Source organism: Gigantopelta aegis, chromosome 4, assembly GCF_016097555.1.
Source record: "Gigantopelta aegis isolate Gae_Host chromosome 4, Gae_host_genome, whole genome shotgun sequence".
Lineage (NCBI taxonomy): Eukaryota > Metazoa > Mollusca > Gastropoda > Neomphalida > Peltospiridae > Gigantopelta > Gigantopelta aegis.
In genome coordinates this window covers 8,829,844-8,901,932 of record NC_054702.1, presented here as the reverse complement: position 1 = coordinate 8,901,932, position 72,089 = coordinate 8,829,844, and the positions used below count along the sequence as shown (strand labels likewise).

At 36.8% G+C, this 72,089-nt stretch overlaps 1 protein-coding gene across 1 annotated transcript; it reads left to right on the top strand.

Annotated features, from left to right (window-relative positions):
• The first annotated feature begins 16,652 nt into the window (after positions 1-16,652).
• LOC121372623 (beta-1,4-N-acetylgalactosaminyltransferase bre-4-like) lies at positions 16,653-71,843 on the top strand. Its single transcript, XM_041499048.1, has 8 exons — positions 16,653-16,689; positions 40,810-41,592; positions 42,971-43,203; positions 51,276-51,463; positions 52,301-52,423; positions 58,480-58,584; positions 61,074-61,212; positions 71,048-71,843. The coding sequence occupies exons 2-8, from the start codon at positions 41,250-41,252 to the stop codon at positions 71,054-71,056; spliced, it is 1,140 nt and encodes a 379-aa protein (XP_041354982.1). The 5' UTR covers positions 16,653-16,689; positions 40,810-41,249; the 3' UTR covers positions 71,057-71,843.
• Positions 71,844-72,089: the final 246 nt, after the last annotated feature.

Genomic DNA, 72,089 nt, shown 5'->3' with positions numbered 1-72,089 from the left:
GTATATTAATCATATTATACATGTATCAAAATGTGCCGCAATAAGGCGGGCCATGGCGATTTTTTTTTTTTTTTTTTAAAATTGGAAACAATTCCAGGCAGCTTATACTGTGTGAAGGATCGATGGACGCACGATTAAAATAAAAACTGGCTTTAAGTATTTAATGGAAGGTAAACAAATTAATGTTTGCTTAACGACACATTTTAAACTACAGCTCTTCGGTGTCTAACATATGGCTATTGCGATAGTGCAACACAAAATGCACTACAACCAAGCTATTCAATATCTCAACTGTCTCTGCATAACGGCACGTTACATATAATTCTAACTAAAAATGTTCAATACATATTAAAAGAAATAAAGAATTAGTAATGTATATAGTAAGGAAACATTTACATAAATAGCATTAGGGTGAAGAAGGTGAATCTTGAAGAAGAAGAAGGAAGAGGAGGAAGGAGGAAGAGGAAGAGACGAAAGAAGGAAGACATGAAAGGAGAAGGAATAGGAGGAAGGAAGATGAAGAAGAGAAGAAAGAAGGAAGAGATGAAAGAAGGAGAAGGAATAGGAGGAAGGAAGATGAGGAAGAGAAGAAAGAAGGAGAAGAAGAAAGGAGGAGGATGAAGACGAAGAGGATATGAAAGAAGAAGAGGGAGGAGGAAGAGTAGTCCTGAGGAAAAAGAGACGAAGGAGGACGAAAAAGGAGCAGAAGGAATGAGAAGAAGTAGGAGAAGAGAAAAAGGAGGAGGAGACTAAGAAGGAGGAAGAAAAAGGATGAGAAGGAGGAAGAAAAAGGATGAGAAGAAGAAAGGAGGATGAGATGAAGGAGAAAGAAGAAGAACAAGGAGGAGGAAGAGAAGGAAGAGGAGGAAGAAAAGAAGAAAGAGGAAGAGAATAAGGAGGAAGAGAATAAGGAGGAAGAGAAGGAGGAGGAAGAGAATAAGGAGGAAGAGAAGGAGGAAGAGAAGGAGGAAGAGAATAAGGAGGAAGAGAAGGAGGAGGAAGAGAATAAGGAGGAAGAGAAGGAGGAGGAAGAGAATGAGGAGGAAGAGAAGGAGGAGGAAGAGAATAAGGAGGAAGAGAAGGAGGAGGAAGAGAATAAGGAGTAAGGAGGAAGAGAAGGAGGAGGAAGAGAATAAGGAGGAAGAGAAGGAGGAGGAAGAGAAGGAGGAGGAAGAGAATAAGGAGGAAGAGAAGGAGGAGGAAGAGAATGAGGAGGAAGAGAGGAAGAGAAGGAGGAGGAAGAGAATAAGGAGGAAGAGAAGGAGGAGGAAGAGAAGGAGGAGGAAGAGAATAAGGAGGAAGAGAATAAGGAGGAAGAGAAGGATGAGGAAGAGAAGGAGGAGGAAGAGAATGAGGAGGAAGAGAATAAGAAGGAAGAGAAGGAGGAGGAGGAGGAAGAGAATGAGGAGGAAGAGAAGGAGGAGGAAGAGAAGGAGGAGGAAGAGAATAAGGAGGAAGAGAATAAGGAGGAAGAGAAGGATGGAGGAAGAGAAGGAGGAGGAAGAGAATGAGGAGGAAGAGAAGGAAGGAAGAGAAGGAGGAGGAGGAGGAAGAGAATGAGGAGGAAGAGAAGGAGGAGGAAGAGAATAAGGAGGAGGAAGAGGAGGAAGAGAAGGAGGAAGAGAATAAGGAGGAAGAGAAGGAGGAGGAAGAAGACAAGGAGGGAAAACAACAATAATTTTTAGCCAGGCACGGCGGAAGCAAGTAGACATGGGGGGGGGGGGGGGGTGTGACTGAGATCGAGAGCGCTAAGCAGTTTTTAGAGGGTTTGGGGTATGGTCCCTCGTAAAATTTAAAAAACTAGATGTTCTGAAATGCAATGTCCTACATTTTACAACGTAACAATTAAAATTCAACTCTGCCTTAATATTTACTGCCAATAATATTTTTCATTCATAAGCCCTCCACCACCACAACCCCGTTGTTAAATAAAACATTTTTCATTTTTTTTTATCCTTGCATCGTTTTCTGCACCCTCCCACCCAAGCCTTGCCAAGGTGTCACGAAAACTCGAAAGCAGGCCTAAAACATGCCTTGAGATAGGCAAACCGATATCCTCCGTGAAAGGTGATCCACCCTGGAATTGGCACATGGGGTGATAACCCTTGTGAAATCACGTAACATTGCCTGCCCTTTATGATTAAGTAAATACGGAAAGTTACCAAGCACGACTTTGGTGTCGGACGTTTTAATTGTACCCGAGTTTCAGGCGTCATAGTGTAAACTGCTTTACACGAGTTCTGAAACGAAACGTGACTTCGTACCCGGCGAAAGAACTTCACGGACCATCAACGGTGGGAAAGGACTAGTAATGTTTATAGGTTTTTAGCCACAAGGACAACATTTCGTTTGTTTACTACCCGATAACATTGTTTGGAAATAGGCTAACATCACGTAATCTCGAGAAGATCTGACGATTGCGAAGTGGCCATACAGATCAAGGCTAAATATAATTACTATTTAACAGTGTCAAAGAATACGTCACTTGGTGGCGGGACTGTATACTAGTCTAGGGACGGGACTGTATACTAGTCTAGGGGCGGGACTGTATACTAGTCTAGGGACGGGACTGTATACTAGTCTAGGGGCGGAACGTAGTCCAGTGGTAAAGCACTCGCCTGATGCGCGGTCAGTCTAGGATAGACCCCCCGTCAGTGGGCCCATTGGACTATTTTTCGTTCCAGCCAGTGCACCATGAATGGTATATCAAAGGGTGTGGTATGTGCTATCCTGTCTGTGTGATGGTGCATATAAAAGATTCCTTGCTATTAATGGGGAAAATATAGGCAGGTTTCCCTTCTAAAACTATATACTAGTATCAAAATTACCAAATGTTTGACATTGAGTAACCGATGATTAGTAAATCAATGCGCTCTAGTGGTGTCGTTAAATGGGGTGATAGTTTAAACAGAATCATGACTCAGTACTAGGTCATCTCCAGACAAAAAGGACACACACACACACACAGGCTCACACACAGGCTCACACACACACACACACACACACACACACACACACAACAACACCCCTTTTAACAAACTAACACCAAAACCCCCAAAACAAAACAAAAACAAACACCAATAACAACAACAACAATAACACATTTCCTATATTTCTATGGATGCAGCTGTGCCCTTTCACCCTCGCTAGATATGATTGTCACGGCCAATTTTGTAATAAACGACATTCTGTAATACGATCGAGGGGGGGGGGGGGGGGGCTAAATGAGGCATTTTCATGATTCCAGTACCTACCACTCATAAACGTAAATTGTACGCTTTATAATTACAGACAGTCTTAAAGTCAATAATATCAGTTACAAATGCGAAATACAAACACACGGGTCTAAGATTTTATTTTATTACCCATATGGGCTCAAATATACGGGGTAATATTTTTTCGATCTCTGCACAGTGTGCAGATTGTTTCTACAGTCACTGATTGGCTGGCTTTAAAAAGACAAGATTTGATTGGCAATTACATACTGCCGGAATTACTTTTTGTTCATTCACGATTCCATTCATCGGTCAAACTATTACTACGAACTTTAAATATTTTTTTACGATACGAACATTTACGGAATTAAAAATCAAAATATATGTACAAATGTTTAAAAAAAAAAATATTTTTATTATTTTGACTGGGTTTTTTTGGAACTATTCTTTGGTGGATACTGTTGAGTGTGCACCGGCAACGGGGCGTATGAATATATTGTTATGGCTGGTAGAGATTGTTAGTTGTTACAGCAGCGAGAACGTAAATATACTTGTAAAATCGTTAAAAATTGACAATGGGTAATAAAGAGAAAACCAACTCACTACGAGGAATTACGGATTATCTGTCCCTCGTGAATTAATGCTGTAAAATCCTCGCCAGAGGCTCGTGTTTACAACATTAATTCACTCGGGACAGATAATCCGTAATTCCTCGTAGCTCGTTAGTTATTCTCTAAATAAATTCATATTCCATCGCTATCGACTAACTGATCTGCCTCAACATAAAGTCTTTCGATCTTTTTTTCCAGAAAAGCTTTTAACCAGAAATAGTTGAAATCAGGCACGAGTGCAGGAAATATGTAGAAGACCAGAATATGGTGTAGGCTAAATCCTGCGTAAGTCCTAATTGCAATCTGAGATCATCGTATACGATTGTACTATACCAAATAAAACCCCATAGGCGACAATGTATATATGCAAAATATCAACCAAACTATGACCCATAAATATCAGTACTACAACCCTGCCTCAAAGTATTAACTGATACATGTACTACAATCCTGCCTCAAAGTATTAACTGATACTACAACCCTGCCTCAAAGTATTAACTGATACTATAACCCTGCCTCAAAGTATTAACTGATACTATAACCCTGCCTCAAAGTATTAACTGATACTATAACGATGCCTAAAAGTATTAACTGATACTATAACCTTGCCTCAAAGAATTAACTGACACTATAATCCTGCCTCAAAGTATTAACTGATACTATAACGATGCCTCAAAGTATTAACTGATACTATAACCCTGCCTCAAAGAATTAACTGATACTATGATCCTGCCTAAAAGTATTAACTGATACTATAACGATGCCTCAAAGTATTAACTGATACTATAACCCTGCCTCAAAGTATTAACTGATACTACAATCCTGCCTCAAAGTATTAACTGATACTATAATCCTGCCTCAAAGTATTAACTGATACTATAACGATGCCTCAAAGTATTAACTGATACTATAATCCTGCCTCAAAGTATTAACTGATACTACAATCCTGCCTCAAAGTATTAACTGATACTATAATCCTGCCTCAAAGTATTAACTGATACTATAACGATGCCTCAAAGTATTAACTGATACTATAATCCTGCCTCAAAGTATTAACTGATACTATAATCCTGCCTCAAAGTATTAACTGATACTATAACGATGCCTCAAAGTATTAACTGATACTACAATCCTGCCTCAAAGTATTAACTGATACTATAATCCTGCCTAAAAGTATTAATTGATACTATAATCCTGCCTCAAAGTATTAACTGATACTACAATCCTGCCTCAAAGTATTAACTGAAGAAAATAGTACATTTTATGTCCCATTTTCGATGTAACCAGATGTTTTTACAACATCCATAGTTTCACACAAAATTATAATACTTTTTTTGTACAGGTACCCCATAAATATGTCAAGCACAATACAAGGCTACTTTACTAGATGTAATACAATTGCATACATTTATAACCCAGATGAAACTAAATGTTTTTAACAACAAACTCTGTCAAAGTTATCCCCAGCATCTCGAACTTTGACCCAGTCGGATGTTAATTGGTTTAGTACTACCATAAAATGAACACCTGCCCATGTTTTGATGATGATGATGATGATAACTAGTTTAACGTGCCCATATACCACTATGGTTTCGAACACGCCCATCCCGAGTCCAACCTCCGATAAGATCGGTGGCCTGACTCGGGATGGAGGGGGGGGGGGGGGGGGGGGGGTGAAAATGGGCAGAATTTTGAAAGTAGCAATTAGTAAAAAAGTTTAAATAGATTAAAAAAAAAGAAAAAAAAAGGTTACAAGCCAAAAATAAAAAAGAATTGACTGCTTGGCCGAATATTTATATAATTTGGAGCATTTTAGGACAGTCCAAAATTAAATAAGAGAAAGAAGAGAGGATCGGACTTTTTAATAATATTTTAAAAAAGAAGTAATTTCGACATAAAATTTTGAACGCAGATCTAAAAGTTTAAAGTCTGATCGATATGTCCACGCGAGTGGCCTCGCTACGGCCGTTTGGGTGCACAGCTTAAAGGGACGAGATGGGTTGCATCCCGTCAAGAAAACCCCTAGATTGACAGTCCATAGACGTTGAAGGTGTAGTGCTGTGCTGAAATGCAGATCTTGAGAAGCTGGATCCGTCTAAACGAGAGAGAGAATCAGACTAGGGTATAGTCCAGCCGTCATGGGTTGGTATAGTGGTGCGGACGGGCTCGACTCCGGAGGATACGAGATGGTATCACTATAAGGCAAGGTAAAGTCTACAAAAAGAGTAGTAGGGGCCGACCCCGCTTCCTATTTCTTCTTAGAGTGGGGCGGTCAATCTTCCAGTGCTGCTAGGACAGGCTCGGACATGTAGAGACTAAACGCGAACAACCGTGGCGTTCTACAAAATGGCCGTCATAGGAGTCACGAAAAAAACAAGTCGACAGTCAGACGGAGAAATGACGTGGAGGCAAGGAATCTCGCTCAAAAAAGAATCCAACCTGGTGGTGCAGGCTGTCGAAACGAGAAGCGTTCCAGCGTTCAATCAGTTCCAATGACCGCATACATCCAAGTAGAAAACTTCATTTCGCTGACAAAAACAACGAAATGAAGGACCCTCAAGTCGAGCACACGAAAGCACGTGCAGTGTGCACAAGCGAAACAAACACGTCTTACCGCATGGAGCTCCAGACTGGGAATGCCATGTTTTGAAGATGAACACTGGCGACTCAGTCTTATATTTCATTTTCTACAAACAGTCATGTCTGATTACCACCGAAGCTTCAAAACCGCTTCTGATGCATAAGCAAAGTATTCTACAATTAATAATAATAATAATAATAATAATAATAATAATAATAAAAATTAAAACATACTTTATTATATATTTTAAAAAACCCAACATCTATTCCTGTAGTGACCACAAAATTTAATGTGACACAAAATTGACACGTAATTTTGACAACAAATGTCGCAATTTCCCTGCCACAAAATGTCTTAATCATTGACAAATGTCACACGACCGACGACAAATGAGCAAAGGTTTCAATAACAAATGACGCAACGCTAATTGCGCAAATGTCACACTGACATATGTCGCAACACATCAGCCACCAATGTCAGTAATATTGGCAGTTTTTTAATATATATATATATATATATATATATATATATATATATATATATATATACTCTTCAAAAAAAGAAACGCAAAAAGGTACAATGGGTTATAACTCCGATTTTATGTTTCCTACCGGTTCATGCTTTGTGAATATAAGGTCATTGCATGTCCCAAACACATTCCCACGGTTACATTCGATAAAACGCAGCTACTGTACAATAAAGTTCCAAAATGTGAATATTCGCAAAAACGCAGCCACGTGCAAACCATGTCACCACTGCACGTGCGTTGTCTGCACGTGCAACATGAACACCGACAGTATAAAAGTGCAGGGTGTTCGCTTGCCTGGCCTCTGTATCTGGCCGACAGTTGACAATCCAGGACATGCCACGTCTCAGTGAACCGCAGAGAAACAATGCCATCGGCCGACTAGACGCAGGCGAATCCAGAACGGCCGTTGCCAGGGCATTCCATGTGTCCCCAAGCACCATCTCCAGACTGTGTGACCGTTACCAGCAACATGGATCAACACGTGACCTCCCTAGATCCGGTCGACCACGGGTCACTACCCCCGGGCAGGACCGCTACATCCGGGTACGCCACCTTCGGGAACGATTGACTACTGCCACCTCCACAGCCGCAGCAATACCAGGTTTGCGCAGGATATCCGACCAGACCGTACGGAACCGCCTACGTGAGGTAGGAATTCGTGCCAGACGTCCAGTTCGAGGTGTCATCTTAACACCACAACACCGTCGACTCCGACTGCAGTGGTGCCAGATTCATCGACAATGGCCTCAACTGCGATGGAGACAGGTGTGGTTCAGTGACGAGTCCCGATTTCTGCTCCGACGTCATGATGGAAGATGTCGCGTGTATAGGCGTCGTGGTGAACGTTATGCGGCAAACTGCGTGCAGGAAGTGGACAGATTCGGCGGGGGTAGTGTCATGGTGTGGGCAGCCATCTCACACAATGGCAGAACTGACCTGGTCCACGTGCAGGGCAACCTGAATGCACAGGGCTACATTGACCAGATCCTCCGGCCACACATCGTTCCAGTTATGGCCAACGCCAACGCAGTGTTCCAACATGACAACGCCAGGCCTCACACAGCACGTCTCACAACGGCTTTCCTACAGAACCACAACATTAATGTCCTTCCTTGGCCATCGATATCAGCGGATTTGAACCCAATTGAGCATCTATGGGACGAGTTGCACCGACGCCTCCAACAGCGACAACCACAGCCCCAGACCCTGCCCGAGCTGGCAGCAGCCTTGCAGGCCGAGTGGGCCACCATCCCCCGGGACGTCATCCGTACTCTGGTTGCTTCAATGGGCAGGCGGTGCCAGGCAGTTGTCAACACACGCGGAGGCCACACCCGATATTGACTCCAGATGACCTTGACCTTGGTGGTGTGGTTTTGCGTTTCTTCTTTTGAAGAGTATATATTTGTCCTTGATGGATGCCAGATGGTCAAATATAGTCTCCTTTGATGCAAACGAATCTCTACGCATTTTTACATGGATTACAACTAATTTTGAGGGTAGATTGACTTCGGAAATGGACAATATAAACAATAAAATCTAAGTAAAGAATGATTTATGTTATATATTTTAAAAAAAAAAACCCACGGCTCTAGTAGTGAAAAATACGCCGTAGTGTTTAAAATTTGGGTCTGTCACTTTGACATACCCTAGTTTTTAAACACTAAGGCATATTTGGTTACTATTAGAGCCGTTTTTGATAACTGAAATCATACTTTATTTATATTTCATTGTTTAGATTATCCATTTCCGTACATTCAAAGTGGTTTTGGTCATCCTAGTGTTTTTAATATCACAAAATGCATTTCTCCTATATTTAAAAACGCACGTGCGTCTGAGAAGTAACAGCTATGGAGTCCAGTTTTAGTCTATTTTTAGAAGGTATTTCACCATTTCAAAGTGAGAGACTCGTGTTTCACTCAATTGTAACTTTATCCAAATGAGTTACAGGTTTGTAGATTAACTGAACTTAGTGTTAATTTACCGGCCTCGGTGGCGTAGTGGTTAGGCCATTGGTCTACAGGCTGGTAGGCATGGGATTTTTATCTGTAGGCTGGTAGGCATGGGATTTTTAATCCAGATACTGACTCCAAATCCTGAGTGAGTGCTCCGCAAGGCTCAATGGGTAGGTGTAAACCACTTGCACCGACCAGTGATCCATAACTGGTTCAACAAAAGCCATGGTTTGTGCTATCCTGCCTGTGGGAAGCGAAAATAAAAGATCCCTTGCTGCCTGTCGTAAAAGAGCAGCCTGTGTGGCGACAGCGGGTTTCCTCTAAAAAAAACCAGTGTCAGAATGACCATATGTTTGACGTCCAATAGCCGATGATAAGATAAAAAATCAATGTGCTCTAGTGGCGTCGTTAAATAAAACAAACTTTACTTGTAGTGTTAATTTTCACGGGTTTAAACTAGAGTGTGTCTCTTTAACACCAACTTAGTAGTGTGAATCTGTGGCATCTAATCAATATTACAGTACAAATGCACTGTTGAATAAAATCACTCGCATACCAACACTATAAGTGCAACGTGAGGAACCTCTACAAAGCCACTTTATGTGACATAACAACCAAACATCTATAACGGACACTTCAAACGGTAGGCAGACAGAATATTTCTGTCTCTGTGAAACTTTATTTCATGTTTTATAGGTGTTTTTTTAATGATTTGTCTATTTTATATTTATATCTTTTCTTCAATTGCTTTTGCAGTAAATATTCGGTCAAATGGTAGACCTACATTATTAAGAATGCATTTTATTTTAATCCATATAAAGATCACCGGCTCATAACTGGACGTAAGACACGATCAGCGCACGTGCGTCTACCTATGATTTAGTCCAATCAAAATAGGCTTGGACCCAAAACAAATTGCAATAGCATTTTTTCTTCTTCATAAATTCAAGGTGGCGGTCAGCGTATTGCAGTTTGCAATGTTATAGAATCTAGAGAACAGTCTTTACATATTGAAACAATAAAAATAGTTTTGGGCGGGTTGGGAAGCTGTTTAATAAAATTCCTGTGGATGCACGTGCTTTGGGGAGATCTCTGCCAGTCCCGAGGTTAACATTGCTTACTTGATGTATGGTCGGTGTGGGATCGATCCCCATCAACGGGCCTATTAGGCTATTTCTTGTTGCAGCTAGTGCACCTCGCTTGGGATATTAAATACCGATTTCTTCTTTAAGATTGTATGTCAAAATTAACAAATGTTGATTAATTGATTAATAAATAAATTTATCAAATTAAAGGTTTTAGTCATTTGTAATCTTTCTTTGATACTGAAAATTGGCAAGAAGTTACAAAAGTAATTACAATTTATTTGAGTTTGATATGATAACTGTAAACACCCTCATGATCAAATTCAAGATGGCGAACATTTTGGCGGGGAAAACGAAATTTGGTTTGCTTGTTAGCTAAAATCATTGTAACTCACCAATACATTTGAAACGGCTTGTAATGAAATTACAAATTATAATTATTTATATCTATTACATATTCTAACAAATTGGGATGAAGTTCTAGGGTAATTTATATGTAGTGATATAGATACCTAGGGCGTAGTCAGAGAGGAAAAAAAAACGCCGAGTCAAACCCAGACCTATAAAATAGATATCAGTGTCATGGGGAAAATAAACTAAATCTGAGGGAATTCCAGACGAGGCATGCGCCTCGCCTGCCTCATGCTGAATACGAATCCGGAAGATGTGAATTTGTTCAACACATAATGCTCCAATTTGACATCACTGCCCCTTTAAATGTTAACCGTGACATACACTGGAGCGTGTCAGAGAACAACTGTCCTTGTCGGCGATGCAATATGTCTCAAGTAGTCACTGTTGCCTGTAGTTCATATTGGCGTATCCTGTTACTCAGTTTAATACCTTTGATGTGATAAAGTGCGACTGGCGTCTATTTAGTTTAACCAGCTGTACCACTAATTGTTTTCGATGCGGTTTTAGAGAAAGTTTTTCTTCTAAGATTTTTTTTCCTGTTATAATCCACAAAGAAACTATTAAGTAACCGTATCCTTTTAGCATTATAACAATATATAATTCCATTGGATAAGTCACGTAAATTATACATTCAGGAGTCGGGAATTGTTTTTAAATACGACCAACGCTGTTTTAATGGTATGTTCCCAAAACTGGCAGTCTCCAGATTAGGTAAGCGGTGAGGTGTTCTAATCCGCTTCCAGAAATGGGAAAACTGGCGTGAGCAATTAAGGCCAATTTAGACGCATGTGGATAACGAGATGTGTGAAGAACAGGGGGGGCGATTAACGAGATTAACCTTAATGAGCAGTGAAGAGCAGAGGATGATGATATTCTTTATTTCCTCCATAAATGAAGATTGCATACAATTACACGTTCAAATTAAATAAATAACACAAAAATACAGTACCGTAATATATTAATATGAGAGAGAGAGAGAGAGAGAGAGAGAGAGAGAGAGAGAGAGAGAGAGAGAGAGAGAGAGAGAGAGAGAGAGAGAGAGAGAAAGAGAGGTCATGCCCTTCATAACTATTTATAACAGTTTAGAAATCCAACCGGATGTACTGACGACAAAGATGTATATATTTTGATATGCTTAAAATAAACGCAATCCACTGATGAAAATCAAGACCATTTAGGTCATTGTTTTCTCCTCCCAAAATACAGTTCATAAGATTTTCGTCACTTTGGTCACATATTGTAACATACTGGTCAATAGACATAATGTTTGCTAGTAATTCAAAAGCAGCATTTCTTTCTGTTATTAGTTTTTCACAGTGTAATAAAATATGTTTAGTATAATCTAACGTTTGTTTATCAGATAGAATACATTTCCTTGGAAAGGTTTTCATGCTACCTATTTTTACGACTGATGATAAAGTTATTTTACAATTTGGATGAACGTACGCTATTTTCCAAAGAATGTGGACACCGATATCAGGGTGAATGTCACAGAAGCGGGAAAGTTCAGGCGTTCTATGAAGTTTAGTTTGGTGACTCGTATTCTCAAATTCCATTAGTTTTCTGTTTACTATTGCACGCCAATGGAGTTTATCTATGAATTCTCCGTATTTCACATATCTGTATATCACATCAGTAAGATTATATTTCTTAATCACATTAAATATATCGCTTATAAAGTCGGCATGTGTTCTTATGCCAATAAGATATTGTCCAAGTTTCCAAAGAAAGAGTTTCTTCGATATATGTTTAGTTTCCTGTCGGCACAAACGTCCAAGTAGCAATAGCTTGCACTTGTCAATATAGGTCTGCATTGACCATAGCCCCAGAGTGGCCGTGGTTGTAATACTAGGCGATCGCTGATCTAGACCTTGGGCTCTTCTAGCAAACTGTCTTTGAACCCATTCCATCTTATTAATATTAGTATCAGAGATATCAAAATATAGTTCACAGGCATAAAATGATGATGGCAATATAACTCGTTTCCAGATTTTAGCGCTTGCAATAGGATTCAAACCGTTTATTTGTAATCCAGTCATGTACAGTGAGTTAACTGTTTTAGTAGCTTTTTCACATGCACGTTCGATTCTTTTCTGACAGGAATTATTACTGGTAAATAAAACACCTGCATATTTCGTTTCTTCAACATGGTTAATTTTACTTTGCCCCAGAAGAAATGTATTTCCTGTGTTACAATTGCGTTTGTTATTAAATAATATGGAACAACTTTTGTTGGGATTATATTTTAAACGCCATTTGGTAGCATACGAGTAAACCGTATTAATCAGTGTTTGCATACCTTTAGTTGTTGCACTTAAAATAATGGTATCATCTGCAAGCAATAGTCCTGGTATTGTTATATGTGCCATACTTATACCATAGCCAGTCATTCTCAGTTCGGTCATCAAGTCATTGATAAAAACCAAAAATAACCAAGCAGACATAATTCTGCCTTGTCCAACACCACGGGTAATACAGAATTGTTTGGAAGCACATCCCTGAAAAGCAACAAAGACACAAGCTGTCGTATAAGAGTGTCTAATAAGACGCCAGCTCTTAGATTTTATTCCTAATTTATAAAGTTTGTGAAGCAGGCCATCTTGCCACACGTGGTCAAAGGCCTTTTCATTATCAAGAAATGTAGCACGGAGACCAGTCTGGGATTGGGAATAATGACTTATACATTCTTGTAATGTCCAGGCAGCTAATTGGGCACCACTATTTTTACAAAATCCAAATTGAAGTGGATCAGGGAAGTTTACATTTGATTTCTCGAACCACTGTTGAATTCGGTTAAGGATGATTTTTTCTAGCAATTTGCCTAATGAAGATGTCAAAGTTATACCTCTGTAGTTCCGTATGTCCCGCAAACTCCAAAGGCAGCCATGGATATACACCGAGTGGACCAAGACGGATTTGGGATCCAATTTTGTCCTTGTGGATGACGTGCAGGTGGAGAGTAGAATCATCGTGTTTGGTACTGGTGCTGACTTTAGGAGACTTTGCGAGTCTGAGACTACGTCAATGGATGGTCAATGGTACCGGGAACATCAGCTAAGGTGATGGGCCATCAATTAAGGTGATAGGCCATCAATTAAGGTGACGGAACACCAATTAGTAAGGGTGAGCAATAAACTGCCAGAAATGGAACAACTGGCGTGCCCAATTAAGAGGTGATATAATCTCACTGCCAGATTCGGGAATGCCAGAATCGGGAATAAACCGTTTTAATTCCCCGCAGATATTGTCCCGGACTTAGTCACTGGCGAAGTTAGTGATTAATCCTGGGATGGGAATGTCTGTATCGTTTATGGATGTGAGCACCCAAAAATAGTTTCCGATCGCAGATATTCTTAGTTCAGTTCTTGTCTTGATGTCTTTTTGATTTACTTTCTTGTTACATTTCATTTCAACTTATTTTCGTGCTTATATACAATTAAGGTTCAAGCACGCTGTCTTATGCACACGTCAGCTATCTGGGCTGTCTATCCTGGACAGTGGTTTAGTGGTTATTTGTTAGTGAGAGAGAAGAGGATGTAGTGGTCTTACACCTGTCCATTGAGTGGTTAAAACTCGCTCTGGGTGGGAGCTCGTACAGGGCTGCGAACCCAGTACCTACCAGCCGTTTGTCCGATGGCTAAACCACGACACCACCGAGGCCGGTCCTTCTTGTTACAATGCATTTCCCCAGTGTGTCATGTCGCGCTGCAATGGATATTAATTATAATAAAACATATTCTTATTTAGATCTACAAGTGTGAATAACATTGATGAAGAACCCCAAGTAGAGTAGTTGCTTGCGCCATTTGTTGTATCCCATCGAATAATCGACGACAGAGCAGAACCGGATGACATATATAAGTGGATTTAAGTTTCCTTACAGCTCTCGTAATACGGAACGGAACATAGGTTTTAACGTGCACGTTCAGAACAAGCTGTTGTAGCACACGCCTGTCATGGGCGCAGGACCTGGTGTCGACCTACGTCGGCTCCTCCGCCCAGGACAGGAAAATGTTTGTGGTGGGTGGGAGGAGGGCTCCACTATTACATCATTCCCAGTCTTGAGCTCGACGCGGAAAGACGTGTTTGTTTCGCTTGTGCACACTGCACGTGCTTTCGCGGCTCGACTTGGGGATCCTTCACTTCGTTGTTTTTGTCAGCGAAGTGAAGTTTTCTACTGGGATGTATGCGGCCATTAGAACTGATTGAACGCTGGAACGCTTCTCGTTTCGACAGTCTGCACCACCAGGTTGGATTCTTTTTTAGCGAGATTCCTTGCCTCCACGTCATTTCTCCGTCTGACTATGTTGATTGTTTTTTTCGTGGCTCGTATGACGGCCATTCTGCAGAACGCCACGATTGTTCGCGTTTAGTCTCTACATGTCCGAGCCTGTCCTAGCAGCACTGGAAGATTGACCGCCCCACTCTAAGAAGAAATAGGAAGCGGGGTCGGCCCCTACTACTCTTTTCTAGACTTTACTTTTGTTTTATTGTGATATCATCTCGTATCCTCCGGAGTCGGGCCCGTCCGCACCACTATACCAACCCATGACGACTGGACTATACCCTAGTCTGATTCTCTCTCTCGTTCAGACGGATCCGGCTTCTCAAGATCTGTATTTCAGCACAGCTCTACACCTTCAACGTCTATTGACTGTCAATCTAAGGGTTTTCTTGACGGGATGCAACCTATCTCGTCCCTACAAGCTGTGTACCCTAACGGCCTTAACGAGGCCACTCACGTGGACATATAGATCGGACTTTAAACTTTTAGACCTTCGTTCAAAAGTTTATGTCGAAATTACTGTCTTTTTTTAATATTATTAAATAGTATTATTATATTAAATTATATAAATATTCGACCGAGCAGTCAATTCTTTTTATTTTCTTTCTTTTTTAAATTTTATTAACGTTTTTACTAATTGATATTTTCAAAATTCTGTCCATTTTCAACTCTACCCTACCCCCCCCCCCCCCCCACCTCCTCCATCCCGAGTCAGGCCACCGATCTTATCTAATTTCTTTTTTATCACCCGATCTAATCTAGCGACCAAATTTAATGAGTAGAATTTTCTTTATTAATTATATTAATTAGAGATGCGCACCAAAACTTTAAAGGCCCACTATTTAATTTTTGGATGTAAATTGTCCGCTTAATTTGTTCTGTCTCGGGACAAGTCCCTGGCTATCTAGAGACAGGCCCCGGGACGGACATGCTCGAAACTCTAGTGGTATATGAGCATGTAAAGATTATTCGCACTCGCACTCCACTATTACATGTGGATCTAACAGCAGCCCGTTGGAGCTCATGTCCAGTTGCCCTTTTATTCGACCAATCAAAACCTTACTTGCAAAATCATGCCAGTGATTTGAAAAGATTTTGAAAACATTCGGGATTATGCCGAGGGTATACGAAATGATTTGGTTGAATTACGAAGTATGCCGAAAACTAATTACAATATAAAATTTTATATAAAATTCGTTTCAAGACGAAAAAACCCCCAAAAACCATGATGGTATAGCCATCAAATCTGTTTATACTAGTATACAATCCAAAGTTTATTACTGCACTTTTGCCCCTGTTTTTTCAATGTTGAAATAGACGAACAAGTTCGCCTATTGCATAAATAGTCTCGCCCGATATTTTTAGAATATGTATGCTCCAGAATAACGCTATAAAAGGCGAAGTGTAATTGGTCAATATTTAAATTGTTATTTATAAATGAAATGTCACCTGGACATGGGAGTCCATGCAATGCTGTTATATCTACTGGCTAGACCCAGTAGAGCTAATTTTAATCAGATTGAGTTTTATCCAGTGAATAGTTTACATAAATACTCGATCGGAAGCTGTTGAAATGATCAATGTCTCGTAACTGTAAAGGTGAACCGTTATCAGAGTCAGTACCTTACAATTTTCACCCTCAAAGTCAATAGAAAATCATCCAGTTGCCCCTTTTATGTATTGCATTTGAGTATTGATCAGAGCTCCGTAGAATTTGTTATCTTTCTCCCAGATTGATCAGTCTTTACTATAATTGTCATCATTACTACGTGCACCATGGTAAGTGAATTAAAAAAAAATTCTATAACACCGGTCATTAGTCAAGTCCTATGCCAAAATGTTGATAATGCCCTTTTCTAATACTCGCTTATTGCTGACAAACTGACAAAGTTAACCTTATTACCAATGGGAATTAATTTACTGCAAGGCAACCTAGATGGCAAAACAGTTTTATACTAGAGTGGTCTCCCTTTATTCAGGAAGATGGCAACCGCACTCACATTGGTTACAAGAAAAGGTATTTTTCAGTTTTGAACCTGTTTCTTGTTTATGTTTGTTTATACTGAGGGTATGTATTAATTTTCTGAAAGAGTTCCCCATTAACGAGTGTTTATATAAAAATACTTTTTGGTATGAATGTTAGCGTTAGCTTTCATACAAGAATACCAGCAACATGATATTATGTTCATATTTCGTAATCCAATATGATGATATCACACCGCAAATTCTATACTCAAATGAAAGGGAACGGGCGGAACTGTTTTCGGCAGAACATTGTGATTGTGACACCATGATTTATGATTTTGTCGAGATTTCATCACGGTAAGCATTGTAGGTTTGAGGCCTGCTCGAGTGTTCTTAGCCCCCCCCCCCCCCCCCCCCCGTTTATATAACAGTCAAATTATTTTACAACCTAAGCCTCCACTGAGGAGATTCGAATGACAGACCTTCAGCATAAGAAACCTGGATGCGCGTGTGTGAAAGTCCATTATTGTTGTGCTGATTGGACTTTGTTACTACGAAAAAACCTGTAGTAGTGAAATCATACTAATCTGCTGCGATTCAGTGATACAATGATTTCTCAACATACAAATTACAATGTCATTTATATGCCTTTGAACTTCGAGGCCAAACATGTATGGCTTACTACAATGAAATACCAGTAGAGATTCTGACTGATTCAGTTTACACATTACATTCCATTCTTAAAGTTTCAGTAAGCATTAAAGGGACATTCCTGAGTTTGTTGCACTGTAAGATGTTTCTGACTAATAAAATATTTCTACGATTACTCTTACATATTAAATATATTTTCTTGTTTAGAATATCAGTATCTGTATATTCAATGTGTTTCTGGTCATCTTAATATTTGTAAGAAACCCAAATGTGATTTTGTTTTCAAATAATTTCGTATGTACATAAGAAAGAAATTATTTTAGGAAATAAAGTCAAATTTAACCTAGTACAAATATTAGAACGATCAGAAACAGGTTTAATAGACAACCACTAATATTTTATGCAGAAAAATATATTTGATATGTAATTACAATCGCTTTTGAAAGTCTCTGTTAGTCGATAACACCTTCAAAAGTGCAGCAAACTCAGGAATATCCCTTTAAGTAGGACTAAAAATCTCATTTAGAGACAAGTTAATACTTGTAGGTGAATCCATGACATTTCGCCCCCAGGTCAGTTCGCCCCCAGTTTGACCTGTTCGTCCCATGTACCAGTTCGCCCCCAAGACGATTCGCCCCCAACTGTTTGCCTGTTCGCCCCCAAATATTTGTCAGTTCGCCCCCAACTTTTAATCAGTTCGCCCCCAATTATTTGTTACTTTTAAACAATTATTGTACTGTTTCTTTAGAGGATGTTAAAGTGTGTTTGTGTGTGTGTGTTTCTTTTCTAAGAGGGGAGGGGTTGTTGTTCTTCCACAATTTGGACTGATCATGAATCATGAGAATTGTAATACAGGGTTATTATTTTTTTTCAGATATAATTAAACGTAGGGTGCTGAATAAGCGTAGACACCGACATACAAATTTACAAACCACATCATCAACATTTATTAAAACATCCATTCCTGCCAGATATGATCTGTTTTAAGAAGAAATAAAACAATGGTTAATCAGCTACATAACCTTGATGCTGATTATGCATCTTGGGCTAACACCTAAGAGGGCTTTGAACAGCAATTCGATATGGCCTCTTCTGGTGAGCATTATTGTAATTGAGGGATTATTGCGGGGGTTCTTTTGGCCACTAATTAGTAACCATGAACATCAAAAAAGATGATCATCTTCTAAAAACACTGACTGATTACAGTTAACGTGATAATGGCCATAAAAGCGCGTACGACCAGCCTGGCCTGTCATGGACGAAGGAGCTGGCCAAGGCCGGCTCTTATGCCCATGACAGGCGTGTGCTACAACAGCTTGTTCTGAATGTGCACGTAAAACCCTATGACCTGACCTGACCTGCCTAGCCTGGCATTCGCATTCAACACAGAACAAACACGTATGGATATATCAGAACAGAACTTTATTATACTCAGGCCGCTCCATGACCAATACAAAAATTTCATGACTTTCCAGGCCAGGAACATGACCCGAACTGACTGGGGGCGAACTGGTACCTTTGTAGGGGCGAACTGGTTATGCACGTGGGGGCGAACTAACATCCTATTTGGGGGCGAACAGATCTGGGGGCGAAACGTCTGGTAGCCTGGTACATACATAGTTGTAGGGCCTTGTTGTCTTTTAAAACCTTATAATGTAAAATTTATGCAGTAAACATAACAGATGAATGAATCAGATGTATTCTGTAATACTCAATTTAGTTGAACTTTAAGAATAACAAAAATGGCAAAATTTAAACAAATATATTCTATTATCACTATTTTAATTATACCAGTAGCTATTAACTATCAGTATCTTTTATATAGCTACTTTCATTTTAGTTGATGACCCAGGTATAGCAGGTCCCTTTATGTTTTCAGGAAAAATTGCTATAATGTATTATTGTGAAAGTTAGTTAAAATTAAATTGTTTAAACGTCAATTTAGCTTCAAGAATAAACAATCTCTATAAACCTATGAATGTCTTAATTTATTAAATCCAGACATTTCCCCAGGATATTTTTAAGGTGTTTACATTTTCACTATCATTTTAATGCAAGTGCCAGTTTTGTTGTCTATGACAGTTGGTAATGGACTGTTGTTAAATGAAAGGGTGCTGAGGTCTTTGCACCTAATTAGGTATGAAGGTCATGTTCCATCTATTATATTGTGAATATCTGTGTACTGTAAAGTTTTAAAAGTTGTTATAGCAGTTGATTGCCACATATATTATAACCAATTAAAGCGTATAGGCAATTGATTTAATTTAAGGCCCTTACATGAAGCCAAAGTGCTTATTTACACACATACGGCACTGTGGCCTCCTACGCCATATGCCTCTAGGGAAACCACTGAAATCATATAGTGTGTCAATTCCAGTCATTATTATCTGGATTGCTGAATTTATTTCATGTTCTTGTTTAGAAACATCAGTGTATTAATAATTAATATGTGAAATATTTCAGGGCTTCTACAATTTTTTATAAAATCCACTAGCCATTGGATTAGTGATTTAAGAAATTTACTAGCCACAATTAAAAATTGACTAGCCCTACTTTTATTTAAGTTAATAAAAGTTTACTAAATAAAAGTAATACTCAGATATGTCACCTAAATAGGGAGATAGAACTTAAAAACACTAACATTGGGGTTGTGGCAGGATATTCATATTTACAAAATAGATTTAACTACAACATTGACCAAAAAAAATTCACTAGCCGTTGGGCATGGCAATAGTAGTTCTTTACTAGCCCAACATTGAATATCACTATCCATGGGAGAGGAGCTACCATAATCTAGAAGTCCTAGGATCAGTGATTTTTAAAATTCACTAGCCATGATTAAAAATTCACTAGCCCTAGTGTACTTTAAGTTAATGCAATTTTACTATATAAATTATAATAGTAAAATTCTGATACAGGTATGTCACCTAAAGAGAGAAATATAACTTATAAACACTAACATTGGAGGGTGAGGGGCAGGATATTCATATTTACAAAATAGACTTAACTGCAACATTTGAGTGAGTGCGAATAATTTTTATATGCTCATATACCACTAGAGTTTCGAGCATGTCCGTCACGGGGCCTGTCTCTGGATAGCCAGTGATTTGCTCTGGTACAGAAAAAATTATGGGGACAATTTTGAAATTTACATCCAAAAATTAATTAGTGGGCCTTTTGATGTGAATCTCTAATTAATATAATTAATAAAGAAAATTCTACTCATTAAATTTGGTCGTTTGATTAGATCGGGTGGTCAAAAAGAAATTAGATAAGATCGGTGGCCTGACTCAGGATGGTGGGCGGGGGGGGGGGGGGGGGGGGGGGGTGTAGAGTTGAAAATGGGCAGGATTTTGAAAATAGCAATTAGTAAAAAAGTTAATAGCATTTTAAAAAAAAGAGAAAAAAGTTACAAGCCAAAAATAAAAAGAATTGACTGCTCTGTCTAATATTTATATAATTTGGAGCATTTTAGAAGGACAGTCCAAAAACAAATAAGAGAAAGAAGAGAGGATATTATTAAAAATGGAAAGTAATTTCAACATAAACTTTTGAACGAAGGTCTAAACGTTTAAAGTCCGATCTATATGTCCACATGAGTGGCCTCGTTAAGGCCATTAGGGTGCACAGCTTGTAGCGACGAGATGGGTTACATCCTGTCAAGAAAACCCCTAGATTGACAGTCAATAGACGTTGAAGGTGTAGTGCTGTGCTGAAATACAGATCTTGAGAAGCCGGATCCCTCTGAACGAGAGAATCGGACTAGGATATAGTCCAGTCGTCATGTGTTGGTATAGTGATGCGGACGGGCCCGACTCCAGAGGATACGAGATGGTATCACAATAAAACAAAGTAAAGTCTAGAAAAGAGTAGTAGGGGCCGACCCCACTTCCTATTTTTTCTTAGAGTGGGGCGGTCAATCTTCCAGTGCTGCTAGGACAGGCTCGGACATGTAGAGACTAAACGCGAACAATCGTGGCATTCTGCAGAATGGCTGTCATACAAGTCATGAAAAAAACAAGTCAATATAGTCATATGGAGAAATGGCGTGGAGGCAAGGAATCTCGCTAAAAAAGAATCCAAGAAAACAACGAAGTGAAGGATCTTTGCCTACCCGGTGAAAGGCAGAGATTGTCAGTGTAATGGTATTTAACATTAAACATAGGGCTATTGTTGTATTAGAGTGGGAATCTTTGCCTACCCGGTGATAGGCAGAGATGATCAGTGTAATGGTATTTAACACCAAACATAGGGCTGTTGTTGTATTAGAGTGGGAATCTTGCCTACCCGGTGATAGGCAGAAATTCTGTGTATTCGTTATCGCTGACTGAGAGAGCAATTTTAATTGTCCAAATGTCAGTCTAGTTTGGGAACAGCAGAGTAAGTCTTCTTGGGCTAATCACTTGTGGTGGAAGAAGTTACTTGAGAATAGGTCCAACCAGACCATCACTGCCTACAGAGTGACAGTTGGACGTTAGGGACATGCATTTGAAACTAGGTTTACTAGCACACATATTTGAACTCAATTCATAATCATTATAATTGTGTGTTTTTATCTAGCTGATATGTTAAACATTATCGCTGTGAGAGAGTGTTTATGAAAAAAAACAACCCACCAAAAAACCCCAGCAAGATATTTTAGTAATTAAACAATTTGTTTCACGTAATGCTGTTCAGTATGAAAACTGTAGTGCTACAAAACATTTGGACCCCCCCCCCCCCCCCCCCCCCCCCCGAGCATTACGTAATATTTAAATGGCCTCTGATGTCTAGGGCGGGCCATAACCCAGTTGTATAACATTCGTCTGATTTCGCATGTGTGTTGTGAACAACAAACTTGTCATCTACCTTAGTGGCAATGTTTTGAGATTCTAGATACTTTTGGAAACACAATAATTAACATTTGGCATTTACTATTTTGCTTTTTAAATAATTTCTCGAAATTATGTACTTTGTTTCATGATACATATAATTAATTTCTCAGGAATTTCCGTAAAGTTATCGTTCACAGAAAGTCCCAAAGTATACCGGTACAGTGCAAAACGTAGCAGTACATACCACAACAGAAAAAACCCCTACGATTTCGGTATCCCAGGAATACGGCACATCTCTAGTGCTAATTTAGGACAAAGTGTGTGGAGATGTGACTTGACTGTCGCACTAATGTTTAGGGCTTGTATCACATTGTATGCTTGCAAGACTTGAAATGTTATGGAATGCTCCTGCTAGGAAAAAAGTCAAAAGGTTATGATCTTCAACCAGTTGTATTGGAATACACACAAAATGTAATATTAGACGTGAGTTTGGCAGATAATTTTTGATGTACGTTGCTCAATAAAGTGTATTATTTAGGCATAGCTCAGCTGGTTGAGCGATCGCCCCAGGTCCTTGCACAGTAGGATTGAACCACCTCGATGGATCCATTCAACTGATTGTTTTTTCTCATTCCAACCAGTGCACCACAACTGGTCAATGGCTATGGTATGTGCTTCCTTGTCTGTAGAAAAATGTAGTAGGTTTCCTCTGATGACGAGTCAGAATTTCCAAATGTTTAACATCCAAAAGCCGATGATTAATTAATCAATGTGCTTTAATGGTGTTGATTGTTAAACAAAACAAACTTTTAACTTTCATTCACGCACAGGAGGTAATTTAAAAGCTAGGCCTATACCCAGTATTACAGTGAAACCCTTCTAAACCGGACACCCTTGGAACCAAGACAATTGTCCAGTTGTAAGAGGTATCCAGATTAGGGAGGTTACATTATGTACTGGTTTTAAAAAAGGGACTCTGTAAAGCATCTGGTTTTTAGGGAATTCCAGTTTACAGAAGATCCGGTCTTGAGAGGTTTCACTGTATAAAGATATTCTGTATGATACAAGTTTTGTTTTCAGTTACAATAATAAATACTGTGTTATAATAAGGTTGTTTAACATTTAAGTTAGATAAATTTAAAATATGGCCTTTGCTATACCCACTCCGTTATAACATAATGCTAGGATTCTAAAGTCCATCCCACATAGCAGCAGCGATGCATCAGTAATGCCCATACATGTGCAGTGCATATATAAAACACAAAAAGAAAAACAAATCTTTAGACCTATGGAGCTATAAATATATTTACCACTGGTATTTTCAGTCACATTTCTTATCACTGACCAATCACTGGTGATGATTTTCATGTCTTTTTTTAATCCTCTGATTGAATAAGGGGTTGACACATTATTTTAAAACTCGCTTGCCTAAGGGCAAGTGTGATTTACATTCTTACTTGCCTATAATGTTTTTCCACTTGCCCATCCAAAAATTTGCTTGTTTAAGTAAATAGATAAATAATACTGATGAAATATGTTACATGTAATTATTATAATAATACTTCATACCAGCTTAATATATGTATCTTGCAAACATTCTAACGAAAGCGAGCTGAGTGATACATGGAATATACTAATGTATGTATAGGCATGAAAGGAATAGTATTCATTTACCTGTATCCAACCACTACTCATTTATTTAATAACCAGGTATAATACACCTGCTTCTAAAGCCTGTGACTGTGTATATCGACAAACTACAAAAACAAGAGGCTATAAGTAGATGTTTGTAGCGGGTGGAATGTTTAGTCCCCTACCGGTCTAACTGGAGGGGACTATAGGTTTCATCTCTGTCTTTCTGTCCAACATATGTTTTTCGGATGTTTTTTGCAGAAGGTTTTGAGATATTCAGCTGAAATTTTATTTATAGCATTATCATGTACTGATACAGAACTTACAGATCAAGTGTGACTTTCGTGACGATTTACCCATTTTTGACAAGAGTTATGGCCCTTGAACTTAGGAGATGTGAACATTTGTTTTCTGGACTTTTATTCAGAAGACCTTTAGATACTGAGCTGAAATTTTGTGTTTTGATTTACCACATACTGTTACAGATTGCGTTTGATTGGCAATTAACCCATTTTTGATGGAGTTAAGGCCCTTGAACTTAGGAGGTGTGAAAATTTGTTTTCCAGATTTTTACAATGCCTGGAGGTATCAAGATGAAATTTTGTATATAGCTTTATTATTTGTATATAGCTTTACAGATAAGTTGAAGTATTGTGTTTGATTTATCCACTTTTTAGAGTTATGGACTTTGAATTTAGGAGATATGAAAAATTGTTTGGCCTGTTAGGGGACATGTATTGCTTCAGCAGTACTCTCAAAATGCTTGTTTTGTTTTTACTGAAAAAATGGGGTGGGATGTAACCCAGTGGTAATGCGCTCGCTTGATGCGCGGTATGTCTGGGATCGATCCCCGTCGGTGGGCCCATTGTACTATTTCTCGCTCCATCCAGGGCACCACGACTGGTATATCAAAGACTGTGGTATGTGTTATCCTGTCTGTAGGATGGTGCATATAAAAGATCCCTTGCTGCTAATCAAAAAGAGTAGCCCATGAAGTGGGGACAGTGGGTTTCCTCTCTCAATATCTGTGTTTCTATATGTCCGATGCCATATAAGACTAACCGTAACTAAATGTGTTGAGGGCATTGACATCCAATAGCCGATTATTAATAAATCAATGTGCTCTAGTGGTGTCGTTAAACAAAACAAACAAACTTTATATGTGGTTAAATGTATTAAATATAAGGTCTGTTCATTATGTCTATTTGTGTGTCTCAGAATACGGGTCTGTAGGTGTGTATAAATTTTGCCATTGATATAAAATATGTATACTATACAAAACTATTGTGAGACCTTAATTTAGCTCAGGGCACCCCAGCCATGTCACTCCCATTATATGTTCTGGGGGAATAATATTATTAACAAAAACCCCGACAACACTGACAAAAAAACTGTCATTTGCATATATACAATCGGTCAGAGAACAATGAACAGTGGTTTGATTTAACCATTACATGTCCATGTAGTACTTTTCAAAACACGATTCAGTGAAATAACATTATTGCATAAAACCAATTGTAATGCAGCTCTAGGAAAACATGTAAATGATAAATATTATTTTTTAATCTCCTCCCCTAATCGTAACATACACATGTATATAATAAAATTGACCTCTAATGATTATTGGAAACACATAGCTTTATTAGTTGAGAACAGGTAAATTCCCAATAATCATTTATGTAACTTAAAGGGACATTCCTGAGTTTGCTGCATTGTAAGATGTTTCCAACTAATAAAATATTTCTACTATTAAACTTTCACATTAAATATATTTTCTTGTTTAGAATATCAGTGTCTGTATATTCAATGTGTTTCTGGTCATCTTAATATTTGTAAGAAGCCCAAACTGGATTTCGTCTTCAAATAATTTCGTACGTATGAATTTGTTTTTTTTAAGGAAATAAATGGAATTTAACCCAGTACAAATATTAGAACGATCAGAAACATGATTAATATACAGCTACTAATATTGTATGCAGAAAAATATATTTGATATTTAATTACAATCGTTAAAAAGTCTCTGTTAGTCGATAACATCTTAAACATTGCAGCAAACTCAGGAATGTCCCTTTAAGGCAAATTTTGTTAAAACATTGATACATCGTGTCGGTCTTTCTGCCAGAAAATAATTTGAGGACATGTAATAAAAATAAAAAACAGAACATACATAAACTACTTGGCTAGCATCAAATCAAAACTGTTTTATTGGTATATATGCAAATGACAGTTTGTTGTTTGTTGTTGGGCACCAAATAACTATTTAATAATGTGCTGAGGTGTCATTAAATAAATATTCCTCTTTTCTTTTCTTTTTTTGAACTTGGACCTTTTAAACTCGGTCACCAAAATTTGAAGTGTTTTACTATAAGCCTTTGAGTATCAAGTTATAATGTATCAAAATCCATGCAGCTGTGAGTTAATCTTATTCTACAAAATATTGATCTTCATGCTATATGTACATGTATGTAATATATATGTTTAATGGTTTTTATGGTTTTGTTTGTTTTAGTTTCAACAGCTGTGAATACTTTCAATCAAATTATGTGTACAATACACACGTGTCAGGCCTCTACATTGCAACAAATTTAGTGAAATCTACTTCAATTGCGTGTAGATAAAAATCAATACATCATCAATAATATGATCACCACCAAAACAAGTATATATTATCAGAGTAAAAAATATCCAAATAATTATAAAATGTTTCTTGGTACACCTTATGAAATATTTTATTTAAAAGAAAAGTAAACGTTTGTAACTTAATCAACAACTTAAAAAAAAAAAGTCGATCACGTGATTAACATAGACTGGGATCTCTGTCAACCTTTTTTATGTAACACGCAAACACATTATCAGCATAAGTAGAAAACCAGTTAACTATTGGCAAATTCCAAACATATATACAAAGATACCCAAATGTATTATGTGTTACAACTATGATTCACTTTTTTTCTTTTCCATGGAAAATACTTATAGTCCTGTTCAGTTGTTTAGACCCTAAGTTTCTTTTAAATGTTACGTTTAATTCCTATTTAATCCTTGTGTTCTTTACATTTGCATGAAAACAAATCGAAACCCGACAGGTTTTATATACAATTCATCATATAAAATGCACAAAGTTGACTTATTTCCATTTTACAAAAATCTCTGTATGTTTTAAATGTAGGTTCTTTATCCTATAAATAACTATGACTATTTGCATAACAAAAAATTAGGATACGAGGCTAAACAATTGAATATGACTATAGTACTTTTTTTCAAATCTGATTTGTTACAAATAAAATGTGTCATTAATGCATGAATTAAAAACCAGAGGAAAATAATTTTCAAACTGGTATTTCTGCTTATCACATATTTAAATGAAAAGCATACATCAATGAATTTAAATAACGTTTTGTTTCATATATAGAACTATTAGGAGGACTGCCACTCCAGCATTGCATTTTAGTAAACTTTTTTTTGATGAAATTATTACAATCTATTATTGCAGGGTTGAAAATTAACACGAAAACCATGGTCGCCAGCAGGACCAGTTGAAGACAAATTTTAAGGACCCTTCTCAAATTCAACTGGCCCTTCAATTATCACGTTGCAATTTAAATGCACAACCAAAATCAAAACTAGAATATTCTTTGTTGAATAATAATATGTGCTCACCATATATATTTTGTTTCCTTCAAAAGGAAACCGATCAACTGCCATGTAACTTCATAATGAATACAGTTAAAATTCATATAAAAACATGTTATCAAGTTTTAAACCCATACCAACTCAAATAAAAAAAATTGAAAAAAAGAAAGAGATCGAGTATAAATAAAAATAATTCTTTACAAACTACCATTACATTATGATGATTAAATCTCATTTTTAATACAGGGGTGAACAGCCGAGGTATACAGCTTGACTTGCATTGTCTCTGAAGTAACAACAAATAATGCAATACAAAGAGAATAAAGGTAGAACTGTGTGTGCTTTAGTATATAAACCTAGTCTCAGGGTGGCAGTCCTCTTTGTGGCGATGCAAGGAGGGGCACAATCTTCAATATTGGATTTCCTCTGGAATGGACGAAGCATGCACACGTGCACGTTTAAATCTGGATATTGTAAATGCTACATTAGTAGGCTACTAATAAAATAAATATCAAAAGAAAAATAAATCTGTAAAAAAAGCAACATTTTACCAAATATACGATGTATTTTGTTATTATATTACTTAGCATAACAGTGTACTTATTGTTTATTACAGTAATATTTGGACAGTTACGTCATTATGAAAGTCTTAGTGTCAAGATGTTAGATCTGATATGTTCTTATTTAATGCAAATCGCTTAAATTTAAAACAATATCAACAAGGACAATCAGTTAACTGACCTTTGGAATAAGCCCTGGGCTGTAGTAATGGAAAATGTCAGTTATTTGTATATATGTGCATGTACTCACGTTAGTGTGAGTTGAAACTAAGATAGATTTTGATTTTGTCCCAGAATAATGTAAGCTAATTAAATATGATTCCTTAATTTTTACCATAACATTGAATACCAATTGTCAAATAGTAGCTCTGCTAGATAATTATGGCTTATCCAGTCCATTCTAATAAGATGACAACTTCTAGATTTAAAAAAATACAATGCAATGTCTTCAATACGTTTTGAGCTCTATTTTTAGAAGACCCGGCCCAAAGCCACACAAGCTGAGTCTGGCGGTGTTAAAATATAGAGCATATTCTATGTCTTCTGCTGCTGTAGTTCGCGCCAACACAAACGCGATGTGTTTTGTTGCATTCGATTCAGTTTCAGTGTCTTTGTTTTTTAATTGGTACCATACTCGCCAGACCCTAATATCGATTGTCGCCTAACGGACTACCTTTGTAAATTTCTTAGTCGCCCATAGCCAATAAAGGTCACCAGGGGCAACTAGGTCACCAGGGGCAACAGGGCTCATGTGACTGGGCGAAGTGAGCCCAAACTTCGCTCTGCCCAGCCTGACTTCGCCATGCTAGTCACTGTAAGGCGAAATCTGTGTCACCTTTTTAAAAATAACCATCACTTGCAATGTACACAATCACGGATGAATGGTGAAAAACTTGAGGAACACCTATTCATAGATAATAATTAAGTGTTAAGTGTCTGAGAGTTTAAAGAGAGATTGGCGCCACAAAATCATGCAACAGGCTTAAAAATAGATGGTCTAGCTCAGACAACACCTGTGTCGGGCTCTAATACTTGGCCTAAACGTGCTACTGACTATTGAAGCATATTGTAAGGTGAATGTGCTGGAAATTGTACAAGGGTGGAGATCTAGACTATGAGTGCACTTTATTTTAGGGAGTTTGGGTCATTCTCCACCGGAAAATACATTGAACAAAAAATATTCGTTTGGAGCAGCAGACCTCGACGTGAAAAAAATGTGGAGAGTAATTAACTAGTTTTACGCAGACTTTGTCATAATGAATAAATTCATCATACAAAACAGATGTTGAAATTATAAAATAGTACAGGCAAACCTGTCCTAGCGGATTTTTTTAATGTATATGCACTCATAATAAGCGGCGACCTGTCCTACACATCCAGCGGCCACTTAAACTGGATCCCCAATTCGCTAAAGTGCCTGTTTTAAGTGGCTACTGTAAATTCTTTAAACATTTTTGTATTGTAAACAACAGTGACATGGTGCAGCAGATAAGCAATTTTTACCCATTCAGTCGACAGCTCCACAGTGTATTAATTAAGAAACTGACGGTGGAATGCATTTAATTGCCTCTGGGTAATCTAAGCTTGACCATGGTAGATTTACTAAGATTAATCTACTATAGGACAATACTCTACATGGAGTAGGTATTAAATGAAATGAGAAGACAAAGTTGTGAGAGAATGAATTCTAAACGGTTAAATTAGTGCTTTTCAATTACATTTCATTATTTCTAAAGAAGGCAGCATGTGGAAAGGTGATTAAAAAAACCTATAGAGCATATATCCATAAATTAGCAATACAGACGATAAAAAAAAAAAAAAAAAAAAAAAATATATAGATTGTAAATGTTGCACCTGTATTAAGATAACTTCTTGTTGCATATTATATTTTTTTTGATTAAAAATTCAAGTCTCCCTGTTGTTAAAAACTTCGCCGTCTCTAAAGTTTGAGAGAGAAGTGACTTTGCTCTGTGATTTTGACCTCTCGTGAGGCCTGTTAGAATTTACTTTCTGATGTAATATTGTACTCAACAGACAATTACAGATCTATATTAAAGTCACACAGTACATATATATAAACTGCACATTTGTATCTCTGATTCATGCTTGTCAAAGTTTTTTAATATTAATTTGCACCAATGGTTTACACACACACACACATAGACACGCACATATATAAACACACACAGATACACATACATACAGACAAACACACTATATATCAGGGTTCAAACTTAAAAATTTGTTTCCCACAGCTATTTTGACTCTGCCTACGGCAGTTTTTTAAAAAGTGACTTTTGCAGTAAATAAACATGACTGAAAGTTTTTTTGGCTGTACATAGACATATTTCAAATGTACAAATATTATATACTGGCAGATAATGTACACAAAAGTGCAGTTAGTGATGCTCCTGACCTAGGGCAATATTTATCTCAACGATGTCGATGGCAATTTCCGTCGGTGCATAGTGCATGGTGCAAGTTCGAGCCCTGTATACATTCATACATACATACACTCTTATCAGTATATAAACATGGCTCCTAAATTTGCTATGTTGGCGCATAACAAAATAGGTGCCATCTGTCTCCTGGACAGAAAACTTAACGTAGAGGGCGTAGAGAAAATTAACGGTTGTTATGGATCTGACAACAATGCTCTTTTGCAGGGTTCTGAATAGAACTGTGCTAGAGCTGTGTTATGTGTTTTGCATTATTTAATGTCATTGATTATAGTTTTACTCATCTTCATAAATCGAGGCTAATATTCGTTCCTCGTATTAAGCCTTGATACATGTAGTCAAGATTACTGATATCCACTACTAGCGCCCTCTATTGGAAGAAAATTTGTAACACCGATTATGTCCCTTACACGATGACATCGCTGACCAATCACAGCATCAGTAACATGTGACAATCTTGAAAGCAATATCAGTGTTCGCCCGCCAACATGGAGTTTACATAACAAGGGAATCTATAAGGAGCGTTGCGATTCGTTGCAGTCAGATCTCATCGCATCCAATGAAATTTAAGCATTTTGTGGCACGATTTCTTGACGACATGTATCAAGGCTGAATACGAGGAACGAATATTAGCTTTGATTTATGAAGATGAGTTTTACTATGACGTGGGTCATATACATGTGTATTGGTAATTTTACATATATCTTAACAGTGTATTGATATTTCCAGGGCACAATATTGTCAGTAAAACACTCACATATGCAAGTGAAATTCTGCTATGGTGGTTAAAATTTACAAAATGTCTTTCTGCGAGCTGATTATTTTGTCACACCTGTCTTTCATTATGACAAATTTAATCTATTATATGTCTGGGTGCAAACGGGGAGGGGTGTTTTAGAAAGGTATGTCAACTCATTTTACGACATATTTTTTCATTAGCAAACAGAAACATGAAACTATTTTCTACTTAATCATGAAAGATATAATAAAAGATATAGAGTTATAGTATCATTGGATGGTTATAAATAAGGGCTTCCTATAGAGTATATACTCTGTACATTAATTTTGTAAGTACAAATACAATAGAAAATAAACCCTTAAATTTGAAACACATTTGAAAAAGTCACTTTTTAGCCTGTTTCATACCTCAACTCATTTTATGAATATCTTTTTGTTTGTGCACAAAAACATTGACAATTTTCTCTATATTCCAAGACAATATGATAACAGTTCTGGATCACTGGATAGCTACACGTAAGGGCTTTTTAATGAGTATAAACGCTTAATTCATCATGCATTTTGCAAGCACAGATACAGCAGAAAAGAAACCCTACCCCTTAAATTTTAAACAAATTTCTTTTAAAAGTCGCTTTTCAAGTTATATGCATTTGTGTGAAATTCGTGCAAATGTATTGATCATTATTCATTTTGGTGCATGTTTTTTGCAACAGAAAAGTTCTGTCCATTTGTAAATGTTCATTGTCAGAATGTACACTCGTATCCAGTGGCTGCGGAACTAGGCTTGGGGGATTGGGGTAGGGTTTGACTATCCCTCACATTTTTCTGTTATGTTAGAATGTTAGAAATGACGTATTTGAACATCTCAAGTTGGAACATGCCTCCAAACCCACTTTAACAAGTCTGGGCCCTTTGGCCCCTTAAATTTGTCTTCCCCATACCATTAGACAGACAGTGCCCCTTCCACACTTTCAAATACACTCCATGGGCTCTGATATCATCCAGGGATCCTAGCTCAACATCTGCTTCTCATCTTACAGTTGAGAAGTGGGATAACATCATTCGGGAATGGTGTTTCAACTATTTTTATTAAAGAGAAAATCCTCAGTTTACTGATATTTCCCCACTAACATACACTTTTTAACTACTAACGTCACATTAAACACATTTTCGTGTTTTGAATCTCATTGACTTTATATACAATATCTAGCTTGTCTTCTAATATTTGTAGTAACCCAAACTTGATTTTACCTCCAAATAATTTTATATGTGCTAAAAAACAATATAGGTAGGAAGTAAAAGGAAGTTTTTGCTACTACAAATATGACTGAACACATTGATTTTATGGATACTGATATTCGGAAAGTAAAATGTATGATTTTCTGTGTAATTTGGGATATTATGATCTCCCATGTGGACTTATGGTAATATTGCATCAGCTTATTCTTTATTTAATAGCAAGGACTGCATGACTTAATGTCCACAGCATTAACTTTATTTTTGCTATATCGTCATACCTTCTGGAGTGTAAAGATAAGTTAGTGCTGGATAAATCCTTGCGGGATAGGTCGCTCTTGGAAGTAACATGTTGATGCTTTAACTTGTTTAATGAATATATACTGACACACAATGAAAATGCTAAACAGATATTTTTCAATATTTTGTTGTGATTAATGAGAAATATATTTATTGGACTTAAAATAACAATTTATGAGAGGAAGCCATTGATTGGTAATTTTGTCTGGGTTTTAATCCTGGTTTTGTTCTTGTTACACATACAATAGCAGAAACACAAAATGGTGTGAAATGTGTTCACTACATGCTCAATCATGCTATACATGCAATGCATGTGAAATGCCAGTATGTGAACACATAAAAGTCGCGTAACGGTGTCATATTCTTTGTCACATTAAGAATGCCAAGACTCGGAGAAGAACAAAGGGAGCGAGCGTTGGGCATGGTTCAAGGGAGGACTTCGCAAAGCCAAGTTGCTAGGACCTTCAGAGTCCATCCATCAACTATTGGACGACTTGTTGAACGTCATCAACAGACAGGGAGTGTCCGTGATCGACCTCGACCTGGTCAACGTCCCGTTACGACCCCACGCCAAGATCGGCAGATTCAACGACACCACCTCCGTGACCGGTTCAGAACTGCGACGATGACAGCAAGCAACGCGATAGGACGTCATGGAAGGCCTATCCATCCGATGACGGTCATCCGTCAACTCAGATCGGCTGGACTCGGATGCAGATGCCCGTACAACGGTAACATCATGACACCGTGACATCGTGCTGCGAGACTACAGTTTGCTCTCCAGAATGGTAATCATCCACCAGCCTTTTACCGGAGCATTGTTTTCTCAGATGACGTGTGTACAGGAGACTCCATGAACGGTACGCTGATGGATGTGTGAGGGAACGTGATCGGTTTGGCGGCAGTTGTCTGATGGTATGGGGGGCAATCAACTGTGATTTCAGGAGTGATCTCATCATTGTCCACGATGCCCTTACAGCCCAGCATTATGTTGACGTTATTCTAAGACCAGTTCTCCAGCCACTTTTGCGCCGTCACCGAAGACCAGGAGGTCCCCTTCTGTTTCAACAAGACAATGCCTGTCCACATACTGCAAGAATTACCCAGGCATTCCTGCAACAAGCCGGTATCACCGTTATGAACTGGCCCGATGTTTCACCGGATTTGAACCCAATTGAACATGTGGGATGAGTTAGGACGTCGTGTACGTCACCGCCAGCCACCACCGCGTAACATCACTGAGCTTACACAGTCGTTGCTGGAGGAGTGGAGGAACATTCCTGTGGCTTATTTGAGATGTTTGTGCCAATCCTTTCCCCGTTGTCTTCACGCATGCTCACGGGCCAATGGTGGACACACCAGATACTGACCTTGATATGGGGGGTTGAACTTTTCGATTACGAATGCAACTCGATTACTGATGATAACTGGCCATGTTTCCATGTGAATGTATCATGAATACCAGTCATTACATTATCCATCAATTCATTACCCCCGGTAATAGTTTGTCGTTATTTGCAATGAAAAGTTGTTTTTGCATTTTCATTGTGTTTCAGTATACGTGTACTATTGTTATTTGCTTTGGACGAAAAATTTCCACAGCCTCTTCTATGCCTCCTGAAATACAATTTATGGTCTGTTATGGAGAGTATATGGTAAAAACTGACTATTAAAGTTTTTTTGTTTAATGACACCACTAGAGCAGATTGATTTATTAATCATCAGCTATTGGATATGAAACATTGGGCAATTTTGACATAGTCTTAGAGAAGAAACCTGCTATATTTTTTCATTAGTAACAGGATCTTTTATATGCACCATCTCACAGACAGGATAGCACATACTACAGCCTTTGATATACCAGTTGTGGTGCACTGGCTGGAACGAGAAATAGCCCAATAGGCATACTGGTGGGGATCGATCCCAAACCAACCGCGCATCAACTGACTACTAAATTAAATGCTGTTGTAACTGCTATAAAAGTATTGGCAAACCAGTCTTAGTTTCACAGACATAATAGTCATAGATGAACTGGTTTCTAGAATTGATAAGATATTCATTTTTTTTTTTTAAAAAAAAATTGCCAAGTATATTTTTAAAAGTGAAGACATTCTATCACTTTAACGTTGTGTTGGTGTTTTACTTACTTACATATGCCCGTCGTCCCTTCTGGGGCATAGGCTGTTGACTACATGCTTTACTACATACTAACAAATTATAAAACAAATTAAATTTTAATATTTTTTTTGGTGGGTGTGTGTCCCAATTCTTGTTTTTCAGGGTCTTTACTGAAGTGGATGTTTTTCTACAAAATAAAAAATAATCTGACATGATAAAAGAAAGAAAAAGGAAATGAATAATTGTTTGCCGACACCTCAGCACATTTAAAACTAATACTATTTGGTGTCTGACATATTGTTATTAGTCATTAGTTATTTCACCAAATTATCTTCTAAAATGGCAGAAACATTTATTTTCTTTTAAAAATATCAATAATTTCATTAAATTATTTTGCCAAATTAAAATAAAATGTGCCAGTTATTTTTGCAAAATTGGCAGTCTGCGAATTTGGCGAGTGCCAAATTTAGCTAGCCCTGCATCTAATTTGTATTAATGAGACTTTTAAATTTAATAGTCCCCAACTGATCCAACCGGAGGGGGGTATAGGTTTTGTCTCTGTCTGTCCGTCTGTCCGTCTGTCCCACATATAGGTTTTCAGATGGGTTTTTTTCACAGTGCCTCAGCTGAAATTTTGTATATACATAGCCTGATCATATATTGTTACAGGGTGTATACTACCAAATCAAATCCCATAGATGACAATAGTAACGTGGATAAAACTCCTACCTGCAGTGTATCAATCAACATAAATGCCACGGATATAAATACTACCACCCCTCACTCTTAAAATGAATCAGAAAAAATTGGGGGTCAAGCTGCTTGTTTCTGAGATAATGGGTAGCGTCTATGGCTACCCTAGTTCCTTGCACCAGAACAGAGTTTAAAATAGACACTAAAATTTTATAGGGCAGGATGTAGCCCAGTGATAAAACACTCGCCTGATGCACGATTGGTTTAGGATCGATCCCTGTTGGTGGACCCATTGGTCTGTTTCTCGCTCTAGCCAATGCACTATGACTGGTATATCAAAGGTTGTGCCACATATATAAAAGATCCCTTGTAATTAATGGAAAAATGGAGTGTGTTTTATCTCTAAGACTATACGTCAAAATTGCCAACTTTTTGACATCCAGTAATTGATGATTAATAAATCAGTGTGCTCTAGAAGTATCTTTAAACATAACAAACTTTTCTTTACTTTAGTAAAATGTTATATGCACTGCCGGTAGCAGGCTATTGCGTGGTATGATGTTAATTACAGGTAAGAGCCTCATTGGTGCTGACCAGGTGTTTATTGTTCTCGAGAACTGGTAGAGCGTCATTGGTGCTGACCAGGTGTTTACTGTTCTCGAGTACTGGTAGAGCGTCATTGGTGCTTACCAGGTGTTTATTGTTCTCGAGTACTGGTAGAGCCTCATTGGTGTTGACCAGGTGTTTATAGTTCTCTCGAGTACTGGTAGAGCCTTATTGGTGCTGACCAGGTGTTTATTGTTCTCGAGTACTGGTAGAGTCTCATTGGTGCTGACCAGGTGTTTACTGTTCTCGAGTACTGGTAGAGCCTTATTGGTGCTGACCAGGTGTTTATTGTTCTCGAGTACTGGTAGAGTCTCATTGGTGTTGACCAGGTGTTTATTGTTCTCGAGTACTGGTAGAGCCTCATTGGTGTTGACCAGGTGTTTATAGTTCTCGAGTACTGGTAGAGCGTCATTGGTGCTGACCAGGTGTTTATTGTTCTTGAGTACTGGTAGAGCGTCATTGGTGCTAACGAGGTGTTTATTGTTCTCGAGTACTGGTAGAGCGTCATTGGTGCTGACGAGGTGTTTATTGTTCTCGAGTACTGGTAGAGTGTCATTGGTGCTGACAGGTGTTTATTGTTCTCGAGTACTGGTAGAGCCTCATTGATGCTGACCAGGTGTTTATTGTTCTCGAGTACTGGTAGAGCGTCATTGGTGCTGACGAGGTGTTTATTGTTCTCGAGTACTGGTAGAGTGTCATTGATGCTGACCAGGTGTTTATTGTTCTCGAGTACTGGTAGAGCCTCATTGATGCTGACCAGGTGTTCATTGTTCTCGAGTACTGGTCAATAAACATCTATGTATTATATATTATCTTAATTAGTGGATTTCCACCTGCAGGGAACAATAACTGAATGAGGCTTTTGTGTGCCAATATAGATTTAAGGCTATATTGATCAACCTGTAGATAAGTGGTCGTACATATAAGCATTATTACCTGTATATTGATAGCCAATGAAGCATTTTCAGTGGAAGTTGTGACCCAGGGAAATGCATTTGTAAATGTACACGTAAGCTGTAATTTGTCCATTTATTTATAGAATTTAATTTAATTTATTTATAGAAATGCATATGTATACTGTACAGGTATCTACAATGTAGATCTAGTCAAATTTGTGTTACGTCTTTTAACACAGGTGGATGTTTAATACAGGTCTGTTTATAAAAATAGAATAAAAATGTGACCTCTTAACACAGGCGGTTATTTAATACAGGATGCCGATAGAGCAGGTTTCACTGTATTTTGTGTCTTTGCATGCATTTTAAATTAATCTGGGTATCTATGATAGGGTGGGATTTAGCTCAGTTGGTTGAGTGCACACTTGACATTCTTGCGTCACATGATCGAACCACCTCAGTGGATCCATTCAACTGATTGGGTTTTTTCATCATTCCAACCAGTGTACGACAACTGGACAAAGGCTGTGGTGTGTGTTTTCCTGTCTGCATAAAAGATCCCTTGCAACTAATGGGAGAATGTAGCAGGTTTCCTCTGATGACTGTGTGTTAGAGTTACAAAATGTTTGACATCCAATAGCCAATGATTAACAAATCAGTGTGCTCTAGTTGTGTCGTTAAACAATACAAACTTTTACTATGAGACCATTTGGTTACATACATAAGGGCGCTAGATCTAACCTTATTTGGGCACAACAGGGACTTTTTTTTTTTTTTAGTATAGAAGGTTGTTTTAGTCATTAACTGTCATTAACAGCTGCTGTAGGGTTGTCAATATTTAGAAATGTATTTCAAGTTAATTTAATCTAATTAAACTCAACATTTCAGTAGTTTTGAGGTGAAATATTTTGAGGTAAGCACATTTGTACTTAATTTGGGTGTGATTATTTTGGGCATATGTATTTTGTAACTAAAATGTTTGATTTCAGAAAACCAGTTCAGATTTTAACATAATTTTGGGTTGCTTTTAGAAACGGTGGTCACTCTGTGTTTATTTTAGATGTGTGTAAGTCTTGAATGCAGATAAAATTTTACATGTATGCATATGGCTAAACATCTTTGTTTAAATTATTATAAATGAGTGAATTGAAAGTGAGTAAATACATGTACGAATGACTGTTACGGTAAGTTATCAATAACTAAGAGAAAAATGCCTTTTGTAAATTTGGCCCTTTTGTTTTTTTTATTGTGTAACTGTTAAAGAGTTAAACAGATTAGAATTTTTTCATCTCTTTGTTTGTAGTATTGTTTTAGTTTGTTCTGTGTTAATTCTCTCTCTGATAATAAATTCTATTTTTTAATGGCAAGTTAAAATAAAATAGCTCTACTCTAGTCAAATACTGCTATTTAGGTCTTGAATTAAGAAAACCTTATCTTAATAATAATTGTAATTGTTTGGCAGTGCAACAGCTTTAACCGGTTTTTAAAAATATTTATTATCAAGTTATTGTCAAAATTTAGCTTTTTTTAAGGCCATGAACTGTATGTGTATCTGGTCTCTTTGGCAATAAAACGTATGTTATGTATAATTATAATGTTTGACATTTGCATAGTTTTATAGTCATTCAAAATACAGTCAGACTTGTATTAAGCAGCCATTCTGGTGTTCATATAGTGGTGTCTTAAGCAGGGCTCGAAACTTGCCAAAAAATATGGTGACCCCAAAAATAATAATGGATGTTAATAATTATAGTACGTGAACCACGAACCACGAGCAAGATTTTACTGTGGGTTAAATATATGCAATACAAATATTAATAGTGGCTCATATGTTATAGCTCTAAAGAAGATCGACAAAATAATATTATTTGTCCAACTAACATTATTTTTTTATATTTAAGTTGCCCAAATGGGACATTAATCACATTTGGCGACCTGGCCACAGGCCGTTTCAAGCCCTGGTCTTAAGACAGGTGGCTACTATATTATATGATTTAGGAGAATAGTATGGTGTTATTTTAAGATGGATGGATGGATAATATTTAGAAGTTAGTTTATAGGTACAATACAGCCCGTTCAACAATTATGTAATTAATGCAGAATTTAGAATTTTGATATCTGCACCGTCCTCCATGTAACCTATTATAATGTGCACAACAACCACTCTCCTCTCTAAAATTACATCATGTTCACTTGTTAATACTGCCTGCTTTCACCGTCATTATGATATCATTTGACCAATGTTATAGGATTTTATGTTTATATTTATGTTTCTTTGGTTTGGTAATTAATACCAGGGCTCACGTGAGTTGGCTAAGTAAGCCAAAACTTCACTCTGACCAGCCTGACTTCATCATGCCAGTCGCTGTAAGGCGAAACCTGTGTCTCCTTTTAAAAATAGTAACCACTTACATAATACACAATCATGGATGAATGATGAAGAACTTGAAGAATACCTATTCATAGATACTAATTAAGTGTTACATGTCTGAGAGTTGGAAGCGACACTGACGTCACAAAATCATGCGACAGGCTCACAGATAGGCGTCCTAGCTCAGACAACACCAGTGTTGGGCACTACAAGTAGGCCTACATGTGTTACTGACTGTTGAAGTGTACAACTTTAATTCTATTGTCAGGCGTGTGTTCTATTACAGACTGTAAAAGTTGCACCTGTAGTCATCGGCCAATTGATTTAAGCGGTCGCTTTTCACTACCCCTTTGTGTGGTTGCTTAAGACATGTTTGACTGTATTGGCTTAATATAACTTCTTTTTGAGTATTTTATTTTTTTACATTAAAAATTCAAGTCTCCCGCCTGTTAAAAACTTCGCCCTCAAAAGTTTGAGAGGGAAATGAGGCCTAAAATACTATACAGAAAATCATTTGTTAAAGAAATAAATAGCAATGAGTGGGTGCATTTTACTTTATAAACAAAAATGAGATGGTTATTTTGAAAATATTATGTAACACTTGATAACACTGTGTGGTGTTTTGTAATATCTCATGAGATCCGTCACCACTAAACCATTTAGTTATTGATATGATTATGTAATTGTTGAAGGTGCCACTTAGTCCCACTTAGAGAATAGTAGAATGACTTTGTACTATGTTAGACCGGCATCGTGGTTATGCCATCAGTCAACAGGCTGGTAGGTACTGGGTTCGGATCCCAGTCGAGGCATTGGATTTTTAATCCAGATACCGACTCCAAACCCTGAGTGAGTGCTCTGCAAGGCTCAATGGGTAGGGTGTAAACCACTTGCACCGACCAGTGTTCCATAACTGGTTCAACAAAGGCCATGGTTTGTGCTATCCTGCCTGTGGGAAGCACAAATAAAAGATCCCTTGCTGCTAATCGGAAAGAGTAGCCCATGAAGTGGTGACAGCAGGTTTCCTCTCAATATCTGTGTGGTCCTTAACCATATGTTTGATGCCATATAACTGTAAATAAAATGTGTTGAGTGCGTCATTAAATAAAACATTTCTTTCTTTCTTTGTTAGACGGGTGGGACATAGCCCAGTGGTAAAGTGCTTGCTTGATGCACATTTGGTCTAAGATTGATTCCCATCACTGGGACCATTGGCTATTTCTCATTCCAGCCTGTGGTATGTGCTATCTTGTCTGTGGGATGGTGCATATAAAAGAATTACCAAATGATTAATAAATCAATGTGCTCTAGTGTTGTCAATAAACAAAAAAACAAACTTTCCAAATAAACTTTTACTTATGATTATGTAATTGTTGAAAGTGCCATTTTTAGATGGTTTAGGAGAATAGTAGAATGACTTTATACTATGTTAGAAGGTGATGCTTAACTCCTTTTTTTCTACTTTCAGGTGCACTGTTAATAACTACAGCCATCTGAACAACTGGCCATGTTGTTGAAGAGTTATAATAACTCAAACTTTTTTCTAAGTGTTCTGAGTGAAGTATGCAGAAAGTTCACAGTCCCGTATCACAGCTGAAGAATGACACATCTGTTTGTTTTCTGTGACCGGATGACCACCTTATGAAGAACTCTAATTAGCATTGGCTCAAATCATCATATATTAATCAGTGGCAACTTTTTTTTTTTTTCATAAATGTCATGTGAAGCAAAAATCAATGTGTCACTGTTGTACTTCGATCTCACACTAGCTTTTGTGTGGGTCTGCTTGGAAGGTTTGTAAAGATTACAATGTGTCAGATGGTTGTTATTGGAATCTGTTAACCGTTTAAAAAGAGTCGCACTGTTAAGTTGAGCTGTACTGTACAGACTCTGTTACAACGTGCAACCATGTTTGAGAACTGCACGAAACTCAAAGTAGTGAGAACTTTACTCATCATCTGTCTTTCTTTGGTCGTTCTCCAGGGTTTTGTAAATATTGTTTCCTACAAATACATGTCTCGATTCCTGTCTGGAAGTTTGAGCCTGTTTTCATCATCATCGCCAAAGAATTATTCCCTCTCGGTATTGGATCGTCTGAGTGACTTTATGCTGGGTAGCACACCTCGACCACAGGCAACAAACGACACACTTTATCCATCATCCTCTTATACTAGCACCACTCCTAACATGACCGCCACTGTTAGCACAAACTCAAGTCTTCCGCTGTGTCCTTTGGTTCCACCAAGCTTAGGTAAGTTTTGGTTTTGGTTTTCTCAGCTGTTGCTCTATTACTGTGTTAATTCTATATGGAACATGTAGTACAAAGCCAACAATTATGTGAATTATTTATATGCCATGCTGGTAAACAAGTGATCAAATTACTTGTTGAATTATTTACTGAATTTAGTGTCAAAGAGTAAATTGGAAGGTACTATACACACGTATACAGAGAATATATGTCTGGCCCCGAATTTAATTACTTTAAAGTCTAGACCAAGTCTTGTTCATACAACATGGCATGTACATGTAATTAGTTAATCAGCTGAGATGAACAATTTATCATATAACTCTCAGCCTGTATTGCATTGTCATTGGACTATCTTGAATAGAGAATGTTTTGCTAGTCTAATTCTCCATTAAGTTATTTGAAGTCTGGAGACTTCAGCCTAATAGCTGGATTTTACTAACCACATGCTACGTTATTAGTATTGATATTTTATTGGTGCATTGAGTGAAGACATCCAGATGTTTAAAATTTGATGTCCTACACATGGCTTGATCTTATTGCCGGCACTCTGGACAATTACCGTAGGTGTGATATGAACTGCTGTAGATTGCTGGTTTTTTGCTGCTGGAAAAAAAATGATTGTGATCGGTTGAAGAGATAAATTTTATTTTTTTATTTTTGTTGTAAACGTTGCTGGTTTAAAAATGCTGTAAGGAGCCTTATTATTGCCATCTACAGGTAAGCATTTTGCCTGCAGCAAAAACATTTCAGAATTGCTACATGTACAAGTAAAAGGCTAGCATATCTAAGACCTCAAAATGTGCTATACCGGCCTCGGTGGTGTCGTGGCAGGTCATCGGTCTACAGGCTAGTAGGTACTGGGTTCGGATCCCAGTCGAGGCATGGAATTTTTAATCCAGATACCGACTCCAAACCCTGAGTGAGTGCTCCGCAAAGCTCAATGGGTAGGTGTAAACCACTTGCACCGACCAGTGATCCATAACTGGTTCAACAAAGGCCATGGTTTGTGCTATCCTGCCTGTGGGAAGCGCAAATAAAAGATCCCTTGCTGCTAATCGGAAGAGTAGCCCATATAGTGGCGACAGCGGGTTTCCTCTCAAAATCTGTGTGGTCCTTAATCATATGTCTTACGCCATATAACCGTAAATAAAATGTGTTGAGTGCGTCGTTAAATAAACCATTTCTTTCTTTCAAAATGTGCTATAAGAGAGACAAATAAACATATTTATATATAATGTAGATCTATACACAAATTAAAAAAAAAACATCTGAACTAATCCCATTAACTGACATTTAAATGAGAAAATTACTTTTGCTTAAACCAGATATATGTATTGATCCACATACATGTCCAACTATTCTACTTGTTTGATGCTTTCAGTGGGTCCTCTAGCAACATATACTGATGCTCCAAGTTTTGAAAAGATCGCTGAGCTTCACCGTGAACTCCTGCCTGGAGGTCGGTACAAACCAGCCGAGTGTGTTGCTCGGCATCGAATCGCCATCATCATCCCATATCGCAACCGTGAGGAGCAGCTCCGCATCCTCCTCCACAACATACACCCCATTCTGAAGAGACAGCAGCTCGATTACGGGATATACGTCATCGAACAGGTGAGATTCCTGTCTTACTGTTGGTCTTACTAAACCTCCAATACATACACCCCATTCTGAAGAGACAGCAGCTTGATTACGGGATATATGTCATCAACCAGGTGAGATTTCTGTCTTACTGTTGGTCTTAATAAACCTCCAATACATACACCCCATTCTGAAGAGACAGCAGCTTGATTACGGGATATATGTCATCAACCAGGTGAGATTTCTGTCTTACTGTTGGTCTTAATAAACCTCCAATACATACACCCCATTCTCAAGAGATGGCAGCTCGATTACGGGATATATGTCATCAACCAGGTGAGATTTCTGTCTTACTGTAGGTCTTACTAAACAGTCTACAGATGTGATACACATTGTTAAAATAAAAAGCTAAAAACTATACTCCTGGAGGTGCCAGTGAAAGTCAACACCTGTGCCCATGACAGGCGTGCACTACAACAGCTTGCTCTGAATATGCATGTTAATGATTACTTACCTATACTACCGGTATATCTAAATGTAGGTTTTTTTTATGAGCATTTCAGATCAAATCCAGTCGTAGTTTTTGAAAATAATTTTACGCAATAAAAGAATAATATAGATAACACCTAATATATAGTTCTAGAGTCTCGTAGGCTGATAGGCACACAGCTAATATAGACAACACCTAATGTATAGTTCTAGAGTGTCGTAGGCTGATAGCCACACAGCTAATATAGATAACACCTAATGTATAGTTCTAGAGTCTCGTAGGCTGATAGGCACACAGCTAATATAGATAACACGTAATATATAGTTCTAGAGTCTCGTAGGCTGATAGGCACACAGCTAATATAGATAACACCTAATGTATAGTTCTAGAGTCTCGTAGGCTGATAGGCACACAGCTAATACAGATAACACCTAATGTATAGTTCTAGAGTAGACTGATAGCCATACAGCTAATATAGATAACACCTAATGTATAGTTCTAGAGTCTTGTAGGCTGATAGCCATACAGCTAATATAGATAACACCTAATGTATAGTTCTAGAGTCCGTAGGCTGATAGCCACACAGCTAATATAGATAACACCTAATGTATAGTTCTAGAGTCTCGTAGGCTGATAGCCACACAGCTAATATAGATAACACCTAATGTATAGTTCTAGAGTCTCGTAGGCTGATAGCCATACAGCTAATATAGATAACACCTAATGTATAGTTCTAGAGTAGGCTGATAGGCACACAGCTAATATAGATAACACGTAATATATAGTTCTAGAGTCTCGTAGGCTGATAGGCACACAGCTAATATAGATAACACCTAATGTATAGTTCTAGAGTCTCGTAGGCTGATAGGCACACAGCTAATACAGATAACACCTAATGTATAGTTCTAGAGTAGACTGATAGCCATACAGCTAATATAGATAACACCTAATGTATAGTTCTAGAGTCTTGTAGGCTGATAGCCATACAGCTAATATAGATAACACCTAATGTATAGTTCTAGAGTCTCGTAGGCTGATAGCCACACAGCTAATATAGATAACACCTAATGTATAGTTCTAGAGTCTCGTAGGCTGATAGCCACACAGCTAATATAGATAACACCTAATGTATAGTTCTAGAGTCTCGTAGGCTGATAGCCATACAGCTAATATAGATAACACCTAATGTATAGTTCTAGAGTAGGCTGATAGGCACACAGCTAATATAGATAACACCTAATGTATAGTTCTAGAGTCTCGTAGGCTGATAGCCATACAGCTAATATAGATAACACCTAATGTATAGTTCTAGAGTCTCGTAGGCTGATAGGCACACAGCTAATATAGATAACACCTAATGTATAGTTCTAGAGTAGACTGATAGCCATACAGCTAATATAGATAACACCTAATGTATAGTTCTAGAGTCTCGTAGGCTGATAGCCACACAGCTAATATAGATAACACCTAATGTATAGTTCTAGAGTCTCGTAGGCTGATAGCCACACAGCTAATATAGATAACACCTAATGTATAGATCTAGAGTCTCGTAGGCTGATAGCCACACAGCTAATATAGATAACTCCTAATGTATAGTTCTAGAGTCTCGTAGGCTGATAGCCATACAGCTAATATAGATAACACCTAATGTATAGTTCTAGAGTCTTGTAGGCTGATAGCCACACAGCTAATATAGATAACTCCTAATGTATAGTTCTAGAGTCTCGTAGGCTGATAGGCACACAGCTAATATAGATAACACCTAATGTATAGTTCTAGAGTAGGCTGATAGGCACTTAGCTAATATAGATAACACCTAATGTATAGTTCTAGAGTAGGCTGATAGGCACACAGCTAATATAGATAACACCTAATGTATAGTTCTAGAGTCTTGTAGGCTGATAGCCACACAGCTAATATAGATAACACCTAATGTATAGTTCTAGAGTAGGCTGATAGGCACACAGCTAATATAGATAACACCTAATGTATAGTTCTAGAGTAGGCTGATAGGCACACAGCTAATATAGATAACACCTAATGTATAGTTCTAGAGTCTTGTAGACTGATAGCCACACAGCTAATATAGATAACACCTAATGTATAGTTCTAGAGTAGGCTGATAGCCACACAGCTAATATAGATAACACCTAATGTATAGTTCTAGAGTAGGCTGATAGGCACACAGCTAATATAGATAACACCTAATGTATAGTTCTAGAGTAGGCTGATAGGCACACAGCTAATATAGATAACACCTAATGTATAGTTCTAGAGTCTCGTAGGCTGATAGCCACACAGCTAATATAGATAACACCTAATGTATAGTTCTAGAGTAGGCTGATAGGCACACAGCTAATATAGATAACACCTAATGTATAGTTCTAGAGTAGGCTGATAGCCACACAGCTAATATAGATAACACTTAATGTATAGTTCTAGAGTAGGCTGATAGGCACACAGCTAATATAGATAACACCTAATGTATAGTTCTAGAGTCTCGTAGGCTGATAGGCACACAGCTAATATAGATAACACCTAATGTATAGTTCTAGAGTAGGCTGATAGCCACACAGCTAATATAGATAACACCTAATGTATAGTTCTAGAGTAGGCTGATAGCCACACAGCTAATATAGATAACACCTAATGTATAGTTCTAGAGTCTTGTAGGCTGATAGCCACACAGCTAATATAGATAACATCTAATGTATAGTTCTAGAGTAGGCTGATAGCCACACAGCTAATATAGATAACACCTAATGTATAGTTCTAGAGTAGGCTGATAGGCACACAGCTAATATAGATAACACCTAATGTATAGTTCTAGAGTAGGCTGATAGGCACACAGCTAATATAGATAACACCTAATGTATAGTTCTAGAGTCTTGTAGGCTGATAGCCACACAGCTAATATAGATAACACCTAATGTATAGTTCTAGAGTAGGCTGATAGCCACACAGCTAATATAGATAACACCTAATGTATAGTTCTAGAGTAGGCTGATAGGCACACAGCTAATATAGATAACACCTAATGTATAGTTCTAGAGTAGGCTGATAGGCACACAGCTAATATAGATAACACCTAATGTATAGTTCTAGAGTCTCGTAGGCTGATAGCCACACAGCTAATATAGATAACACCTAATGTATAGTTCTAGAGTAGGCTGATAGGCACACAGCTAATATAGATAACACCTAATGTATAATTCTAGAGTCGGCTGATAGCCACACAGCTAATATAGATAACACCTAATGTATAGTTCTAGAGTAGGCTGATAGGCACACAGCTAATATAGATAACACCTAATGTATAGTTCTAGAGTCGGCTGATAGCCACACAGCTAATATAGATAACACCTAATGTATAGTTCTAGAGTAGGCTGATAGGCACACAGCTAATATAGATAACACCTAATGTATAGTTCTAGAGTAGGCTGATAGGCACTTAGCTAATATAGATAACACCTAATGTATAGTTCTAGAGTCGGCTGATAGCCACACAGCTAATATAGATAACACCTAATGTATAGTTCTAGAGTAGGCTGATAGGCACTTAGCTAATATAGATAACACCTAATGTATAGTTCTAGTGTCTCGTAGGCTGATAGCCATACAGCTAATATAGATAACACCTAATGTATAGTTCTAGAGTAGGCTGATAGGCACTTAGCTAATATAGATAACACCTAATGTATAGTTCTAGAGTCTTGTAGGCTGATAGCCACACAGCTAATATAGATAACACCTAATGTATAGTTCTAGAGTAGGCTGATAGCCACACAGCTAATATAGATAACACCTAATGTATAGTTCTAGAGTCTTGTAGGCTGATAGCCACACAGCTAATATAGATAACTCCTAATGTATAGTTCTAGAGTCTCGTAGGCTGATAGCCACACAGCTAATATAGATAACACCTAATGTATAGTTCTAGAGTCTTGTAGGCTGATAGCCATACAGCTAATATAGATAACACCTAATGTATAGTTCTAGAGTAGGCTGATAGGCACTTAGCTAATATAGATAACACCTAATGTATAGTTCTAGAGTCTTGTAGGCTGATAGCCACACAGCTAATATAGATAACTCCTAATGTATAGTTCTAGAGTCTCGTAGGCTGATAGCCATACAGCTAATATAGATAACACCTAATGTATAGTTCTAGAGTAGGCTGATAGGCACTTAGCTAATATATACTCTTCAAAAAAAGAAACGCAAAAGGGTACAAATGGGTTATAACTCCGATTTTATGTTTCCTACCGGTTCATGCTTTGTGAATATAAGGTCATTGCATGTCCCAAACACATTCCCACGGTTACATTCGATAAAACGCAGCTACTGTACAATAAAGTTCCAAAATGTGAATATTCGCAAAAACGCAGCCACGTGCAAACCATGTCACCACTGCACGTGCGTTGTCTGCATGTGCAACATGAACACCGACAGTATAAAAGTGCAGGGTGTTCGCTTGCCTGGCCTCTGTATCTGGCCGACAGTTGACAATCCAGAACATGCCACGTCTCAGTGAACCGCAGAGAAACAATGCCATCGGCCGACTAGACGCAGGCGAATCCAGAACGGCCGTTGCCAGGGCATTCCATGTGTCCCCAAGCACCATCTCCAGACTGTGGGACCGTTACCAGCAACATGGATCAACACGTGACCTCCCTAGATCCGGTCGACCACGGGTCACTACCCCCGGGCAGGACCGCTACATCCGGGTACGCCACCTTCGGGAACGATTGACTACTGCCACCTCCACAGCCGCAGCAATACCAGGTTTGCGCAGGATATCCGACCAGACCGTACGGAACCGCCTACGTGAGGTAGGAATTCGTGCCAGACGTCCAGTTCGAGGTGTCATCTTAACACCACAACACCGTCGACTCCGACTGCAGTGGTGCCAGATTCATCGACAATGGCCTCAACTGCGATGGAGACAGGTGTGGTTCAGTGACGAGTCCCGATTTCTGCTCCGACGTCATGATGGAAGATGTCGCGTGTATAGGCATCGTGGTGAACGTTATGCGGCAAACTGCGTGCAGGAAGTGGACAGATTCAGTGGGGGTAGTGTCATGGTGTGGGCAGCCATCTCACACACTGGCAGAACTGACCTGGTCCACGTGCAGGGCAACCTGAATGCAGAGGGCTACATTGACCAGATCCTCCGGCCACACATCGTTCCAGTTATGGCCAACGCCAACGCAGTGTTCCAACATGACAACGCCAGGCCTCACACAGCACGTCTCACAACGGCTTTCCTACAGAACAACAACATTAATGTCCTTCCTTGGCCATCGATATCACCGGATTTGAACCCAATTGAGCATCTATGGGACGAGTTGGACCGACGCCTCCGACAGCGACAACCACAGCCCCAGACCCTGCCCGAGCTGGCAGCAGCCTTGCAGGCCGAGTGGGCCACCATCCCCCGGGACGTCATCCGTACTCTGGTTGCTTCAATGGGCAGGCGGTGCCAGGCAGTTGTCAACACACGCGGAGGCCACACCCGGTATTGACTCCAGATGACCTTGACCTTGGTGGTGTGTCCTATCACTTACTCACAATGGACTAGAGTGAATTGTGAACAATCCTGCAACATTTGGTAATTATCGGACTCTGTTACGACAATGTGGTTTTGCGTTTCTTCTTTTGAAGAGTATAGATAACACCTAATGTATAGTTCTAGAGTCTTGTAGGCTGATAGCCACACAGCTAATATAGATAACACCTAATGTATAGTTCTAGAGTAGGCTGATAGCCACACAGCTAATATAGATAACACCTAATGTATAGTTCTAGAGTAGACTGATAGGCACACAGCTAATATAGATAACACCTAATGTATAGTTCTAGAGTAGACTGATAGGCACACAGCTAATATAGATAACACCTAATGTATAGTTCTAGAGTCTCGTAGGCTGATAGCCACACAGCTAATATAGATAACATCTAATGTATAGTTCTAGAGTAGGCTGATAGGCACACAGCTAATATAGATAACACCTAATGTATAGTTCTAGTCTCGTAGGCTGATAGCCACACAGCTAATATAGATAACACCTAATGTATAGTTCTAGAGTAGGCTGATAGGCACACAGCTAATATAGATAACACCTAATGTATAGTTCTAGAGTCTCGTAGGCTGATAGCCACACAGCTAATATAGATAACACCTAATGTATAGTTCTAGAGTAGGCTGATAGGCACACAGCTAATATAGATAACACCTAATGTATAGTTCTAGAGTAGGCTGATAGGCACACAGCTAATATAGATAACACCTAATGTATAGTTCTAGAGTCCCGTAGGCTGATAGGCACACAGCTAATATAGATAACACCTAATGTATAGTTCTAGAGTAGGCTGATAGGCACACAGCTAATATAGATAACACCTAATGTATAGTTCTAGAGTAGGCTGATAGGCACACAGCTAATATAGATAACACCTAATGTATAGTTCTAGAGTAGGCTGATAGGCACACAGCTAATATAGATAACACCTAATGTATAGTTCTAGAGTAGGCTGATAGGCACTTAGCTAATATAGATAACACCTAATGTATAGTTCTAGAGTCTCAGATGTACATGTGGTATCTGTGTTACTGTGTCACCTAAACTTGATATATGCAGACCTGCTGTGATAAAAAACCCAGACTGAGTTATGTGATTAATACATTTGTGTAGCTCCCCTTAGGAGCCATTTAAGATATAAATTTTACATGTTTTTGTGAAGTGTGAGCCTCCCCTTAAATGGCCATGTCTTTATACATACATATATATATATATATATATATATATATATATATATATATATATATATATATATATATATATATATATATATATATATATATGAAGAGTTCAGGCGCAAAACGCGATGTATCCATTTTTGATTTTCAGCAAAAGTGATGTTTTTAATTGGCGTATATCGTGTTTTGATACAAAAATAACGGGATATAACCAATACAATTCCACAAGGATCAATCTCGTTTTGCGGCAAATCAGCAGGCCTACGATTAGCCCTTACAGACATACAATAATGGCTTTAACTAAAAACAAGAAAGAAAATGGTTTATATCGCGTTTTGCCCCTGAACACTTCATATATATATTTATAATTTTTGTCAGAACCACAATGTAATAAAGTCGCATTTGTGTTGTTATATACATGTGTATACAAGACATTACAATCACCAACTCAAGTAAAATTTATTTATCTGAAATCAATATTGTTTCTGTTTTTTATTTGCCTGATATTTTACGTTACATATATATTTGAAATTGACAAAGATAATTTCATCTTCTAAACTTTTATCAAATCAAACAATGCATAAAACAAGTGTAAAACATTATATAACGTAACACTTAAACCACATTTACTTGGTTTCTGATGTCATGCCAAGTTGTATATTTTCATATGTTACGGCGCACACGTATCATTATTATTCCCAGGGCTACCAGCCCATCAAGTTTAACTTTAATGGTAATTTGCCTATTTTTTGACAGAGTTATGGCTTTTGAACTTAGGAGACATGAAACTTAGTTGGGCCCAGTACGTATTGTTTTAGCAGTACCCTCAGAATGTTTGTTTAACTTAACACACAGGCTCTGCCGACGCGGTTTAACCGTGCAATGCTGATGAACATCGGATTCAAGGAGACCCTCAAGATCTATGACTATCAGTGTTTCTTCTTCCACGATGTCGACCTCATTCCCGAGAACGACCTCAATCTCTACACCTGTCCTGACAATCCTCGCCACATGTCTGCTGCCATTGATAAATTCAAATACAAGTAAGTCTGTCATATTTCACTCGCATCCAGTATGTTTGTCAGATTCCATGCTTTTAGAATCACATCCAGTTACAATTGAGGCTCTGTGTATCCTGGGTGGGCACACAGCTCTAGTAATATGGACTGTCTATCAAGGACAGAGTGTAGTTGTTAATAAGAGATGAGTCAGTGCGGCTTCTGCTTGGCTGTGAGGCCAGCTCTAGCAGTCACCAAATTCGCCAAATGCAAATTTTAAAAACAGTTGGAGAATTGTATTTTAATTTGGCGAAACAATTGCATTACATTTTAATAGAAAATAACTGGTATTCTGCCATTTTTGAAGTTTATAAGATAATTTGGCAAAATGTTTTGCTCATCCAGAGCCAACCCTGCCTGACAGTTCTAAGTCTGAGTGGTGCATCATTTTAACCATTGGGTTCATTCAACTATTACTCATGCTCAAAATATCAAATGCTGTGGTATTAACTGCAGTGTTAGTGAGAAACATATTAAACATATCCTGAAATGCTTATGCTTTTAAAATAAAATCTAATCACAAATTCAAAGCTAATAAAAAAGTTTTACAAAATTTACTGGTTAATATTCTTTTTGTATAGATTTTCTGTCATAATTTAGTTTTTAGGTAATTTCTTCATATCGGATAATAATTTTTTGTACATTTTCTTGTAAAAAAACCCCACCACATCATGATTTGTATATAATATTGCTTTCTCGTTTTTACTTGTTAAAATGTAGTTTACAAATTGTTTGAATAAATTTGTTCTGTTAAAGTATAATTTGTTTGTATCAGTTTCAGCTGTCAGATGATTTGATATTGTTTTCTCTTTGTTTTGTTAGTTTACCATACACTGGAATATTTGGTGGTGTCAGCGCTCTATCCAAGGAGCATATGGAGAAAGTTAATGGATTTTCTAACAAGTATTTCGGCTGGGGTGGAGAAGATGATGACATGTCCCAGAGGTTTGACCTGCTTTAAAACACCACTTAACAAATGTATCATACAAGTAACAATGTTGTTATACAAGTTATAATGTTATCATACCAGTTACAATGGTTATCATGCCAGTTACAATGTTATCATACCAGATACAATGTTATACAAGTTACAATGTTATCATACCAGTTACAATGGTTATCATGCCAGTTACAATGTTATCATACCAGTTACAATGTTATCATACCAGTTACAATGTTATCATGCCAGTTACAATGGTTATCATGCCAGTTACAATGGTTATCATGCCAGTTACCAGTTACAATGGTTATCATGCCAGTTACAATGCTTATCATACCAGTTACAATGTTATCATACCAGTTACAATGTTGTCATACCAGTTACAATGCTTATCATACCAGTTACAATGTTGTCATACCAGTTACAATGTTATCATGCCAGTTACAATGCTTATCATACCAGTTACAATGTTATCATACCAGTTACAATGCTTATCATACCAGTTACAATGTTATCATACCAGATACAATGCTTATCATACCAGTTACAATGTTGTCATACCAGATACAATGCGTATCATACCAGTTACAATGTTATCATACCCATTAGAATGGTTAATCATACCAGTTACAATGTTATCATATCAGCTACAATGGTTAATCATACCAGCTATAATGGTTATCATACCAGCTACAATGTTATACCAGTTACAATGTTATCATACCAGTTACAATGTTATCATACCAGTTACAATGTTATCATACCAGCTACAATGGTTAATCATACCAGCTACAATGGTTATCATTCTAGCTACAATGTTATACCAGTTACAATGTTATCATACCAGTTACAATATTATCATACCAGTTACAATGTTATGTTATACCAGTTACAATGTTATCATACCAGTTACAATGGTTATCTTACCAGATATAATGTTTCAATTCTTATACCAGTTAAATCTTATTGTACCACTTAACAAATTCATCATACAACTTAAAATCTTTATCATACCAGTTAAAATCTTATACCAGATACAATCAGTCATACCAGATACAATCTGTCATCAGATACAATCAATCATACCAGATTTAATCTGTCATACCAGTTACAATCAATCATACCAGATACAATCTGTCATACCAGTTACAATCTGTCATACCAGATGCAATCAGTTATGCCAGTTACAATCTGTCATACCAGATACTGTCTGTCATACCAGTTACAATCTTATCATACCAATCATACCAGCTGCAGTCTATCATACCAGTTACAATTAATAATACCAATAACAATCTAGCATACTACTTACAATCTATACTACTTTACAATCTATCATTCCAGTTGCAATTTATCATATTGCTTACAAACTATCATACCATTTACCATCTAGCATACAAGTTACAATCTATCTATACAAGTTAAATCTATAAGTTACCATCTATCATACCAGTTACATTGTATAATACAAGTTAACATTTATTATACCAGATACTTTTATCGTACTAGTTACAATCTATCATACCAGTTTAAAACACCAGTTACAATCATAATACTTTAAAACACCAGTTAGTGCAATCATACCAGTTTAAAACACCAGTTACAATCATACCAGTTTATAACTCCAGGTACAGTCATATCAGTTTATAACTCCAGTTATTCATATCATTGTATAACACCAGTTAGTCATATCAGTTTAAAACACCAGTTACAATCATACCAGTTTAAAACACCAGTTACAATCATACCAGTTTAAAACACCAGTTACAATCATATCAGTTTATAACACCAGTTACACTCATATCAGTTTAAAACACCAGTTACAATCATACCAGTTTTAAATCAACAGTTACAATCATACCAGTTTTAAATCAACAGTTGCATTCTATTATACCACTTTTAAACACCAATTACAATATATCATACCAGTTTAAAACACAAGTTACAATGTAGCATACTAATTTAAAACATCAGAGAATATTATATTTTCATGTGACTTCCCAAAACTGATTTTGTGATGTCACTATGTGTTTTCCACTATTTTAAATGTTGATGTGATCCTGATGATGTGGAGCTTTAAAAACTATGCAGTGTCACAACGGGAATTGAATTGGAATTGTTCAACATGGTTCTGTACAGTTACTTTTTGTTTCAGACCTGATTTAAATATTCAACACATGGTAACAGTACTTTCTTTATGAGCAGTCATAACAAAGCTTTTGTACTTCACTAAACAAATTGTATCTGTTTTCCTTTTGAGTGTTTTGGTGGTGGTATAATATAACATGTTTTTTTAAAAGCGATCATAATGTATACTTTATTTAGGTACCGGCAGTCAAAATTTCATTTACTGATTTTCACTGTTAATATACATTTTTATAATACTGTAAAGAAATACAAGCATTTGACAAAAATAATTTTTTTAATGTCTATTATTTTTGAAGTTATGCCCGTTTTTCCAAAAACACAAATACAAATAGCGTTTTTATGCTATGGGGTGCACCTTTTGGCATGAAATAACATAAAATACAGATAAATGACAATTACTCTTTTATGATTATTAAAATGTATGTATTAATCTGTAACAAAAATAAATGAAATGGGTTTAATACAGTATTATTTATAAAGTGCTTTTTACCTGTAAAAATTAAAATTATATCGATAAAAAGGCACAAAAATGTGTCTCGACACCATTTTTATGGGGTCACAAAACAAAATGTAATGATGTTACAGGTCTAATGCATTACAAGTCATATGTATAACAAGTTATATAATATCTACCTATTTTTTTTCAGCTTTGTAGGAGTGTAACTTTATAAGTTACAGCTACTTGAAAATGACGTAATGTTAAAAATTGGGAGCGGAAAAAAAGGCCACAAAATGACGAAAATCTTAAATTTTCATAAATTTATAATTAAAAAAGTATTATAACTATGTACATGAAATTTGGCATGTGGATTGGGTATACACAGGACCAGCATCTGTGTTAAATTCATTGTTCAGATCTGATTATTTGTCATATAACATACCTGGAACTTTTTGTCCATTTTTCGAATTTGTCCATTGGAAAACATGTAGAAAAAATATTTACAACATAAAATAGTCACATTAGTCTTTTGCATTTAAACAGTGAGTTGAAAAGTAGTCTGGTATATACAGAATTAAAAATGTATCAACATATATGCCAATTTTGTTTTTTAACAATACATCTGTTTGTACAACAGATATTTCTTGCACAATTTTGAATACGCTTCCGAACATAGAACAGACCACATTCTACCATTTGATGTTGTCATCTCAATGTCACTGTCAAACACAAACACTGATGAGACAGTTTCAATTTCTTCAAGTCTTGGCCACTTAAACGTGTTTGATTGTATGCCACATTTTTGAAGAAATTTGACCTCTGCTTCTTCACTGTTTTTTACATTAACTACTTGCCCAATGAAATAGTCATTGTCATAGTATACAGCTATATACTGTCCCTGCTTACTGAAAGCAAATGTACCGAAGCAGCACTCATCAATGATGGTTTCATCCAAATCATCATCTTCATTTAACTCGTCATGTTGGTCCACAGTGTCTGTAGCTTCTTCCTCTACTGAATCCTGAACATCCACCAGAGGCGACTTGTCACCAAGAAATAACTTCAAGTTGCTTTTCAGAGTTTCAAGAGTTCCAGAAAGCTTCAGAAAAGGACTTTTGGCACCTAGTACAGTTTTTTGAAAGCGTATTTCATTTTTAATGGCTTCCTGTTTAGCTCTAACAAGGGTAATGTCCTGCAAAAATGTTTCAACTTCAGCAGAATTCAAACAAGGACCACCATGTCCTTTTACCTTGTCTGAAATCTCTCGTTTTGTGTTGGTAAGATCTGTTGCTTTTTTTTCCTTAATTTTCCTGTTTTCACATAAGATTTCTCTTCATTTGACAAGAATGCTTTTTTTTGCAGCTGCATATGCTTTTGTCTCAACCCATCAGATTTCAGAGAACAGATCCTCAGTAAGTCATCCTGTTCAACAGAAGTTTTGGAATCGAACCAGGCTGATGTTTTGTTTCTTTTCAACATGTTGATGGTACTATGATGGTGAATGGAAGCATGTCGACGTTTAAAAATACTGAAGTCCAAATCACCAAAGCATTCCTCTCCAATCAAATTTGTGATTTTGGAATGTTTCATTTTGTCAATGATTAGCTGATCTTCCACTTGATGGTTTCTACCACCTGGTAAGAAATCTACTAACTGTTGTTCAACAACTCCACGGTAAGCACCACTTAGTTTCTGATGTATGAGAAGAACTTTGTTTCTTTTGGTATCGCTGATGGCATAGAGGGCAGGAAACACGTTGCTCTTCACTGAAAGCCTAAACAGAGGTGGTGCATTTTCTATCAACAGCTCACATGCATCTTGTTCCCATCTGACAAAAGCTTCATGCATTTCCACTATGTAAATGTATAGGGTCAAATACTCGACATCCATACGCATCAACATCCAGTAAGGGCCTGTCACTTTTTGGTAAATTATACCAAGAGCAATGATGATAGCATCCAGTGAATCACATTTAGAATCAAACATAACACTTTCTTGTTTCAAGTTCAAGGTGGGCATGTAACTTTGAAGAAAGCTGATTAGGTCATCTCTATGATGATGTAGAGAGGCAGCTGCCTGAAAAAGATTGTTAAATCTGTTCGATTTGAAACTTGTGATTGTTGAATGAATCCCTTGCATGTTACAAAATGCTTCCCACATATCTTTGCATCCACTTTTCTCATCACCGCGAGGACCAAGTATGTCACAAGCTGTTCTAATGAATCGGGACCCTGCATTTTCTGAACTGGAGAATCTCTTGAATTTTTCCAAACAGTCCCGGCCAAATTTATGTTGCTGTTCCTTCTCCCATTCTTTTAAAACTTTGTCTGATGCGGTACTTAATCCAAGAAGAAAATGTGCATTGCAATGTAGGAATTCCATATTTTCATCGACCCCAAGAATACTTTTTCTCTTTTCATTGAAAGCTTTATTAAATGACTTCATAACACTAGCTCTGTCACTCATCAAACCTGTTAAATTTTTCAACATGGACTGAAAAATATGGTCTGCTTCACTATCATCATACAATGCAGCCAACTCATTCAACAAATTAAAAGCTACATCAACAAGAGTGTCTGTATCTTCTCTGCAGACTGGAGTAAACCCACATGACATCAATAACCTTTCATTATGAGTAGGTCTGTCAGCCGACAGTTGGTGCCCCACTACCTTACTGTGGTCTCTTGAAGTGCCATCAGAATGCAAATCAACATGAGATGATTTCAGGAGAGTTTCAGCCAGTTGACGCTTCGCTAGTATATGACCCGTATCCACGAATCGAAGGGATGATCTTTCTGATGGTATATCCTTGGAATCCAGCTCAACATGGAATACATTTTTGGCAACAATGTCAATAACAGACCCACAGTTTTTGCCCGACACCTCTGCCTGTCCAGTTAATCCAATGACACATTTTATGACATCTTTTGAGTATTTATTTGAGTTTTCTTCCCTCATTTGTAGTTGAACATTTTCTGTGCATGTGTCTGTCTGTAACTGATTTATTAGGTGTTCAATCCTTAACAGCAGGCATTGTTTTTCCTTTGTTTTCTTTTTAAGGTTTTGTCTGCAGTTTGACAGAAGTGTTTGTGTTCTTTTTAGTTGGTTTTTTAATTTAAGGACAGTATCATTGGAATTTGAGTGATTATTATTTAGACTTTTCTCTTTCTTTCTTAATTTGTAGTCCTACCTTTTCAATCTCTTGTAGTATGATGAATGTCTGATTTTTGCCAATTCTTGAGAAGTTTATTACTTTTTAAAAACTATATTTGTTAAAATTCAAATAGATTTCTAAAGTTTTTCTATTTAGTCATGTGTTATTGTTTTTCTTAGTATTTTGCTGTTTGTTACTTATAATAAAATGAGTATATACATTTGTTTTTATACTTGAAGCATTATAGATAAATAATATGTGCAAAATTTGCATTTGCTGAATTGTGTCAATTTAATATGAGTAAAATGTTGTACTTACAGGATTGTACAAAATGGACTTAAGATTATCCGGTATCCATTAACAATAGCTCGGTACAAAATGATAAAGCATGGCCGAGAGAAAACGAATGAAGTTAATAAGAGCAGGTAAAAGTGACAGACAGTTTCATTTTAATTTATGTTTTTTAATCGAAAAACACATTAGGAAGGTACCATTTTAATAACTTTTTCTCATATTGTCATTTAAAAAGTTATGTAAATTTTACCTAAATAATGTTCATGTGTGAAAAGGTAAGTATTATTTTTGTGGGTTTTTTTTCAATTTTTATGATATTTTTAAAGTAGTAGTTGTTTAAATTTACACATATAATTGATAAAGTCTTTCTTACTTGCCTCCAGTTATAGACGTCCATGTTACTTTTGATCAATGATAACCCCTATGAATACAGTAGACTGTCCCGAAAGACTTGTTTGATTGTTTTGTCGGTAATTAACTGAACATACAACATGCTATTGATTAAATAAATCAAATGCTGTATTTATGTAAGCAGCTTCATTTTGATGATTCAGACTATTTATGACTGGCAATAATGTGCATTGCATAACATCAAAATATATGTATACATGTTTATCAAAAGTATTCTTTTAGATGATCCTTCTGTAACTTAAGGTAATTTTGTTTTTTAAAAATTTATATCGCTAATTTGTCACTAATTTGGATTTCACTAAATTTTAAGATTGCTAATATTTTATTCATGATTAACCATGTGGATGCAGTGGGTTTCTTATTTCATTGGTTAGAGAATAACAAATGGATATATTTGTTCTGAATGAGTGAGTGCTGTGTTTAAATAACAACATGTACATTTTAAAAGAATTTATCAACAAATAACAATCACAAATTTGTGACTGTTACCAAAAAATGGCAAACAATTTTTATAACTTTAAATTTAACAGCTTACTTAGTTAAAAGTAGACAAAAGTCAGTTTCTAACATCCTTTTCTTGACCTGTTTTTCATACTGATGTCCTATTTGATAATATTAAGTGTTTTAGGAATGTTGTCCTGTCAGAATAGAGTAAATTATATAGGGTGCACACCACGAAATCAAATCCCATAGTTGACAATTGTAACATGTATGTGGCTAAAACTCCTCCATGCAGTGCATCAATCAACATATACACCATGGATATAAATACTACCACCCCTCACCCTTAAAGTAAATCAAAAACAATTGTTAGAGGGTGTATACTACCAAATAAAATCCCATAGACGACAATAGTAACATATGCGGCTAAAACTCCTACCTGCAACGTATCAACCGACATAAACGCCACGGATATAAATACTACCACCCCTTACACTTAAAGTGAATCAGAAAAAAATGGGGGTCAAGCTGCTCGTTTCTGAGATAACGGGTAGCGTCTATGACTACCCTAGTTTCGCACAAAATTTGAGTACTTTTTTTTACAGGTACCCCATACATGTTTCAAGCACAAGGCTACTTGACACATTGGTACTAGATGAAATAAAATTGCACATTTATTTTACCCAGATGAAACTATTATTTTTTACAACCAACACACTCACATTTATAACCAATCACAGGACTTGTGGTGTTCACTTCTCTATCAAAAGTTCGGTGCACCTCGAACTTTGACCCAGCCGGAAGTTATTTGGTATAGTACTACCTAGAAGGACTGCAGTCAAAAAAAAAATATCAAGTTGTATTTAAAAAGAAATTTGGACTACGGTCGACAACAGTTAATTTTGGCACTCTTGTTTTGGCTTTGTTCACAATAAATATAACATATCTTTCACTGAAAATCCCTGCTGCATACAATTTTTAATCACATGGATTTTTCAAATGCAGTCAGGTGCATTAGTAAAGTTGAAACTAAACATTTTACATTGGAATTTTCCCACTGTTCTTAAAACAAAAATGTCATGTACCCAGTTTATTGGTGGTGATAGGCGATGCAAATTAAGATCACTGGAATATTGACGTCATTCAAATTCAGAATTAGCTATATTATTACAATGCTTCGCCACATTCAAATAAAAACTGTACCATACTTTGACTCCTGTCAAAATGGTTATGAGAGCAGGCAATGCAGTTTACATATTGGTATGTTTTTATTTGTTATAATTTTAGACAAAATATTAAATTTAAGTTTTTAAAGATGAAATAAATAAAACATACCATTCATCAAATATATCACATCAATAATTACCATTATATGCTATATTTATTGTGTATGAAGCCAAAACAACAGTGCAAAAAGTGACTGTTGTCAACCTTAGCCAAAATTTCTTCCTAAATATATTTTGATTTTTTTTGTACTTCATCTTTATAGGCAGTGGAAATCACGAATTCACTAGCCCTGTGGGTTTTTTGAACATTTGTCAAAGCCTGACTGGTAATCAAAGGCAGTGATATGTCCTGTATGTGAGAAATAGGCTTATAAAAAATCTCTTGCTGCTTTTAAAAAAAATCAGAGTAGCCTTTGTGGTGATAGAAGAGTTCCTATCTCTTTAATAAGTGTCGAAGAAAGCTACAGCATACATGTACATGTTCGACACCAAATCGCTAAAGTTTAAAAAATGTCGTTAAACAAATATTCTTTTCTTTTCAGGTTTGCTTTGCTTAATTCAGCAAAGAAGCGGATGAAGGTAGATGGGCTGAACAGTTTGAAGTATACAGTTAATGCAATAGAATTTCGCCCACTTTACACACTGATTAACGTGTTGATTGATGAAAAATATATTATGAAGGTAATTGTCAGACCTGAATAATTAAATATCTGTTACATTCATTGCAATTAATCCCATTGGTCCAGTCGTAGCAACGCATGTTTGTTCATTTCTCGATGAACGTAAATATAATGTCAGGGAATGTCATGTCTGATGACATCACTTTATAGTGGTAATTTGTCTTACTTAGCATTATTGTTGAAGAACGAAACAATTGTTCAAAATAAAATATGAACTTTTAGTGTTATTATTAGTATGTTTGAAATTTAATTATAAGTATTGTTTGTTATTTCTTTTATGTTCATCTGGGTATGGACCAGAAAAATCGGCTTCACCAATTCACAGTTTGTGAAGGATTTTTTTGTTCATACCTTGATGAACATAACGGAAATAACAGACATTCCATAATTAAACATGAAGGATAATCGAGACATATTTAGTTTTATTCCTATTGTCATTCAACACATCTTGGTTCACATGAAATGGATAATATTGGGAGGGCACATGTAATGAATTTGCTGCCACTGTGAGATGTTTCCTACTGATATAATCTTGTTAACAACTCAAATCACACATTAAATACATTTCTTACACACCCGTTGATAAGAACATTGGTCCGTTATTTTGATAACACATACTTGTATGTGCTATAAAATTTTAAAGACATACAACTGGCTGCTCCGAGGTTGTAATCAGGTCACCAATGCATACCATCCAATGAAAAACACCCTGTGCTTTTGCATGTTGGATACGTTTTCTAACAACTCCTTGTAAGATAAATTATTTGTATCTAATTGCCACTCATGTAGTATGCTCAGTTTTTTAATTGAGAATATCGTTATGTTGCTGATGGTTCTAATGATAATGGTAAGAAAAACACTCCTTATTTAGTCTTAAATTTGTTACAGTAGCAGCAAACTCAATATAGTGTTTTTAATGTCAGTGAATTTGAACATTTACATTATCTGTATTCCTCGTACAATTTCACTGGGTTACATTGGTTACAAGCAGCAGTTTTGAGTAATGAGCAAAATTATAAAACATGCTCCTCTTTGAATGATAAAAGGATAGTCCCTTGTTAAATATCCTATACAACTGATTGTGGTATCTATATGTGAACATTATGGTGAACATTTTGCATGTTTTGTTCACTATACAATAGATTCAATTCATACAGCTAATGCAAACATTTACAACAGGAGTTATATCCCCTGCTAAAATTTACCACATACAGTTTGATATTCATTATTATTATTATTTTCCCAGTATATATATATATATATATATTCATTGTCCCAGCCAATGTCTTTGGTACCTGTCATTAAATGAACTTGGTACAGTTATTGTGTCTCAGTATATACATACAAGTCTTATAACTGATTAAACTAACTCTCTCATATTGGATACATAGAGGTTATTACCAGAGTGTTTTTATATTGACGATACCGAAATACACGAGGGTAATAATCTCTTTATCATATAAGCTCAAGCTTAATACAACATGTTTTTGTAAACTGTACACGCAACTTTAATTCCAGTCCACCATTACTAGATATTCAAATGACATAAGAATATGTGGTGCGGTATATTTTTGAATGGAAATGACGACAAACTCGAATGACGTCATTTTGGATGTCCTTACATCAAAATAAAGTTATGCCTAACGTTTTTTGTTTTCTGAACGCTGGACATCTTTCAGTGTCAAATTGCCATTGAAATCTTTTTATTTCATGACTATGAATGCATACGTCAATCATGGAGTGTCACTCAAGTACGTTTGCTTAAATGTCAATAAACCTAGTGCCGAGACCTTGACTAATTTACATCTAATTTGCAAAGTTATCAAATTCTTAAAAATATCACATACTTTGATTGCACTGAAAATGTAAGATATTATATGATAAATGTTTATCTTCACCTAATAAAGCATTTAAATATTCTGTGTCATTAACCATCAGTATAGTTAGTTCTGTTGAACACCTTGATTTCTCTCAAAATGATAGTCTCATTTTTTAAAATGTCCGTTTTACTGGTGCATTGTTTAATTTTTTTATTCTTGCAAAACTCAAACTTGTACATTTTCACTATGAAATGATGTTCAGTTTGTCATCTGCCTTGATGAAACATACCAGTCTCACAGATTTTTAAACTATAGAATGTACAATCAAACAGGTCAGACACATCAAAAGAATGTCAGTATGGTGAAGACTGCATTTACTTGTGACCTACATGTAGATAACATGTAATAGGCAACAGGACCCCAACCCCCAACCCCCTAAAAAATAAAACCCAAAAAACTAAGTAAAAATCCATACCAAATACTATAATGGTTTTAAATGTTATTGTGAGGTTTATGAATGTATGATCTTGACAATGATAGGATGGTCATTTTTCTTTAAAATTTAAAAAACATGTTTTCAATATGTACAAAATTCATATTATAATAAATATGACTTTATTATATTAAAAATAGCTAAATAGGTATCATGTGACCATGCAATTAGCAGTAAATGCCTGTAAATCTATTTTTATATATTTAATTACCTTCTGTTGCCTAGTTTTAGTACAAATCTAAAATTAAAAGTGTTTTGATTACTTTCAATCTTTTTAAAATAATTAAATTGAAATAATGTTATAAATATGAAAAAAATACAGTATTGACATTTTGTTTTACTTGTTGAAGCCGAGAGCAGTGGATCTATTAATGAGAATGCTTTGCATTAATTTGTTCTACTTAAAGGCGCTCAATCACAGATTTAGTGGGCCTTATTTCTCTAAATATGGATTATAAATGACAATTACATTAATTTGGATTACCATATCTTGCTATTGCATCACCCAAAACATTTTAATTGAACCACGATTGAGGGAATCCTATGGCAACCTGTGAGCAGCTTCGTTTTTAAAAATTGTAACTCTTTTATTAGGAGTCTAAAATGTACGACAAAACTGAGTATTGATGAGGCTATATATTCGACAGCCGTGTAAAGTACATTTGAATTGTATATACAGTGTACGGCTGCCGTAGAGACTTTAAAATAATTTAAAATATATTATTTCTTGACAAACCTCCCCCTCTCCCACCCCCCCAAAAAATATAACAAACAAAAAAACTTTTTGATTATTATTATTATTTGTTTTTTGGTTTATTTTAATTTTTTATTGTTTTTATTTATTTATTTATTTTTTAGGGGGGTGGGGGGGGGTGTCTTTTTTTTTTTTTTTACGGAGCTAGGCCTCAGATTACAGTTATCTTCCCATTTGGTTGTCCAAAATCCGGAAGTTTGACCGCGCAAGTAGTCTGCTGTTTGACTGTGATTATTTCATGGCAGACAGCTATGAAGTGGCAACTGTTTGACTGAAGTGACAGGGGATAGCATGTAGTTTGTAAACATGTGTAACTTGTTGACATTGAAGACTTGTTTGTGGTAATTCCGGCCCATGCAAAAGTAGTGCTTTTTGTGTAAAATGGGTGTACTCCGGCCTGGTTTAGAGGGTGTGTCTGTTTAAACCAATATGCTGGGAGAAAGAGCTGGACAACAGAGGTTGTCCTTTTCAGGGTATGTGTCCCCCATGCAGGCAAAGGTACATACAAAACTTCACGGGCCTGCTGATATTAATAAAAATGTTATAGCCACTAAGGCTATATAGAAACATATAGCGAAATTAATTGTGGTCTGAGGCCTGATATAGTTCACACATTACACCGGTTAAATGCTTGATTCTGATGAAAGTATTATAACCAGAGAGGTGAAATTACACAGACTGATTGTGCATACCACAAGGAATATGAAAACTAATTTATTTATTTTCTAAATATTTTATTAAATTAAAAAAACATTTTTTTGAATTTATTAAAAATTAAAATTAAAATTTTCAACTTTTAAATTTCAGTATCCTCCAAAATAGCATAAAATGACCTCTGATGTTACTACAGGTTGTTGCAATATTTTTTAACAATTTTGAGCTAATAATTTGGTAAAAAAGAGCAAAAGTTGGATTTTGTTAGTCAATATTGAGATTTTAATTTTTTTTACATATTGAATTTTAATGAGTTTCTCAATTATTGCAATTGGACAGAAGATCTAAATATAATGAATATATCACTACTAAATGTAATTAAACACTTTAAATAAATAGTATACAGTTTTTAACAAGATTAAGTACTCTAATAATACATTTCACCTACATTTATGTAAATTACACACTTCAGTAATTTTTCAAAAATGGTCTTTTATCCTTAGAAAATCTAATAGGCTAATATTCTATGCTGTCTGAATGTATTTATTGTGTTCAGTAATCAGATGCTGGTATACTTGTCAAGTTTATTGCAGAAAATGTGCCAAAAAGGTTAACATTTGGCTTGTAATACATATGGCAGAATAATCCATAATCCATATTCAGTGGTCATTACTACAAACATCCTTCCAATCAAGAAATACTACACTGAGGTATCCCAGACACTGGCACATGACTACACTTGTTAACAATTATCACTGGAAACTGAAAAATATGGTGCAAGTACCTCTTGGTAGGATTTATATCAGCATTTTGTGACAAAATCTTCATTTTCAAAGTTGTCGTCAACAAAACAAATATTATGGTGTATACCTAAGTAATATCTGTAGGGCATATTCATATTAATATGCATTTATATGGACTGTTTTGCCTTTTACAAAGTGGCTACATGTCTAATACAGTAAATGAAGTAGATTAAGTAAATACAGCAGGTCAAAATTGAATATGTGGCCTATCATGTCTAATTTTCCCTGAAATTAGTGTGTAAACATTTGTTGCAAATGGCCCCAATTTTGTGACTTTCACCATCCCTCTGACACATTTCTAATGTATCATGAATTCAGTCACCATATCTTTACTAAGCCTCCACTTATCATATCTAAAATGCAAAATTTTACAGTTTTAGATTTTTTTGTTTTTCAGAAATTTAAATTTAAGTTTAATATTTAATTAAAAATGAAGTAAAATCTAATGATTGATTTTTTTTCCTTTAAATATTTCAAAATCTTTCCAAGACAACACTGTGCAGATAGAACATATGTAGAAGAAAAAATAGCTGCTCATTGTATGAAGAAATTCCAAAATTTGATAAAGTTATTACATTTTGAAGTTGGTGTCCCTCAAGTTTCCATTGCTAAAATTGGCCATGGCAAGGCACTGTGGTAGGTGTTTTAACACAGCCTCTGTATACTCTCAGTTTAAAGGTGACATACCGATACTTACCGAGCATTGCTTTAATATGTATATCATTGGAATGCATTAATGTGGGCCAGTTTTTAGGGGAAAAAATGGACTGATAGGCCTCAGATTACAGTTATCTTCCCATTTGGTTGTCCAAAATCCGGAAGTTTGACCGCGCAAGTAGTCTGCTGTTTGACTGTGATTATTTCATGGCAGACAGCTATGAAGTGGCAACTGTTTGACTGAAGTGACAGGGGATAGCATGTAGTTTGTAAACATGTGTAACTTGTTGACATTGAAGACTTGTTTGTGGTAATTCCGGCCCATGCAAAAGTAGTGCTTTTTGTGTAAAATGGGTGTACTCCGGCCTGGTTTAGAGGGTGTGTCTGTTTAAACCAATATGCTGGGAGAAAGAGCTGGACAACAGGGGTTGTCCTTTTCAGGGTATGTGTCCCCCATGCAGGCAAAGGTACATACAAAACTTCACGGGCCTGCTGATATTAATAAAAATGTTATAGCCACTAAGGCTATATAGAAACATATAGCGAAATTAATTGTGGTCTGAGGCCAGCTATCGTACAGAGGACCACTGTGAGCATGTGTGCAGGAATTTTAGCAAGGGGGTGTCTAGACTGAGGTGAGCAGTGTTTATAGGGGTTGACACGCTCCGCCAGACAATTATCGGGAAAACCCCCCAGAAAACAAAATTTGCTTAAGCAGGGGATTCAGCAAGCGATTATTATTATTATTATTATTATTTATTTTAATTTTATTAATTTTGGGGAGATGAGGGGGAGCGAGGGTTATTTTGTTGTTTAATTTGTTTGTTGTTGGTTTTTTGTTTGTTTGTTTGTTTGTTTGTTTTTGTTGGGTTTTTTTTTACGGAGTTCCGTACACAGTACCACTGCAGACGCATGTGCAGGGATTTTAGAATGGGGAGGGGGTCTACACGGAGGCGAGCAATGTTTATGGTGAGGGGTCGAGACATGTTCCCTGAAAAATGTATCACAAAAAAAAAAAATTGTACAAGGAGATGGGTATGTGCCACCTGCAAAGACAAAAAAACACTGTGGCACAATAATGTCCTGCATTACTAGAAAATGAAGCCTTGTCTATTTGTTTACTAGTATGTTGATTACAATGTCGTGTCAATAAAATTGACTTCATTATGTACATCTAATTTGAAGTTATCAAATTTAGAACGTAAAAATATGGCTTGTGCCCCCTCCCATATACATGTATACACACACACATATATATATATATATATATATATATATATATATATATATTATTTCTGGGGGAGAGCCCCCATACCCCCTATCGACTGCTGTTGCATTCAGCAAACACATTGTAAATATTTAATCTCATAGCGCCATACCCCAAAAATTCTTTCCGGCAGAAACACTGGGTAGGTATCTATGGAAAGCGTACACAAAAGGGTCCGCTAGATTCATATTCAACCCCCATTCCCCTGTTTGTACTTAGTATGTATTCCTCTTGTTCCAAGTGGTTCGGCAATATGGATTAATCAAATACTTATTTACTGCCTATATACATTTTTGCTGTGAATATAAGCAGCCTTCATTAGCAAAGGCCATATACATGGCCGTCTTTTATATAGCCACTTCGTATATAAACACTGTCTAGTTCACAGTCTTCTTTAAAAATGTAATAATTCCTATTCCAAGCCAGTTGTAATTACCCATGGAGTTATAGCATATTTTATATAATAATAAATTTGACAAACTGAAAAATTAATGCGGTGTTTAGATGTTTAGATTTTTCCGCGAACAACAAACAATAAATTTATCTATACATGCAAAGGCCTAACTAGTTGGATCGTCACCGTTTAAAATGCTTCTGTTGCTAAAATAAATTAATGTATAAGCTTATTATCATTCAGTACATGTTTATATATTTTTTTATAACTTATTTTCATTGTTTTTCTGTCGAGTTGCCCTACGTCACATAGGAGGGTCAAGCGTTCTCGATCGTTACACGAGCTTGGCAAATCGTTTTGACAATGCAGTTATTTGAGGGTTGCCCATCACGTGACTATAAAAATAATACGTCACACCTCTTCGCTCCAAATAGCCGTTATTTTTTCCTGAATTATGGACCGTTGACATAATTCAATTATTTTTTTATAAAATATCAGTAATTAGTGGGTTATGGTAGTTATGTAGATGGTTAAATAAAGTACTTTTAGCGACAAATCAAATGTATATATTTTAAGATAATACTTTGTTACGTCATTAATTAGGTCAACCATCCGTGACAGAGCGCCTTTAACATACTTCACTGTAATCTAGTCTACTTCTGTATTCTGGCTTACTGTTGGATTAACCTTCTGACTACGGGATTAATTAGGTCAACCATCCGTGACAGAGCGCCTTTAACATACTTCACTGTAATCTAGTCTACTTCTGTATTCTGGCTTACTGTTGGATTAACCTTCTGACTACGGGATTAATTAGGTCAACCATCCGTGACAGAGCGCCTTTAACATACTTCACTGTAATCTAGTCTACTTCTGTATTCTGGCTTACTGTTGGATTAACCTTCTGACTACGGGATTAATTAGGTCAACCATCCGTGACAGAGCGCCTTTAACATACTTCACTGTAATCTAGTCTACTTCTGTATTCTGGCTTACTGTTGGATTAACCTTCTGACTACGGGATTAATTAGGTCAACCATCCGTGACAGAGCGCCTTTAACATACTTCACTGTAATCTAGTCTACTTCTGTATTCTGGCTTACTGTTGGATTAACCTTCTGACTACGGGATTAATTAGGTCAACCATCCGTGACAGAGCGCCTTTAACATACTTCACTGTAATCTAGTCTACTTCTGTATTCTGGCTTACTGTTGGATTAACCTTCTGATTACGGGATTAATTAGGTCAACCATCCGTGACAGAGCGCCTTTAACATACTTCACTGTAATCTAGTCTACTTCTGTATTCTGGCTTACTGTTGGATTAACCTTCTGACTACGGGATTAATTTTTGACAAAAAACTCGTTGGTGGGGAACAAATTTATAACTTTTACTCACTAGTTTCCACTTAAAATTTTATTAATACATCAAATAATGTCTGTATAAAGTATTATTTTCATGGGTTTTCTCATTTATATGATATTTTAGATCAGTTAATGTTGGTTAAACTTAGGCAGAAAATCAATAAAATCATATTTTCTTAAGCACATTTGTAGCCACATGTCCAGTATTTATGCCCATTATTCCCAATAACTGTGTGTACTGACCAGAATTGTTTTTGGAAACAAACTACAAATTCACATCTCAATATTGTGTGATTTTCGTTGTTGGTGAAACAGTCACATTTATTATAAAATTAGCTGTTATAATCAGCTATCACTTCCTAAAAATTACCGCGACATTCCACCATTGTTGTCAAGGGAAATATTTTCCGAAAACCACCTTTTCAACTCATGTAAAACTAAAACGACCATTATCAAAAATAGTCTCGATCTGTGTTCTGTTATTATTTCTGGTCAGTACCATGTGCCAATGAATATGAACGAGTGTGTGTACTGTATGTGGGTATACAGTGTGTCAGCTTGTATGACATGGTGTCAGATATTTTGCCTGCAATAGTTAGAAGGACCCGGCGTCGTTGTAGGCCATCGGTCTACAGGCTGGTAGGTACTGGGTTCGGATCCCAGTCGAAGCATGGGATTTTTAATCCAGATACCGACTCCAAACCCTGAGTGAGTGCTCCGCAAGGCTCAATGGGTAGGTGTAAACCACTTGCACCGACCAGTGATCCATAACTGGTTCAACAAAGGCCATGGTTTGTGCTATCCTGCCTGTGGGAAGCGCAAATAAAAGATCCCTTGCTGCTAATCGGAAGAGTAGCCCATGTAGTGGCGACAGCGGGTTTCCTCTCAAAATCTGTTAAAAAAATGTGTTGAGTGCGTCGTTAAATAAAACATTTCTTTCTAGTAAGAAAGTTAAACAAAACAAAACGGGCGAACTTGAAAGATACTCACCTGGGTTGTTAGATTTGTATGGTCAAACTGTCTCTGTGGACCCATTGCAAGATTAGGTGTTTTCCCTGTTGCAAACAGTGCTTAACAAACAGTGTACCAAATGCTGTGACATGCACTGTCCCATCTGTCGAAAAGTGCATATAAAAGATCCCTTGCTGCTAATGGAAAAATGTAACTTAGGTTTCTTCTGTGTTAGAATGACCAAATGTTTGATATCCAGTAGCCAGTGATTAATAAATCAATGTGATCTCTTGGTGTCGTTAAATAACAAACTAAATAAAACAAAACAAATGTCTTATCTTTTTTATCTTAGTTTAGAGGGAAATTGCAGATAGCTGGCCACATGGATAGCATTTCTTGTTTTAGTGTCGTCTAATATTGTGGCAGTGCCCAGTCTATGCTGGTAAAAACATATTACATGAAACAATGAACAAGAATTAGAGTACAATAATACAGGATGTTCTCCTGCTAGACAAAAAGGACACTTATAAACTAAAAAGGACACTTCTAAACTAAAAAGGACACTTCTTTGCAATTTATGTCTTCCCTCTTACCACATTCCCTTCTAATTTTATGTATACAATATTTGGTTTAGGCATAATGTGTTTTTACTAATAATATATGTTATTTGTTTTCCAGTCCAGATGATGACTGAAATGATCACATATCATGCGTTGAATTTGGAGGCTGTGAAAGAGATCAACATGTCTGTGATACATAATAACAAGTGTTATCAGCACTGTAGTGAAACAGGTGTTATCAGCACTGTAGTGAAACAGGTGTTATCTACTGGACTACGCCTCTGTTGACTGCTGTGTGTTATCAGGTGTGCCTGGGAGTTTTTGTTCATTATTACGTATGTTAAGAAGAAAACAACTGCCATGTTTTCCACGTCGTGTACAAAAGCTGGGTTTTATCAATTCAGTGCTCATTGCCTGAGGTGGTATATTTAATGTTTATCTACAGGCCACTGAGAATTAAAATTTGGTGTAACCCATGTATGATTACACAAAACTACTTCAGGTAGCCTATTTGAGTTTACGTAACCTGTTACGACCATCTAACTCGTGTCCTTTAATATGCCTCTGAAAAATAGGTTACTTGAAATAAAAACTTGTGAAAGTAATGTGTTAATGAAAGAATAATTGAAGCAATTTTCAAAGGTTTGGGCTGTCCTTTTCCTTATTCTTGAGTTGTTGATGGTATTTACTAACCCACAGAAGAAAATGGAAATATGATGTGACCATTATTTGTAGATGCTAGCCATGCTGTTGATACTAACATTGATGTCCATGCAGTCATGACTGTGCTGTTGCTACTGAATGTTGAATATTTTTAATACCCAGAGCAGATACCAGGGCTCGAAATGCAGTGTTAGTACATGCACCGGTGCATGCTGATTTTTGCGTGTGCATGTAACTTTTAAAACTGGGTGCACGCGGTGCATGCTAATATTTTTCAAGTACTGTGTATTGCATATACTAGTATCCTGTTGTCTACCAGATTCAGACTAAAGTTGTTGAATTTTGCGTATGCATTTCGTAATCTGTTCGCCACATGAAAACGATAACTTTTATTTTATGGGTGCATCCATTTTGTATCCCATAATCCTACTTACAACAATGGAGCCCTTTCGGTAATTTCCGTGAAATATATTTGCGAAAATTGCCGGCAATATCTC

Coding starts and splice junctions, on each gene's coding strand:
- LOC121372623 (XM_041499048.1), top strand. CDS start 41,250: ATGTTTGAGAACTGCACGAAACTCAAAGTAGTGAGAACTTTACTCATC. Junction 41,593..42,970: donor TTTGGTTCCACCAAGCTTAG/GTAAGTTTTGGT, acceptor TGATGCTTTCAG/TGGGTCCTCTAGCAACATAT. Junction 51,464..52,300: donor ATTGATAAATTCAAATACAA/GTAAGTCTGTCA, acceptor TTGTTTTGTTAG/TTTACCATACACTGGAATAT.